The 65,765-nt window shown below is 41.0% G+C and overlaps 1 protein-coding gene across 1 annotated transcript; it reads right to left on the bottom strand.

Moving 5' to 3' along the window:
* Positions 1 to 16,518: 16,518 nt before the first annotated feature.
* SPATA6 (spermatogenesis associated 6) lies at positions 16,519 to 44,465 on the bottom strand. Its single transcript, XM_033152187.1, has 13 exons — positions 44,263 to 44,465; positions 40,250 to 40,387; positions 39,138 to 39,186; positions 37,077 to 37,118; positions 34,675 to 34,799; positions 31,892 to 31,972; positions 30,511 to 30,786; positions 29,471 to 29,558; positions 26,356 to 26,396; positions 24,199 to 24,380; positions 19,779 to 19,878; positions 19,150 to 19,274; positions 16,519 to 16,736 (listed from the first exon to the last, which is right to left on the bottom strand). Exons 1-13 carry the CDS (start codon positions 44,311 to 44,313, stop codon positions 16,565 to 16,567), a joined length of 1,470 nt encoding a protein of 489 aa, XP_033008078.1. The 5' UTR covers positions 44,314 to 44,465; the 3' UTR covers positions 16,519 to 16,564.
* Between the last annotated feature and the right edge of the window lie 21,300 nt (positions 44,466 to 65,765).

The raw sequence follows: 65,765 nt of genomic DNA, 5'->3' as shown, positions 1-65,765 counted from the left end.
CAGTGTTTAATTCAAAGGACCGGCCAGGATGGGTTGCATGAATCCTGCTGAGAAGCCGGTGAGTGAGGACAAACATAATGAGTTTCTGAATACATTCAGGTGGGGGTCATTGGAAACAATGGAATATAAAATCTGGATTTCCATTCTGTTCCCAACCACTGATGGGCAGCACCAGAACTAGGCATCAGTTCAACTGAGTAGAACTGTTTAGAAGACCTATATGCAGTCTCATATTGTACAGACATGCATGGGTCAGAGGCTCTGACTCACTAAAGAATGATTTTTTCCATGCTGGGACATTTCAAGAAATGAGTTGTTAGCAGTATAGAATTCAGTATAGAATTCATACAGCACCTAGGCTAGTGCTGTTATATCACAATCTGTGTTGTAAACAGATTGTGATATAACAGCACTAGCCTAGGTGCAGTGCGTTGCCTCAATTGTAATTGACGTATAAGTCCCTTGGCAGCAGACATTTTTAATGATGTCAATGCATACTTTCTTATTAATCTTCCTTGCTAGGGCTGTGTCGATCAGCAAATGATTATCATTCATTTTCCTGACAAATCTATCAAGGTCATTCATTATTGTTCCACACACACAAAAAGAATCTTCTTTTAAACTAAGATTAATGACTTGCTGTTTTGTTGTCAGGCTGGCTGAGCAAGAGGAAATGAAATTAACAACGAACCCCTACAAACATGTCACTACACTAATTTATTGGGGAAATATTTTAAAATGTTATCTGAAATATAGTGGGTTTAAAAAGAAAACCTGCTTCTATGGCACATTTTTAGTACTGTAAGCAAAAAAAAAAAAAAACCTCTACAAATTTGAGGAAGATGGGCATCAGATTTGCAAATCACTTTTCATCTTTTATGCACTACTCCCTATAAATTCTAAATATATAGAGAAGTTAATAAGATGACTTTCTCACCAATTAAGGCATTCATCTTTATTACACTGCAATCCATTTTGTCCAACACCAAGAAAATCCTTCCATGCTCGTTCATTCAAATTTAAAAAGACTTTCAGCTGCTAGAGACCATTCAGATCAGATAATTACCTTCCATTTCCAGCCTGAAATCCTAAACTTTGTTCAGATTGTTATACTGGCAAACTACAATGGCACATTAAAAACAACAACACAGTATTCTGGGATGTTTTCTTACATTGTTAGCAAGCACTAAACAGTATACACCAGTAGTTTTCAAAAAACAGTTGAAAAAACTCTTTTGTAAGAACAGTTACTTTGCTATGCAAACACAACTGGGGTGTGTGTGTGGCAGCTCTACAGCACCCTCATGCCAGGTGATGTCACACAACCATGTACCTAGGCACCCTGGCCCAGTCAGGTTTGTGAAACACATTTGTATGGGTGTTCAAAAATGTACATATTTTCATCTTACACACTGTATGGGTTTGTGGTGGTAACACCAGTGTACATGCAGCCGAAAGGGGATGCGGGTGGCGCTGTGGTCCAAACAACTAAGCCTCTCTGGCTTGCAGATCAGAAGGTTGGCAGTTCGAATCCACCCAACGGGGTGAGCTCCCATTGCTCTGTCCCATCTCCTGCCAACCTAGCAGTTCAAAAGCACACCAATGCAAGTAGATGAAGAGGTACCTCTGCAGCGGGAAGGTAAATGGCGTTTCCGTGTGCTCTGGCTTACGTCACGTTGTTCTGTTGTGCCACATCACCCAGAAAGCTGTCTGTGGCCAAAGCCAGCTCCCTCAGCCTGAAGTGAGAGGAGTGCCGCACCCCATGGTCGCCTTTGACTGGACTTAACCATCCAGGGGTCCTTTACCTTTAACACATAGCCACCATCTTTGTTTTGGAAAGTGTGGCACTCTGCTAGGGCAAGAGTTCTCGAGTGCAGAAGTGTCTACTTCTCAGTGTGGCACAGCTAAGGAGCTGGAAGCGAGTGGCAGAATCTCACTGTTGTCTAAAGGGCAGCTCCCACAAGTGGTCTGTTAACATGAGCGATATTACTGAGTGAACTGAGAGGTGACAAAATGCTACGTAGCTTTTGCAGAGCAATGGAAGCACTCGTGGGACACAGACAGTCAATTTCAGTAACTCAAGTGCTGCTGAGACAGTTTAGCACAATGCAGTGGGGCAGGCAGCACTGTCCTTAAGTATCGGCCACACGGAAACTGTTACGCTAGAGTTCTCATTGTCCAGAAGAAGAGAAAATCGTCCTCTGTACAAGTGAAAAGATGGTCCCTGGTGAGATGGTGATTTCCATCTACCATAGTCTGCATTTAAGCAAGGAGATGGTTAAGAATGTGTATGATAGCTGCCAATGGAATTGATTCCAAGAGGTGGTTCCTCATCAGCAGAGGCAAAAGCATTTTCCACTCTTTCTCTGTTGCCTGTGGGTTCTGTTCAAGCCATTTTGTATTGTGTCTGGGCAAGACTTCATTGCCCACTGGGTCATTCATCTTATCACAATGTTACCTCCAAGGATGTGGACAGGCTGCTTGGACGAGTGAAACCAACCACCTGTCTCCTTGATCCTTGCCCATCCTGGCTTATAAAAGCTAGCCGGGAAGGGCTGGGCGGTGGGCTTCACGGGGTAATGAATGCTTCTCTCTGCGAGGGAGCCTTCCCAGACCCGCTGAAAGAGGCGGTTATTAAACCGCTTCTTAAAAAACCATCTTTAGATGCAGCCAATATGGCCAACTATCGCCCAGTCTCAAATCTTCCATTCTTGGGCAAGGTGATTGAGCGAGTGCTTGCTGAACAACTCCAGACACGCCTGGAAGAAGCAGACCATTTGGATCCCTTCCAGTCGGGATTCAGACCTCATCATGGGACTGCAACTGCCTTGGTCGCACTGGTTGATGATCTCCAGCAGGCTAGGGACAAAGGTGAGAGCTGTTTCCTAGTTCTGCTGGATCTCTCAGCGGCTTTTGACATCATCGACCATAACATCCTTCTGGACCGTCTAGAGGGGTTGGGAGCTGGGCACTGTTATACAGTGGTTCCACTCCTTCCTCCTGGGCCATGTTCAGAAAGTAGTGGTGAGGGATGAGTGTTCAAACCCCTGGGCTCTCACTTGTGTTCTGTCCTCTCCCCCATGCTTTTCAACATCTACATGCAGCCACTGGGAGAGATCATCAGGGGGTTTGGGCTGGGTGTTCACCAGTATACAGATGATACCCAGCTCTACCTCTCTTTCAGACCAGAACCAGTGAAGGCAGTGAAGGTCCTGTGTGAATGTCTGGAGGCGGTTGGAGGATGGATGGTGGCTAACAGATTGAGGTTGAATCCTGACAAGACAGAAGTACTGTTTTGGGGGAACAGAAGGCAGAAAGGTGTGGCGGACTCCCTGGTCCTGAATGGGGTAACTGTGCCCCTAAAGGACCAGGTGCGTGGCCTGGGAACCATTTTGGACTCACAGCTGTCCATGGAGGCGCAGGTTAATTCTGTGTTCACGGCAGCTGTCTACCAGCTCCATCTGGTACGCAGGCTGAGACCCTACCTGCCCGCGGACTGTCTTGCCAGAGTGGTGCATGCTCTCGTTATCTCTTGCTTGGATTACTGCAATGCACTCTATGTGGGGCTACCTTTGAAGGTGACCTGGAAACTACAACTAATCCAGAATGTGGCAGCTAGACTGGTGACTGGGAGCAGCCACTGAGACCACATAACACCGGTCTTGAAAGACCTGCATTGGCTCCCAGTACGTTTCCAAGCACAATTCAAAGTGTTGGTGCTGACCTTTAAAGCTCTAAACGGCCTCGGTCCTGTATACCTGAAGGAGCGTCTCCACCCCCATCGTTCTGCCTGGACATTGAGGTCCAGTGCCGAGGGCCTTCTGGCGGTTCCCTCACTATGAGAGGCCAAGTTACAGGGAACCAGGCAGAGGGCCTTCTCGGTAGTGGCACCCGCCCTGTGGAACGCCCTCTCACCAGATGTCAAAGAGAAAAACAACTACCAGACTTTTAGAAGACATCTGAAGGCAGCCCTGTTTAGTGAGGCTTTTAATGTTTAATAGAATATTGCATTTTAATGTTCTGTTGGAAGCCACCCAGAGTGGCTGGGGAAACCCAGCCAGATGGGCAGGGTATAAATAAATTATTATTATTATTATTATTTGTTGTTGTTGTTGAAGAGTTTGGATTTGATATCCCGCTTTATCACTACCCGAAGGAGTCTCAAAGCGGCTAACATTCTCCTTTCCCTTCCTCCCCCACAACAAACACTCTGTGAGGTGAGTGGGGCTGAGAGACTTCCAAGAAGTGTGACTAGCCCAAGGTCACCCAGCAGCTGCATGTGGAGGAGTGGAGACGCGAACCCGGTTCCCCAGATTACGAGTCTACTGCTCTTAACCACTACACCACACTGGCTCCTGTTGTTGTTGTTGTTGGACTGGGTTTAAAACTCAGTTGGAAAAAAGCTACCCTACACGGGTTACCATTGAAGTAGCAAGCAGACTTCAGAGATGTTGGGGCTTTTTACACAGAGGGCATAAGAGAAAGCACAAAACAACCCACACCAATTAAAAAAAATTAAACTGTTTATATTGCTGTAACTGCCCTGGGATCTTCTGGTGAAGGGCAGGTAATAAATCTAATGATGATAATAATATTCTGCATGTAAAAGTACAAACAATTGCAGTACTCTTTAGAGGCTTCTGAAGATATTCTACTCTTCATACAAAAAAACCACATCATTTTCTGCAGTGCTGAGACCTGCAGCAAATCAACTTGCTAAGCAAATATATTGCCCAAAGCTGCATTTTTTTTCAAAGATAGACTTACTAGCTAAAGTCATGTAATTGCACAGAGACTTAACAGTGGTGTGGGAGAAGGAAGTTATTTTTCCAACACTTTTTAGGAGAGTATGTTTAATAGATGTTTATTAATTTTTCAAAAGTACAGAAAGGAGGAAGGATTATCCTTTGCTATATAGAGGCATAGGAAATGGGAAGAAACAAAGGCAACTTCCTTTAAAAATCACAGATTGAATGTGGAGAAAAATGCCACTAGAAACATCTCAATATATTTTATTCCAGTTTTTGCTGTGAATTGGTGGAGCTCCCTTGTTAGCAAATTAATGGAAACTCAAGCCACTTCTTTGGAATAACAATTACTGTTACACCTTTTTAATTGTTGCTTAAAATGGGAATCGTAAGGGAACCTTCAGCAATGAGTCCTGATCACTTACATGTGGGACTTGATGGGGATAGAAGCACTGTGTTGGAAGCTCCAGCAAACCACCATTTTAGTTTTTTGTTATCCTACAGCCATCATCTCCGAAGATTTACAGACAGGCATAAGACAGATTACTGTTATAATTTCTTAGGGCAGGGCTAAAAAGTTTGGAGAATTTTAAAGGTTATTCAAGAGAGAGTGAACTGAAGCTTTGTTTAATACTGAGAAAAGGGAGGTGGCAGAAGCTCAGCTTTTAACTATAAAAGCTCTGTTTTTCAAGTTGCCTTCTGACATTCATTTGCAGTGAGCCACACATTTAAGTGCCTTGCTATTTGATCCTCCAAATTCAGTGGAATGGGAATGTGTTTAGCCAGTATTAGCTCTGCATCATGTTTTTGTGCAGTGTACGCACACATCTTGAGATCTCAGAGTCTGCAGTGGAAGAGGCTAAATGGGCCGCCATTACCAGTACCTCTGGGAGGAGACCAAAGGTAGTCAAAGCAGAATGCAACATGAATATACCATATTCCAGGCCTTCTAAAAGCTCATCCAGATACTGTATCCCACATTTTGCTAGATGGTTACTGTAGTACTCAATATGTAGCAAAGGAAGAACCCTGGGAAGACAGATGTTGGGGTTTTTTTTAGTGTATGGCTTCCAAAGACCTTGAAGCATATCTCAGCCATGTGGACTAACAAGGATGAGCATCATTGGGAACGACGGAGGTAAATGGGCTGTGGATTAGAAGCACTGAAACATAGCATTCAGTCTCCAGAATTAGTGGTGCTGAGTGCTGGTTTCACTCCTGCACCAATGGCTATGCTGTCCTTTCAACAGCTTTGTTTAGGAATGGATTTTTAATCAGCAGATGGAACATGATCAAAGCCATGATGATAAATAAACTGCCTCCAATGGTGAAAATTTCAGCAAGGGAAACTTTTAACTTTCACGAAGACAAAAGACATCTGCTATCTTCACAGTTTAAATCTCATCAAGGTATATAGAGCAGCACAGCAATTTAGATTTCATGGAACTTTCCAAATAGTATCTTAATCTCCAGCCCTTATTTCTGGTGTTAACAATAGAACATTCATCCACTTTTATACACTAAGCACAAGGCATAATTAAGAAAGAAACTCTCGTGTGTATGCTAAGCCCCTGCCTTGATTGGCCAAATTATCTTAGATTATTTAGAATGCAAGACCCTGGAGCATCCTCCAGCAGTTTTTGTGTTTCTTTGCTATTTTATCTACTGACAAGTTTCCCAAAATAGAAGAATGGGGTACAGTACAGTCGAGTTGCATTGCAGCCAAGATACTGCCTACACAAATGCCAGGGAGAGAAGCTAAATGAACCCCGAGCATATGGTGCTCTGCTGACAGAGCTAAGAAACCAGTTCTGCATGAGCAGCGAGGAACATCTTGAAGCACACAAGACATATGTGTTTTAGGGAAAAGATTGAAGTGTTTCATAATAGAAAAGGACAAAGTGAAATACAAGTGCTGCATAAAATTTTAATTAAAAACTGGTTTCACCCTTCAACGTGACTAGGCAATATGCTTCACAGATGGATTTCGTATTTTAAGTATTATCCATACCAAAAAAGTAAATGAGACAAATAAAGTCTTCAAAGATGCCACAGAGGCTAAGATGTATGTAAACACTAGATGATTGTGCAGAAAACAAGGCAGGCAAGGAAAGCAACCTTCTGTCAAATGTTTACTGCTGGAGAGTGGAGAAAGCCAGTTCACACAATTGCAGCCTTTGAATACTTTCATCCTGCTGAAGTCTCTCCCCACCCCAGGAGAGGACCAACTCACAACTGCCCTGTATTAATTTTATGCCACATAGATTAAAATGGCAGCTGATGAATTAAAATATATCTGCCTATGAAGACTGAGTTCAGAACTATAAAAATACAGAATCTTCAATATTAACATTGAACCAATTCAGTTTCATTTCTTATTTGATACTATCTAGAAACCTATTCTCTACCTCGGTGAAATGGGTATACTGTATTTACCTGTTTCCTTAAGAGTGATGTACCTGTATATGGAAAGAACACTACTGTAGCAACCTAAAATTCATGATTCCTGAGGTTCAAACACCAAATACTGTATGATTCTTTCTGGATAGCAATCTGCACAAAAAGTAAAGGGTAAAAAAAAAACTTAACAAGCAAGGATGGAGCTTTAAGAGAGCTCAGGAGTAATAGTCCAAGAGGCAGGGGCGTAGCAAGGGGGGGCGAGGGGGGCCGCCCCGGGTTCCATAATGGAGGGGGTGACAAATTAGCAAGGGAAATGTTTATTTGAAAAAAAAAATTGAATTTTTTTTTTGAAAATGCCTGCTCCGAAGGTCTTATCTTACTGTACTAGGGATTATATAGCTATATATGAATTTCATGCATATCGGTTAATATCTTGACCCTCCTCCACCAAAATAGCTGTTCACTTGGCTGTTTTCCTATGTCATGAAGGCTGAAATTTCAGTTCAGAGAACACTTACTGTTCCCAACCCTAACCCTGCGGAAAGACATCTAATTAGACTTTGAGAGGTTTTTTGGAGGTAATTTAATTATTGTTTGATTTTATACCAATGTTATGTATCTGGTGTTAGCCACCCTGAGCCCGACTTTGGCTGGGGAGGGTGTGATATAAATAAAAGGATTTTTTATTATTACTTGTTATTATTCCTTTGTAAGAAAATATGAAATAACGTAAAACAATTTTTGCGGGGGGGTTGACAAGAAATTTTCCGCACTGGGTGCCACCTGACCTTCCCATGCCTTGGGGGGGGGGGGGTTTGACAAATTTTTTTTGCCCCCGGGTACCAATTTACCTAGCTACGACCCTGCCAAGAGGTAGTGTCAAAAAACGCATGTCACAAAAGGTTTGGGTATCTAGACATCCTACAAAAGTCATTGTATTCCCAAAACTGCCAATCTAATGAGCAACCACTGGGGTGTCTAGCTGGTAACAGCCTCTCCAACTCCCTTTGTGGAACAAGTAATTATTACATCAATAAGGTACATAGATAAAACAACTGTATCTGTTGGGAAATCACACACACAATTTCAAACTACCAATCTGACTGATTTTGTTTGGTTTCTTTAAAAAATAAACTATGTTTAGATCAATGGGTATAGATTTTTTTTTTTTAAAAGGAAAATAAAAAACAAGGGTGAAATACCTCCAAAAAGGGGCAATGGGGACCATCAATTACACAACTGCTACATGGCTGAAGCTGGTACCACTTGATAGAAACCAAATTCCTGCGTCATAAAACCCCCACTCTATTATATCAGGCCAATCCCAAATCAGAAAATGTAATTTAACAATTTCCACTGCACTAAATTGGAACTGTTTAAGTCAATTCTCAGACTGTGAACTGCCTTAGTATTTATTTACTTAGTAATTACTTTAACTTGAAGATATTTTGGCTTCAGGAAAAGAATCATTTATCTGATATTTTATCACAGGGGTGGGGAAACTTTTTTGGTTGGCATGCGAGATTCTGATCTCCCTAGTCCTGCCAAGCCAAATTCGATTGGTGGGCCAGCCACCTGCGAGCACAATGACATCAGATGATGCTACGCTTTGAAGCCACAATTGTTGGGGTTTCAAAGCACAGCATGGTTTGTTTGAAAGTCCTTTTGATTTAAAACCAAGAGTCTTGGTGCACCACAGAAAAAAACCCGAGGTTGACTAAGGGGAGAAATGGAAACAAGACAATATGCCAGTGTTTAGAGTAATCATGAGTGAGGAAAAGAAAAGCAGCCTGCGGATTACATTCCTTCATGGGCAACCTTTTCAGGGTTGCACACCAATGGCAAAAGTTGGTGGAGAAATTGATCTAACACTTACCTTTGTATATTATGGCTACATTCCTGCCACATGAAAATCTGAGGTTTCACACACAACACACATCCATCCTTCATTAAGACAAGCAAGCAGCACTGTCACAATTCAAGGACACATTCCAGCCTAGCAAAAGTGTTCAAGGACAGCACAGTATAAAGTTGGTCAGTAGCCTGGGGTAGGGTCCTGAGAGCCTGATAGAGAGGCTTCAAGAGCTGCGTTTGACCCAGGGCCTGAGGTTCCCAGCCCATGCTCAAAGTTCCAGCTTCTTAACAGTGTTCCAGTAGAAATCTTCCTAGCACTTAACGAGAGTGCTGCTTTCCTACATCTCCAGAATATAATAGAATGTGCATGCCTAATTTTCTCTTCCAGTAGGAGCTGTGCAAAGTTAAACTCAAACCAACAGTACAAGCAGACCATGTAAGTTTCAAACTGAAAGAACTAATAAAAGGAAACTTGGGAATCTTTGGCTCATTTATTTATTGTGATGAATAGCCTAAACCTCTCCCCACTGCTGTTACTAGGTAAGATTTCAGCGTCTTTGTGCTTTAGGAGAGGACTTCACACTTTTGTCTCCATTAACTGAAAGTCAATGCTCAAGTAATTAATATCTAAGGCATTTTAAGAGTTCTGCATAACTTTTCCTTCCTAACATTACTAAAAACCTTTTTCATTCCTAACATTGTTTAAAAAAAACCTTTTGCTGCTTGCAATACAAAAACATTCTAACAACTTCTCAGCTGTCTAATGCATTTACAATTGCTAGAGGAGCACCACATTGCTTTAACATATGTCAGGTAAGTCACTCAGAAATGCAGGGATTCTCCAAAATTGTGATAGTCTTTACCTATCCATACTTTAAATGTTTGCTAGCATATCATCAGACGTTCTAGCAATTATCATGGCCACTATGGTACATTATTCTGGAGCCAGAAAAGATAAGTAAGCAACTGAACCTGGTCAACCTGATTTAAAGAAAACCAATCAATATTTAAAAAGTCTAGCTCTCTCAAGACCAAGGCCAATACACTCGTACCTCCGCTTACGTAAGCGGCAAACCCGGAAGTATATTTCCGGGTTTTTGCTGCGCACGCATGCACAGAAGCGCTCTACCATGTGCACAGGAGCGGTCTCTCCGGTTGCGAAAACCTCGGGAGAGTACCACTGTATATATTGTTAGTACAGTATACATATGAAATTATATTTTTACACAGACCAGATATATATTACATGAATACAGTAATTCTCAAAATACACTTCACGCTGGAATATTTTTTCACAAGATCACAAGTTACCAAGGTATAAATTTATCAGATTTCAGACTCTGGTATGTATTCGTTTCTGCCTCCAAGGAATGAAAAACCACTCAATATCAATTAGGATGAGCAAAGCTGAATTTCCTCCCATCTGGAACTCAACCAGGTTTTATGTGCAGAAGAGAAGTGAATATATGGCAAAGCATTCTGGAGAAGAGCAAGGCACAATCAAGAGAAATTCCCCTTCAGAAGGCCCACTAAAATGGGGGATCTCCACAATAACAAAGTAGTTTTATTATTAACTGTGACATATTTAGCTTTGTAAGCAGCTTTATTTCAGCACAGTTCACTATTTTAAGATACCACCCATTATTCCAATACTCGAGGAAAAAATCTTGAGCATGGTGGAACAGGTATACCTTTGAAAGATTAGAAACACACAACGACTGAGTGGAAGTCATTACGGTGTCATTTTGCACATCAAAAAGTCATTTTAAAAGCCCTCACTGACTTCAGGTGTGCAGGAACAAGACCCAGTTTACACCAGTTGAGCCCTAAATCAGTGAAAGTTGAGAACAGCATGAATGGCAGGCCCTATAGACATAAATATTACACTTGCACTCTCTCAGTGGACTCTGACAGCTTTAACATTAGGCTCCATCACACAAAGAACAGTGGTTGTTTATTTCTGACAGCTACATGATTAAAAACCAGTAAACCAGGAAGGCTACAGCAAAGTCTTTTTCTTTTCTTTTTTAAGATGTTGGGCTTCTTAAAGAGAGGTGCATGTTTTTAACACAATGATAAATCATGTTTACGACAAAATCTGTCAAAGGTTCACAAACATTCATTTCTGTATCACTGTGTGGTAAGAACGCACAAGATTTGATCCACAGGGTTCAAACAACACAAATAGAAGGGATACTTTAAAGTTAAAACCTCACACTGCAGCATAACATCATACCTTCCAAATTCACTTCTATATACAAAGAACAAAACGAAACCATATTAGATCTGAAGCATCTAGAACCCTTGATTCATCAGGAATATTCCAAATGGGTAACATAGTGTCAATAGTGAAACCGGCATTGCACTAATCCAGCCAATTTGTTCCAGATGAGGGAATGTGATTTAACTCAGTGCCCCCTTTCTGCTACAACTTCATCTTGCATTTCCATGTCTCCTCCACTGAAATGAATAGGAAGCACCTTCATCTGACAGATTTGCAGCTGTCAAACCAGACATGGATTTTTGGATCAGCATACAGAAGTCCCATGCCTTTTTGGAAATCCCATGGCACTCTTAAAATTATTTTCAAAATGAACCCAATGCAAACCCAATTTCCAAATGGGCTGCTAAATCCGGATTGGATGGATAAAACAACCAGAGGTGCCAACTTGAATAAAAGATTGCAGGGGTCCAGGTAAGCCCCATCCTGCATAATCAATCACATGACACAGTGCATATACACTATTTGAATGGGAATGCCCATAAACCTGGGGGGGAAGCCCCCTCAAATATTTTACGTGGGGGCTGAAGCCCCCCATGACCCCTATGAAAACAACAGATCCTTGCAATACAATTAATATGCCAATATTTGAGCATCTCAAACTGTTGATCACTAGAAGCTTCTGCCCAAGGAGTTAACCACTCAGGGTGACTTCAGCCACCATATCTTAAACTAGCCATTGAGAATTTCACCATTATTTTGTTGCTGTGATTTGGTGTTCATCTGTGATAAAGATATTGTGATTTGAAGGGATATTATGATTCCATACTATAATGCTAAATTTCCATTTGGTAAATTGTTCTCTCCATCCAGCCTTTGTTGCACTTACATGAAAACTGCATCAAAAGTGGCTAACTTGTTCATCGCTGCATACCACACGTGTTTAGAAATTTTAAGATACTTAAATCCACAAAGCATTTGGGATTCCATTTACATTCCTTTCGATTTCTGGGCTCATGGAGCACATTGTCAACACTTTTTCAATATAAGGAATTGCTGCTTTATGCTGATTACATTTTTATATTGTTTGCAGAAAATACCATGCCTGGCAGGAATATTCGCATGCTGCAACACTACTTATTTTGGAAAGAAAAGATTTCTTCTCTAAATTCCAGCTCTCTCTTCACTGAACCAGTTTTTTCTGCACTTGAGTAGACAGCTCTTTTTAAGATGCAAAATGAAGCTGGTGGAATTGTGCCATCTCATGCCACCAACACACCACTTTGTGGATGACAAAAGATAAGGAACAAGCACAGAAAAATGTTATTTAAAGCACTGCTTGGGAACTTATACATTTGCATTTGATAGAAGGGATTTAAATTGTATTAGAAGGCAAGGTGCACTAAACAATTACTGTTTATTACTATGTTGGTTCATTGCCTGAAATGTTACTTATCACATCCTGCAAGTCAAAGAGGAGACAGAGTCTGCCCTATGCACATTGCTGTTTGCCAGCTAACAGCAGGTTAGCCAACCACAGAAAATGATTTGGGGATTATACGTGGGTAAGGATGAGGAATTTCCACCTGATTTTCATATCTCAACTAATCATTAGCATTCAACAAACTGTATTGTTCTACAACTTTTAGAATTATATAATTAACATGCTCAGGGCTTGTAGGCAGAGACAGGTGAAGCAGACAAGTGAGGCATTTAGGATAAAAAGGGTTATTTGTGGGGCCAAATATTATGGGCAGAAACAGGTGCAGCTTCACCCCAAAATTGTGAAATAGTCCAAGTGTTCCATCAGCTCCTGCAGTGATAAAAAGACAAGGGAAAGATCTATTCCTGGATGTTTGGTGACGTTCCTCTTTTGTCTTGACATCTATCACTAGGAACTCAACCTACTGCGCAAAGTGATTCTTAGGGAACTACAGTTACTGTAAAAAGAGTGACCAGAGAGCCAGTACCATTGAATGAAGTGGGTCTTAGCTCTGAAATAGACCACACATGGGACTGCACTATTGATGTAAATGGCCACTCAAAGGCTGCAATTCTAAACTAGAGAGTAAGCCCCATTCAACAAAATAGATATTTACTTCTGAATAAATATCTACAGGAATAGGATTGCGCTGTAGCAATATTCTATAACTCGGCCCTCCGGGTGTTTTGAGACTACAATTCCCATCATCCCTGACCACTGGACCTGTTAGGTAGGGATGATGGGAGTTCCCATCCCAAAACATCTGGAGGGCCGAGTCTGCCTATGCCTGTTCTATAATGTCCTACACCTCTGTGTGTAAGTCATTCTGCTTAAATTCTGAATTGCTTTGCTGGTGTGGTGGAGAAGCTGAAGCTGTGTAAAAGCCGGGGGGGGGGGGGAGGTACTAGACAGCGTTAGCTCTCCAATGCTTCAATTGCATAGGCGAAAAGCCACAGCTTTGCCTTGCTACAGGGAAATCAATACCCTGTGATACCAATAACTCATTCTCATCTCAGCTCTAGCTACACCTCATACTAAAGGAAGACCACCATGCTCAACAGGCCTGAAAGCAAAAGGCAAATAATTAAAGGGTCATGCAGAGGGGGCAAGCCACCAAACAAGGTACTCACAATACCTTCCCACCTCTTGGCATTAATTTGTCTAATGATAATTTGACACTCAGGGCTTGACACTCAGAGCCAGTGTGGTGTAGTGGTTAAGAGCGGTAGGCCCGTAATCTGGTGAACCGGGTTCGTGTCTCCGCTCCTCCACATGCAGCTGCTGGGTGACCTTGGGCTAGTCACACTTCTTTGAAGTCTCTCAGCCCCACTCACCTCACAGAGTGTTTGTTGTGGGGGAGGAAGGGAAAGGAGAATGTTAGCCACTTTGAGACTCCTTTGGGTAGTGATAAAGTGGGATATCAAATCCAAACTCTTCTTCTTCTTTTCTGTTCACATAATAATTTTAATAATAATAATAATTTTATCATTTATACCCCACCCATCTGGCTGGGTTTTCCCCAGCCACTCTGGGTGGCTCATGCATCCCAACATATGCGTCCCAACCCGACATTCCAAAAGTACACTGCATGACCTGTATGGATCAAAAATAATTTTAGGCTATAATGTTTTGCTGAGTTTCATCCACCTTTCTGTAAATTCATCCATATGCTGGAATTACAACTTTTCTGTGTCCACTACACTATCTCCTGATCCATCTGTAGGCACAATTCAAAGTGATGGTACTTACGTAAATGACTTCAGACCTGGATCCCTGAAGGACCACCTTCTAACCCAGGATCCTGCTTCAATACTGCATTTGTTATTTTAGGTACCTCTCTGAATCCCACCACAATCCAGCATGAGATGAGTGATGACCAGAGAGGGCCTTCTGAGTTGTGGCATTCGGCTTACGGAATGCCATCTCCAGGAAGGCTTGCCTGGCACCAAAGCTGATGTCGGTCTGGCACCACGTATTCTTATGTTGAGCTCTATAGAAGATTTGGAAAATAAATAATAAATAGTGCCCTATGATTTCCACTACATGCATCCTGTCAGTTTTGCTGAGGGGTGGTATAAAAATACTTCTAACGGGTTGGACTCCCAATTTTCATCAGCCTCAGCTGGCGGGCCAGTGGTCAAGAGTGATGAGAGTTGCAATCCAACAACACTTTCAGGCCTGTAAGTCACCTGCCCAGGCTTTAAATAAATAAATAAATCGGCATCTGACAAAATGTAGATGTCTGTACAGAGCTGGCAGAGATAGGAGACTTTCTGAAAGACACAATATAAAATGGAGATAGGCAGGCGGTAATACTGTGCATTGCGTACCCCTCATACTGTTTTCAGATACACCTGAAACCACCTTTGGGCATCTATTATTTCTATGCTCTAATGATATAAGTATTCCAATAGGAGTATGTTTACTTCTTTCCATTCTCAAAGGAAGTAGAAGCCAAACACCCCTGCCTCTATAAATTTCTGAATACTTAAAGAGCAGGCAGCCTGCCCTTATTTGTTAGCATGGGATATACTCAGTGGAAGGCTGGAAAGGTTTCTTCTCAGGGGATGTTTCAAAACTGCTGGTGAACATTTGGTGGCCTTTAGAAGAGAGATGCCCGCTCTGCCAATGCCGCTCTGCCAATACATCCCTTGAGCCTGTAAGAACAGACTCCAAATTTGATCAGTTTGAGGTGCAGAACATTCATAATGTTTGCATTTGGGTGGGTGCACAAGCGGATATGCTCGAAGCCTTGCTCTTTTTCATATCCAACAATGCACTGATATATCTCTGATGCAGTCTGAAAGGACACTGGGACCTATTTGATCAAGGGATGACTGGGAGCAAATATAAGGGAAGTGATATACTGCTGACGTAATTAAGCTAAAAGAGGATTACAAATAGAACCATAATGATTAAAAAATAGCAGAGAGAAAGGAGGAAGATGTAGTTCATCGGTGTGGAGAAGACTAGCACAGTTGGCTTACTTCACCCATTACTTCACAATTTTGCAGGCAAAAACACACACACAAACCACTTGATTTTTACAACAAAAATATGGAAGGTCTATTGTTCACATGACAATATTTCAAGTCTTATAAAACAATTCTGAATACTGTATTAGGCTTCTTATGTTCACTCTCCCTCATCCCCAACTCTCCTATGTCCTGTAGGTGGTGGTGGTTATTCCAAGTAGGCATTATCATTATTATTGGCTGTTTGTATTGATAATGAATGCAATCTCTGCTCCCAATAGCAACTTCTTCGCTATTCACAACAATGAACTTACACGATCATCCAGTACACAAAAGTCCATGGCTTCCCCACCACTTGCCCAGAGACCCTTGCAAGATCCACAGATTTTTTGGTGACATGCTGAATGATATAACACCCCTGAAAAAAGAGCCCAACAGATATTTTTCAGTAGCACAGCACTGGAAACACATTGCAACCATAGAACAACTGTTCCCACATGTGCCTCTATTGGTGCTCTAGGCATGATACATACCTACATGGACAGCGATGTAGTGGAGATGTGTGTGATTTATCCTAATTTAATTGGAAGCCATATGCTTTAGAAATGGGGAGCCAAAACTACTAACATGCCTATAAATCCCATAAACAAACAATGTACCCTACTTAGAACCCTCCAGATTTTATTTATTTTCCTGTTGGGAGTCCCAGCCTCAGAATTTCACAGACTCATATAAAAACATACTGTGTATATATATATATATATAGAGAGAGAGAGAGAGAGAGAGAGAGAGGGCAAACAAACATTTGTTAGACACACAACATTTTCATTAAAAATATTGATCTTTTATACTGTTCATTTTCACCTGCATCACTATCAGGAATTTATTTATTCTTTGATTTTGATCCAGAAGCTTTTCGGTACATATTTCGATAGATTTTCTGCAGACTGTCTTCAAAGATTGCTCTGTGGGGTTTGCTTTTATACTCTGCAGCTCGACTAGTCCAATAGTCATCATCATCCAGTTGAACCATGATGCTCTGCCGTATGGATGAACTAGCAATACCCAGAAAAAACCCAAACACATACCTATTAAAATGTGATCTTTTGAAAAAGGAAAAGAGTAAAGGACATTTATTATTTGATTACTCTTTTAAGTAGCACAGGCACTTGAGTGAAGTCCACAAGGTTTGTTTACATAGCTATTTCCAAAATAGACAAAACTAAAGAAAACCTGTCCTGACTGCACTTTCTGAGTATACTGTATAGATGTCTCACCTCAGAAATATATTGGATCCTTCTATAGTTTCATAAATATGGAAAGTGACTGTTAAGTGTCATTTCTTTCTATGTGCAGATATGTTTGTATTCACTTGATTATGTTTATAGGTTTTGATCCACCCAGTCCCCTACACGCACCTGGTGGCTTCTGACCTTTTTCAGTGGTGAGATACTGCACCACTGAATTAAGTTACTATTTGGACAGGGCCGATTATATTGGTCTTCCACAACAAGCACCCTGATAGACCCTAGCCACATGCCTGCTATAGTCACCTACCCTAATAGTATGGAATGCTACCATGTGAATAGTGGCTCCCAAGTCACAGTTTTCTACACTGCTCTCATAAAAAGAGATGCTGGTCATTTCAACTAGTAGATGAGTCAGCATCTCCTGGATGGCTTTCACTGGTCAGGATAAATATCATACCTGCTTGAGAGTTGACTGTGCCCTAAGCACCTTGTCAGCATTTGAGTGCAAGACCCACTGTTTGATTCAAATATCAAGTTTTCCATAATTCTGTCCCCGACCTCAAATCTAAGCAGCAGCTTGGAACTTAAGTCAGGCTGAATGCAGATAATTTTTAAATGTAGGTGATAACTTGCATCACAGCAGGCAGCATACGATTTATCCTTTAGATGAGAGACAACTGAATTGACTCTGAGGGGAGCAGAGAAGAAGCCGATAAAGCTGCTTCTAAACTGTTGTATTGTCTATTTTATTGTAACCTTTTAAGTATTGCTTATTGTGCCAATAATTTTATGTGAGGTCCACCTATTTAAGGTATATTAATACCATAAATAAAACACACACACACACACACAAACACACACACATTTCGTGGATGAGAAAAAGGAACTGTTTATCAGTGCTATATAGCCATGTAACGGTCCTTTTAAAGAAGACCATGATAAAACTTGCTGGCTTTAGCTTTATATAGCTGACCATGTACTACTTATTAGTAAGGTAAAATGCAGTGAATGAAGGCAGAGCAGGAGCACAGTAGGAGGAATAGCACCCATAACTCTGGTTCCATAAAATCCAGACTTTTTCACCTAGAACCACAGTCATCATGACAGCCTGAGATATGCTCATGAAAAGTGGCAGCACTTCCTGTGATTTTCACGTCAACATACTGACAATGTCACACTTTTTGAGCGTGCTCACTTTTGGTGCATGGCCATTAGTCATCCCTTCCTCATAAGAAATTCAACAGTGGAACGGACATAGCTACATCCATGTTAGAAAAACATCAGTCTTCTGCCTTAAATGGAAACTATCCTGACAAGCTGAGCTGAAGTGATCTGGGGATTACATGCACAAATCATATTAAGAGCAGGGTAGCTGCACTCAGCTCCACTTTCGGAAATACCTGTCATACACCTGTCACATGCTTTTGTTCCATCTCCTTTAGAGTCCCACAAGTTCCTTTCAAAGTCACTTGCACTTTAAATATTTCAGCATCACGGACCTTCTGTGCAGTCCCAATGGTTTTCAATCATTTACTTTAGTGTGAACATTTGGTCAGCAAAACTACATTCTCCTCTGAACTCTGCCTTGGTACGGTTATTTATGAGGACGCTGGCAGACTTCAAGCTGTCAGAATGTCCTTGAGTCCTTTTCTTTATCCCCAACTCTCACGGCTGCTCTACAGAATGTGATGAACCCATCAATGCCCAGACCCTACTTGCATATGACAATTCAAAGTCCATCGTTTTCGCTAATGCTGTGGCAGTAGTAGTTGCAGATTCTTTATTCATGCCTGTAGGTCCCAAAATGATCCCCGTGTCCCAAACTATCACCATACATATGCACATAGCTTTGCTTGCATCAGCTGACAAGACGAGGCTTAGAGTATGAGAGGCAGGGGAGGTGTTGACAGGATAGTAAGAGAAGCAGCCCTGGCTTCTCATATTATTCTGGCAACATGAAAAGGAAGAGAATAGGGGCAGATTAAATCAATAGACCTAAGAGTGCCTAAGGCCATGGTGGGCTGTGCTTTAAGTGTAAACAAATTCTGTGCATGGATTTGTTTAGAAAGTCATACAAGTCTAGTTCACTTGTATAATTTATTCCAACTGCAACAGGCATAGATGAGGAGTATTTTGGTAACAATTGCAGTGACGGCAGTGAATGGAAAAGTTAAGTATGGACTAGGACAAGGGGGTATAATAGGAATAGGAACTTTACCTGCTCTGAAGATCACTGTGGCTTAAACGGTCTCTGTCTGAAATGTCTCTCTTCTTATTGGAATCTTCTGTCTTACTTGAGTCTCTTGTCTTAGCAGAATCATCTTTTGACAAACAACTCTCATCCTAAGGAATCAATACAAAGATGATCATCTCATGTGACTGAAAAATGTAGTCCTTTAAAAAAACCCACAATATATTTCATTTTAAAAATTAAATCTTGATCAAAACGAACACTTAACAGCCATCAGAGACACGAAAACAGTGGCAATGAAGTGTAAGGTAAGAAAACCACCGGCTCTTCCATTGACATGTGAGGAAGGGATGGGAACAAGAAAAAAGAAAGGTAAGGAAGAAAGGGGAGCATCAGGAAACTGGTGGCCAGAAGTCACCATGTGATCCAATTGAGGACCCAAAGATACAGTGGGCTTCAAAAGCAATTTGTACATAAAGACATAATGTCATGAATAGCTCCATGACAGATACAATGTTCAATGGGAACAATTGTTCATATATGTTATAGAAGTCCTATTTTTGAGTTCTCCCCATGTACTAATGAAGGGAAACATTTTTTTAAAAAGCGGTGTGTGTGTGGGTATTTTCTCCATAACACTTTAGGGGGAAACTTACAAAAGTTAGCCTTTGCCTTGCACTGTGAGTCCTTAAAATATTTCTCACTCGTTTATGGATCTCTTCTCCATTTACTGTTGCACTCCAGCCAGAACGAAACCTATAATCAAAAGAGAAAAAGGGAAGATTTTAAGTTATGGGCACCGTTTGATCTTTAGAAATGGCTGCAAGGTCAAATGGTTCTCTCTTATGATGGCCTCATTTTAGCAAGTGTAAAACTTACTGTTAATTCCAGTAACATATAGCATATATTCTGCAATATATGCTACGCTGGAGGAATATATTAAGCAAACATTGATTTCTGAAGATTCATTATCTAAATTTCTAAAATATTCAAAAAAGAAAAAAATATGTAAGTATTGATGTTTACTAAATTATGAGGCAAAGAGATGTACAGAACAATGCTAAACATGGTTACCAAGCAGTAAGTACCACTGATTTCAACATGACTTTGAAGCCAAGTGTGCTTCATTTTCCCATTATCTGATGCATTCTATTTGTCACAAACTGAAGCTTCCTGTAATTGTCACATTAGCCCTGAGAGGGACAAAGTGAGGACAAATATAGCCCCTTAAAACAAAAAACCCCCCTGTAAATCCCTATGGACATTTCTTTAGTGAAATGACAAAATAATCCACTAGTGTGCGCTGTGGCATAAGAAATGTTCGCTCATCACACACCCCTAAATTTTCGACATTCAAAAATTTAGGTATTAATAAAAACAGTATCAACTCCTTTTTAATTGTCTAATTTTAGACATAACTATAAAACCTAATCCACACTTTAAGCCATTACATTAATATTTACACCACCCAAAGTCACCATACAACAAAGCTAAAGCTAAAATTTAACACCCACAATCTAAATTGAAACCATTTTATGATGTGCAACTCCTACTGGAGTTATTCTCTGAAGCTCATTTTCAAAAAGCAATTTCTTAAAACTATAAATAAACAGAATTTCTAAAGCATAAAGACTCAAATAATGCTTGTGCAAAACCACCAACTCTTACATATGGGATTACGGTGTTGGTAGTTTCTTGCAGTGCTGCCAGAATGGTCGTATTATTTTACTCTGACAAAACCAAATAAACTTCTACAACTGTATTCTTTGTCATACTTCCAATTTTCCTTGGGACTAGCAAACATTCTGCAGTTACATCAGTTTAAATTGTTTATCGATTCCAATAGATTGTATAAACACTTTGGATATATAGCTCGGTGACCTAGAGTAAGCCAGATCAATATAGAACTGCTCATAATTCATTTCAAAGATGCTATGTCGAGAGCAATCAACAGAACAAACTATTTTCTGTTGTAATGTAGCTAAAAGCATTTCCCCCCCTTTATAAGGACTTTAAAAAATGATAAGCAGAGTTGTATTTTGCAGCAAAAAGAATCAAGGAACAAATCTAGAAATCTTATCAATGTGGCCAATCTAATTTTTACATATTCATCAGGATAAGGTAGATAATTTAAGTGAAATCCTATTCATGTCTACTCTGAAGTAAATTCAAAATGAGTCTTACTCGCAGGTAAGTGCCTATATGACCGCAGCCTCAGATGTACAAAAAATAAGATTTGTCCACACGGACTGTTTAAATGGAAGCTTACCACTCTATAGTTTGCAATGGGTATGTATTTTCAAAGAGACGGCATTTCTAGCAATAAATGCTCAAATCATCTATTAGCAAGGAATACTAATGTCTCTCATATCAACAAAGTTATTATAGGCACATTCTGCAAAAATCATTTGTGGCTCTTAATGCAGTGCTTTCCCCCTGCCGTAGTGTATCACAACAAGAAGTGCAATTGCACTTCTGTGGCTTCCATGAAGAATTTATCAGTTTCAAAAGGCAGAGGATTTGTGCTGAGAGGAGAAGGAGGAAAAAACATACAAGGACAAACTATCACAGGGTAAAAATCAATAAAGTACTATAGTAGCAGATGCACATCTACTGAGCAAGCAACTATTGTAGAAAGGACGGGGGGAGAGAAGGGGAGACGTTGCTCCATGGATAACTACAACTGCAAAAGCTAATCTCTGAGAGCTTACCAATGCAATTATGCTCATTAACAAAACCAGATTTAATTTAAACTTATTATGGCCTAGCAAGAGTCAGTCAGTACACATGGAGTACTTTTAGATGCCAAGAAATTAGCCCTGGAATAATCCAACAGAAGACAGCAATATCAAACCATACGAAATCAGAAACAATGCAACAAGAATTCATTAGATCAAACAGAGATTAGATAAAATGAGGTCGCTCATGATTCCCCCTCCCAGTGAATTTAGGCCTGATTTACACATTAGGCTGGGCTTAAGGAGGGAACACAGGAAACAAAAACTCCCTGTGCCTGCTCAGGGGCCTCCCACCCTTTACTTTGTCCCATAATCCTAGAAAGGAAAGAGATTCAGATACTGTTTCAGATTCACCCAGGTCATTCTTGCCAGAAAAAGGGATGTCATTGTCCTGCTTGTAATTTTCTTTCTGGAGGTAAATGCAGTTGAGTGTGCAGTGGAAAGAGTGCTGCTAAAAAGAAAAGCTTTTCTACAGCTTTCTATCTCCCTATCAACAGCACACTACAGCTTTCCAAGTCAAGTACAAAATGTTTACCAGCCTGAACACCTGTATTTAAAAGAGTTGCTCATGGCTTGGATACTGGGCCTCCCCACCAAACTACTCATCCAGAAGACGCTGCCCACACCACACCCAGTGAGGAGGAAGGTAGCCAATGTCTCCCCTTGCCCACAGAACAATGGGCACTCTGATGGAAAAAATGGTGCTTGTGGATATTCTGCGCTATCATACCAGCTCTTGGAAAGTTGTATTAACAGATCACCTCCGGAAAGCATTAAAAACACAAATGGAGGCTGCCAAACCTACTGCCATTTCAAGTAAAATCACTCCATGTTTTGACAAATATTTCACAGTAGTCTGAATATGAAAGGAAGTAGGTTAGAGCATCTGGCATACAAAGAATGATGTGGTGAGCATTACAATAACCAACCTTCTCAAGAAACACTTTGGAAATCTATTGTTCTGACCTACAGCAGACAAGATCAAGTCTTGATGAACCATATCAGACAAGTTACAGAGGCCAAGAGTAACTGCTCCTGATGAGCTGCACCTTTCCGTTTCTCTAGGCCAGCCAGGCAGTTTTTGATACCTGTCAACTGCAGAACAGACAAGGTCACATCATGCTGGGTGAATCAATCCCCAAGATATGCAGTCCCCTATAACGACAGGAAACTGTAATTCTCTCTCTATGCCTGTATCACCTCGCAGAATCATTGGCACTCTGCTCACAGCTCCATCTCAATGACTGAGATCTAAAGCTGAGAGAATCCATTTTCTATCTTACTGAGATGTCTATACGTAAGATGGATATCTGTATCAGACTGCCTTATTTGTAGCTCAGACTCTTATTGTCTTCTAAGGCCACATCTTCACCTCAGTTGCTGCTATTCAGAATCAGCACGAAACAGAGAAGAGCATTGCATGCTTGTTGTGGGAAAATCTTGAGGCAGGACTCCTTTTAGTCCCATTTCAAATGCAGCCCAAATTCATCAGTACGGACCTTTCTAGCCTCTCCTTAACTGGAAATGACTCAGAGGTCAAGGAACGTGGGGTTTCGTTTGTCATTTCTCCTGACTCTTAGTTCAGTTCGGGAAGCAAAGAAAACTACAAGTTTCACCATCCCTGACAAAAAAAACAACAACAATGCTTCCAAGTCATTTCCAGTTAATGGAGATGCAAGAAAAGTATTTCCTGTTGCTAGTTACCTTCCTGCTTTGTTCTTAAATGTATTTATGGGGGGGGGGAGTTGCTGGTGGAGAGCTTTGGGGGAAAATGTTTTTAATTTTTACAGGTGAGTTGGGGGTAGTTGTCCATTCTTGGTAGAAGTTATGTTCCAACCCACAGTCTCAGCCAGAACCTCAGGTACCAGCTGAGATGGAAACATATCTAAAATGTCTCCAGGATATGTCTCTTTGCAGTGGGATCTGGGCCTGTTCCAAAATTGGCATGAGGCACATTGCAGGCAGTGTAGACACTTCCCCAGGAAGAACAACACTCTCCATGAGACCTCAGGAGTGAAGTAGCACTGTTACCTTTCACTTGCCACATTTGAAGCCCCATACATGCATACATGTCCAGAATGAATAGCAGAATCTATTTTAAATCTCACAATCATTCAGGAGCTTTGACAAACAGAAAGCATGCACACGAAAGCTCATACCAAGAATAAACTTAGTTGGTCTCTAAGGTGCTACTGGAAGGAATTTTTTATTTTATTTTGTTTTAAACCATAAGTTGTTAACCTATTGGTAATAGAACCAACCACCTGAAATACTGAAAATACAGGTAACACTGAGAAGACAGCACATTTGTTCAGATTTCATGGATAAATGACATTACCTTTCTCTAAGAGACAAGTGATTTAACATAGGAGTTGAGTAATACTTCTGCAATTGTGGAGGTGCTGAATGCATTAGCAGATGAGTTGAATGGAGCTGCCTACCAGCTATACTCGAAATCAAGTGTTCATCGTAGCTGTGAGAAAAACGATCAAGGTCTTTATCAGAATGTGACCTGGTAGCCTGCCAGAAACAAGCAAAAAGAAAAAAGAAAAAGAAAAAAAGAGAGGAGCATAATTTTTAAGAAAGATACATAGTATGTTTAACATATTGGCTACACCTGAGTACTACAGTACTGAGTATTGCAGTACAATGAAAATGTTGTTTTTGTATATTGAAACTCTGAAGCAGCAGAAATCGCTAGAACACTACAGCAAAGGAATCACAGTCCTTTCCATCCTAAATGCCATTTCTCAGGTTATCCACATACTGTATTTGAAATTTCCACTTCAGATTTTGAAAATTCTGGTGACTGCCTGAAGGATGTTATATGTAATTTCATCAAGGTAAGGGGTTGTTCCCAGCATATTTGTCTTATTAGTACAAGGACTTCCATTTGCACAACAGGCCTTCCTCTCCTCTCCCTGTGCAGAGCCCCACCCTGAACAGATGGGGAGCAAGCAGGGATAGAAGAGAGAGGGGAAGTCCCACTGCATAGGCAGAATTAATTGTGCTAATGGGATGACTTTGTTGGATGCAACCCTAAGACAAAAGTGTTGGCCATATTTAGGAAAATGTCACAGTCAATGAGATTCTACCAAGATTTAGATGCAATGAAAATGAAATAACATGCCTTCAAATAAAATCCTTTTTTGAGATTTAAGCAATGAATGGCAGGATTGCCAAAGTCAAAATAGGATATAAGTTTTAAAACAGTGTGCTTGTCTCATGTCCAGGATACACTTAACTTCAACATATATCTAAATAATCACATTATAAAATCAGTTTACAAAAAACAAAAACAAAGCAGAAACCTCTCGGGACACAGGCATGCCAGAATGTAAACATTTTGAGCTGGCATCCATCAGAGAGGAAGCCAGATAGAAGGATCTCCCGAAGTTCCACAGCCCTATGGAAGTGAAGTCCCTTGCCTGTGTTACTGCCTACTGAAATTTGGATGGCACTGGAACACAGAAAAATGGCCTCTTCCATTGTCCTAGGACAGAGGACAAGAACGTATGGGAAGAAACAGTTCCTTAAGTATTTTGGGTCCAAGCTGCTCAGGTGATAACCGACCCTTAAAATTGAGCACAGAAATGACTCAACTGTCAAGGAGATTGAAGTTTAGGCAGATACTCACTTTCCCCCAACCACCCCTGCCAAACTCCTCCAACTACATAATATTTTCACAATAAATGAGGTGAGTAGCTTTCACGACACCTTCACAAGCTGCAGTTGATGGAGCAGTTCTCCGAAACCAGCATTGAAATGCAGCAGGATAGGAGGAGGAAAGATCAGTCCATCACTTTTGTGCTTGTCCACTTGGTAGAAGGCACAGGAGTTTTTTGTTTTTATTAGTCTGTTAGAAGGCTAGTAACCTGTGTTTTCATGCTGGCCATAGACAACAGGACTTCTTCTCCTCCATTGCCACCATGGAAACACAAGTGATAAGCCTCTTAGCAAGGAGTAAATATTTTTGCAGGTTTATTCACAAGGCTGTCCTAAGAGCCACTATGCATGATGGTGAATTGATTGTGTCTAATAGATCATTTAGGCAGCAAGCCTAACCAAGTCTACTCAGAAGTAACTCCTACTGAATTCATTGGGGCTTAGTTGTTAATCATCACCAGAATCCTTATTTATAAAGAGGTCACTGACACTGGCATAAGTCAGTGTCCAACGATCAATCCATGCAATGACATTTATCTTGAGAAGAGCTGGGACAGTCCTCTGAGTTAGAACTTGGAAAGTTGCAGCTGACAATACTTGGCCAGACAGATTCATCTGGTGGGTTAGGCAGCTTCAGATTTTATGTGTTCATTGAGGCAGTAAATTTTTCCTCAAACTTTGTGAGGCTGTCATATTTTAACAACACAAAATATAGAATAGTCAGTGGTAAGGGAAAAACATCATACAGCAGGAAGCCACTCAGCTAAGATAGTTTTACTCAGCTCATCACATTCAGCTTTAATCCTGCAACCTCCTTTTCAGTACTTACTTTTCGAATCGTGGGTCTGTAACTGCCAAGAAGGGTAGGATCTAAAAAATAAAATAAGATAATGTCTAATTTGCAAATATGAATCTTTGCTTTTATAGTGCACATTTATAATACCAATGTTCAAAAAGTCCCCAAGTATTATTCCTACTGCACTACCTTCAACTGCAACCTCTGAGAACAGTGGCTTGTTTGATTACCACACAGTATTAATAGTAACTGAGCACATAAACTGTTTGGACAGTGAAATAATTTAGTTTGGGACATAATTAGTTATTCAAACCAATGTATCAGTCTCTGGGTGCGTGAATGCTTCAGCAGTGTAAAACACTTGGGATAAAACAAGATACTTCCATTGAAATATATCTGCTGAATAGATTTTCCACATAAGACAATAGCTTTTCTGGTTCAATTTTTCTGGGATGTGTTAATCTTCCTTCCATTCTTCAAATGAAGCTCCTTACAAGAGAGCATTGTTTGGGAAATGGACTAAATATTCTCTTATGAGGATTTTTCAGGACCAACAGGAGGCAACTCCATAAAAGGGTCCCAGCAAATTAATAGGAAAAAGAAGTACAATAATGTTTGTTCTGGTGTCTAACCCTTCCCTTTTATTGTCATGGGGTCTTGTTAAGAGTTTTTCACCCCATGACAGGTCTGTCTCCCCCAGTGGAGAGAAGGATTCTGTCTTCTTTCCCCCCTGCTCCATGCTCTCCCACAGGCTGTTGTCATCTCTATGCCCTCACAGAAGGGGGGGAAATCTGTTATCTTTTCTTTCCCACTCTGGGTCCTTTTAAGTAACAACCCTTCTCCCTTATAGTCCAACTGTAAGGCCAAGTCCCACTCTTCTGCATGTACATGCAGAGAGAGAATACATTTCTATTCCCCTAGCCTCACCAACTCTGTCCAGGCCTCCTAAGAATCCACAGAAGTTTTATTCACCTTCTCTTCCCCCACGTACCCCAACTTCTAGGTGACCTCATCTGTTAACACCAGCAGCCACAACTGAGCCTCCACACTGGAGCAGCTGGGAGGCAGCAGCAGAAATGAGCCAGCCGTATAAGACAGGCATAGGCAAACTCGACCCTCCAGATGTTTTGGGACTACAACTCCCAACATCCCTGACCACTGGTCCTGTTAGCTAGGGATAGTGGGAGTTGTAGTCCCAAAACATCTGGAGGGCCGAGTTTGCCTATGCCTGCTATAAGACATCAGCAGCATATTGCTAAAATCTCACTGGAAGCAACCTAAAGCCAATACAGTACTAACAATCAAGAACAGCTTTACTTATTAGCTTACATTATTATTAGCATTTATATGTATTTCCATCCAATTTTCTGACCAAAATGCTGATTACAAGTAAAAAAGCACATATACAAAAAAAAATTGAAACAATGTTCATTAAAAAAAAGAGGTTCTGAAGAAGTGTGCATGCACACGAAAGCTCATACCAGGAACAATCTCAGTTGGTCTCTAAGGTGCTACTAGAAAGAATTTTCGATTTTGTTTTTTAAAAAAAGATTCATTCATTTGTAATTACTGGTATCACTTAACACAGCACAGAGTTAAAGAAGTCAGTTCACAACAAATAGCAATGGATTGGGTCTCTACTGTAACACCTATTAACAGGAGTCACATATTAGGCTGCAATTCTATATACCTGAGGTAGGGAACCTCTGATCCTTGGGACTGTATCAACACCACACTCCCCCTGCTCCTGCACATTAATAGGGGAATATTAATTGGTTTGGATAGAAAAGGCAAACTTGCAGTTAAAGTGCATGAAACTAATTGGCTGCCTTAGTCCTAAGGTCTGAAATGTATGTATCAATAAAATAATGGGTCACCATATCAAGTAAATTTGGACTTGTGGATCAACAAACAAAAACAGTTGGGAACCACTGCTGTAAAGGATTGCAATGCAGAAAGAATTACATAGGAGCTCTTTTTCATGTTACTGTTAGGTTCATGTGCCACTAGGTTAACACTGGAAGCCTGTGGACATGTGGGAGAAATCCCTGTCCCAGCAACTTCCCATACTGGTATACAACAAAATAACTCTGACATTTTTAAAAGATATAAACCTTGCTGCATGAACTCCTCTGGCATGACTGCAAGCTTGTGACATGGGAAAAAGCCATGCTGGGCATCCTCCATAACACTCAGCAGAACAGGGAGAGACAGAAATTCTGGGTACTAGGAAAGTTAACATGAGAATGATTGGGAATACACCAAAGTTCAAGCCACACTGCAAATAAGGATGTGGGTAATATTATCTTACGTGGAAAGGTTCTTCTCTCAAGCGGAACGGTTCACAGAGGGAAATTACGTTCCACCCCAGGGATGATCTACAAAGAAAAGGGCTCTCTTATCGGATGCTCTACCCTGAGACTCTTAAACAATAATTGAGACCTCGTTTTTGATCCCTAGAGACTATGACAGACAAACAAAAATCCATATAAAAGTATGCACAAATGCCAAAAACCTAACAAAAATGTTTCAAAGCACTATAGTGCCTTAATTGCAAATGAACACGACAGGTGGTAACACCGTGAGAGAACGCTATATGGAATTGCAATGGCTTTCAACACGGCTTTTCTCTAACAGGTTCCAACTCTAATCCATGGATTACTGGAAGCAACAGAGCAGATAATCCAAGGGGTGTAAATGGGAAATAAGAGATCATAAGCTCAGTGAGACTTCCTGAAAACACAGTCAGCAGTGAAGGCTGACTTTATAGGAGTATGGGGTTGTGTTTTTAAAGTCAAGTAAGAGATATGAAACACTTTATGTCTAGATTGTAAGGAATGAGGCAAAAAGACTTGTAGACTCCTCAGTCAGGAAGATGGTACATATCAACAAGGAATACACAAGTAGTATTTGCTCCTGTTAAAACGCTAAGATCTTTTAGAATAATCTCATCACTAGCAATATTTACAAAAATGTGTTATGCTGTTACCAAGAATGTAAGGAATCAGATCCTGTGTTAAAAACCAGAATTTTTTATGAACTAGAACAGAGACAAAATTCAGGCCACTGTAGTAATTACACATTGTAAAATATAAACATGTTTATGTCTATAATTGCACACATCTTTTGTATACAAAAAAGTACTTACCATAGGTTGTCTCAGGCCAAGCATCTTTTATACTGTCCTTAGGACGGCACCAAGTAAAAACATCAGGTGAAGCAGACAGCTGTTCTGGCTGAAAATTAAATAATTTCTTAAGTGTTTTATTTATAGTGTAAAATGTGTGTCTGTATGCAGTGACCCAGTTTGGACATACAAACAATGGTTTATTGTTCCATGCATGAGTGCTGGACTCGTGCACTCCTCCCTACCCTACAGCCTTGCCATAAGGTTAGTCGCTTATACTACCATTGCTGATTAATTGCAGCTTAGTTTTACATCTGAATCCTAAACTATGATTAATCTAAAGTATGGTTTATGGAAACAAGCCAGCTTCCTGGTTTCAAGTTGGCTTGTTTCCATAAGCTGCAGTTAAGACTAACCACAGTTTGTCTAGGTTCAGACATATCAACGTAATTATGATTAGCTAAAAACAGAAATGCAAGCTATTAGACTTCCACATTCCCAGCCCTGCCAAATTATCATTACCTCAGTTTGTAATGATACACACTTGTTTGTCATTATGTTTGAATAGTGTGTTTTTAAAGTGTCTATTGAAAGAATCAAAGACATTACAATTTACACATTACATGATATTTAGAAAAAAATAGTTGGAAATCCATTGGATACACTTTCAAACCCAGAAATGTGTGTGGCCTGAGGCTTTCATTTGGTCATGCACACATCACACTCTAATTAAAACACACACACATAAACTTAAGGGCTTCGGCCCTTTTAGAACTTTCAGCTACAATCAAGTAGAATTTATACAAGCATTGTGCTATCCAGTGCAGTGGAAAAATAGATACACAAATAATTCAACATGGCACTCATGAAATAACAGGTTCTTTGTCAACTGCCAGCATCAACAAAAGAACTTGAGTAGTGCTTTATTTTACATTTAGAGCGCTTAGGAGAAAATAAGCAGCCACAAAGAGAAAGAGCTGAATGAAAGGCTTCTTAGAGTAACTGTGAACAAGCAAGATTTGCTCCTGGCTTAAATTGGAACTGCTGTAGGGCATACATACACGTCGAACTACAAATGGAGGTCTATCCGATTCTTTTCTGAAATCAAAAGGTCCTAGGTCTAGATGGGCCAGGCGTTGTCTAAGATGCTGAAGCTCACACATTCGCCTTTTTGTGTAAGGAGATGGAGATCGAGAAAGAGATGCTACTGTGGGCTGCTCATACGTTTTTGCTGCTAAGCACTGCCTGTTCCTCTCACGTGAGGGAGGATTCTTTTTTGGTGACTTTATCTGTGGCGTTCCACCTTTGGATGAACGTTGCTGCTGGTCTAAGTTATCCTGAATTGAAGAGAGGGAATAAGAAATAATGAACGGCTTCAGAGAATATGTCCTCACTATCAACAATACAGCATTCAACAATTATATTGCTTTTAACACACAAAGTCTCCAGAACAAACTTCAAAACCTCAAGATCACACACAGCTTCATTCTTGGAGGTGTCTCATTCTTCCCACTCTCTGCTTCTCTTCTGTTCTTAGCTTCACCTGCCCTACAAGAACACTGAACCATCTTCCACCGCCTAGAAAAAAGAAACACTCTGATGCTCCTTTCAGAGGAATTTCCTCTACCATTACTGGCATTGGCCTACTCAATCAAGAACAGTGTATGGTGGTGGCCCAAGCAGTAGTATTTTGCCTTGCTTACATATACTGTACAGGGGTTGCATACACAGAAGTTGTCAAACTTTGGGGGGGGGGGGGTCTAAAAATTGCAGATAAAGAGACTAGACCACAGAATGGTGAGGGCATGCCACTCCATTAATGGGTTAAAAAAGCACCCAAATCAACCACTGCTGCACTCACTCTCAGAGAACCTATTTGCACCTCTCCTCTGTTCAGAACAAATGGAAAGGTGGATGTCCAATCCTTCCTATCTATGAAATATGAGCATGTTCAAAGCAACATGTTCAATGCAGAAGAAGTTAAGGCAGTGCCAACAAGAAGTGAACAGGAACAGTGAACAGTGTCTTGTGAATGGTGGACTTTTGAGGAGGCATATGATACCCAGGATCTTTTGCAGGCATCATAAGGGGTACCAGTGCCAGCAGGTTACCCTTGAAGTATAGTGTCTAATGCCTTTTATCTTCTTCTTCTTCTTCTTCTTCTTCTTCTTCTTCTTATTATTATTATTATTATTATTATTATAAAATATTACTTGCCTTTCATTGCTAAATATTAAATTCTTAGGTAAACACAGATTCTTGTAGCTGCCAATTTTAGATTCACTTATTTACAATGTTCAGGCTGCCTTTTACTGAACTTGATTGAAGATGCAAATCAAAATTTCTGAGAAACTTTCATAAGAGGAATTTCACCAAAAGAAACAATCTAACTATCAATACTCAATCTAAAAATTAAAGTGCAGATAATTAAGTTATGCTAACCTGCTTTTGAACTTTTTCCGAACGTAACAGGTTTTCAGAAATAAGACAACTTGTGAAAAACTTCAATTTTGGTGCAATTCCCTAGAAGAGAGACAATAATTGAACATCAAGCTCCAACTAGAGATAAAGGGTATCAAAGAAGTAAATGTCACCTACTGCAACAAACCATTCCTAATTTTAACAGTTTCCTTTGTTAATTTCAGCCTTTAATAAAGATAATTAGAAAAGACAGAACAGCAATGGTAAATGTCAAGAAGATAACATTTGCATTTCTGACAATTCAATTACTGATGATTATATTGCTTTTGTACTACAATTAAGGTCTGCCGTTTATTTCAACACGTTGCTTTGTCAAAAGCATTTGAAAAGATTTTCATGGCATGTTACATACCACTAATTAAAAGTCAAGTATTGCTGTACAACCTTTACTCACATCACTTTCAAACTTTTTGATATGGACAATGGAGACATTATGATATCCTTTGTTTACACAAAACCTACATTTCCCCTATGTTTGTTTGCCACATCTTGATGCTGGACAAAGGAAAACAAATTATAACAAACTCCTTTTACTTTTCCAAAAGTAAACACCCCACACCACCAGCAGTGAGGGCAACATCATGGTTATAAAAGAGAATAGCAGGCAATGCCTGTCAACCGGAATGACAAGCTGCAGGTTTTTGCATTTTCCTCCCTGTAGCAGGCAGAGGGTGTGGTCACTGGAAGAAATATGTGACACAATGAATACAGGGGAAGTAGCATAGGATTTGCCATTTGTGGGGGAAATGTTTCCTCCCATTCCGTTCCTGTTATTTGTGTCCAGTTTTTATCCTCACCCTATAACAGGGGTCGGCAAACTTACCACGTCTTGGGCCAGTGTCTCTAGCACCGATTGCGCGGCGGGCTGGAGAGCAGGGGAGCATGCGCCCATACACATGCACACACACTATTTCCGACACACTTCCAGGTCGGAGGAGCACCGGAAATAGCTTGTGCGCATGTGCACGGGCCTCCTCCGACCCAGATGTGCACCGGAAATAACGCTTGCACATGCGCACAAGCTATTTCCGGTGCTTCTCCGACCCAGAAGTTGGCAGCCGTGCCAGTGCAGTGCCAGTAAGAGCGGGCGTTGGGAGTGCCCGTCGCCGTGGGCCAGATAAACAAGTCCCTCGGACCTTAGTTTGGGGACCCCTGCCCTATATTGTGTCCTTGTCCTAACTACACTTATTGCAGGCAACTTGCATTGATATCACGAATTGCACCAAATGACCCCATATGAAGAAATGGGTGTTAACAAGGAATTTAGTAGCACACTCACAACTCAAATATGAATCTGCTGAACTAATAAACATTTTTTCCTAAAAGCAGTCATTCACCAAAGGATCTGTAGGTAGCCAATGAAATGCCATTTTTTAAAAGATACAATAAAGTGAAATCTATGTAATTATAGATCTATCAATGTCAGGAAACTCCCCTCACCCCGACAGATAGCTTTCCCAGATCCGTTGTGGTACAGGGACCCACCTCCCCCTCTCCGCAGTTCGTCATCCTCCTCCTCTGGAGGAGGAGACCACTCCTCCAGTGGGGAGGGGGAGATGGAAGCAGGGAGTCGGGACAGGGGCTGTGTCAGGATCACAGAGCCTCAACACCAAGTAGGAAGTGGGGAACAGGGACCTTTTCCCGCACTCTGATCGCGAAGGGAGGAAGGATGTGGAAGGGGGAGGCGGGGGTTTAGAATCCCGCGCCTTCTGTGCTGGACCAAGAACCGGAAACGGTCATTCCCGGACTCTGCTGAGGGATGAGATGGACGTTTTTATTTGAGCTCCACTGTAAATATTTGCACAATAAAGAACTTAGTTGTTAGAAGTTCGGCTTCTGGCTGATTACTCATGAGCAACCACTGACGATCTGACAGTCAAGATATATTTTGTTCCAAGTACAGTAATGGAAATAATTGCAAAAGGTAGGAATGGCATAGAGAAAAACAAGTTTTGTTAAGCAGCAGCAGCTTGGCTTCTATAATAGGAGTCATTCCTCACTATTATGGGAAGTTCATACTGGTTCAGACTACCTATTCATCTAGCTCAGTACTGTCCACTCCTTAGTGTTTAGGTGCGTTTTAAAAATATTTTTGTTCAGGATTGCTTTTAATTAGTGTGTTGATATAGTCTTATATGCTGTTATGGCTTGCTGTGGTACATTGACTGAAATGTTTTTACTGTTGACATAACTGTGATTATGTTGTTATATTATTTTATACGCTTTTAAATAGATTTAAACACTGTAAGCTGTCATGGGAAAATACCATCTTTCGAATGGCAGCCAATAAATTTATTAGATAGATAAACAAATAAAATATTTGACCAACAGAAGCTTTCCAGGGTCTTGGGCAGAGGGATTTTCTATATCGCGAACCTTTTAACTGGAAATACCAGACGAATCTAATACATGTATTCTGCAACTGAACTATGGTTCCTTCACAGAAGATCATTCTTGTTTATAGCATGTGGTGGCAATAGTCAAAAGTATATCACCCAACCAAGTGGCATAGCAACAAAATGTCAGAAAAATTCAATTCAAATAAGCAAGAGGAAGTTTATGCCCTGTGAAACAAAATGTACTGCATAGAACAGTACAAATGGATCAGGCCTTAATTCAGCACATCTCTTAAACAAATATCCCCAAAGCCTGGACACTGAATCATATATTGTGATAATGTGACTCTTATATAATCTACATTGTATATGGAGCATATCAGAGCAAAGAACAATTTCATCACTTACTGTAAAACCATAGGCCTTTTTCATTAAAATTTCACGAACTGATCCTCGTTGTCCAGTGATTGATTTGGGAGCAGGAAAAAGGAAATCTCTTGTATTTTCCTCATAAGTGGCTAGAATTTCTCCCACTGAAAGGAATAGTTACACATATGATGGGGGTGGGGGCAGATATCACCTGCTTTCTCTTTTTTTATCAAATATAGGCAAGCCAGACTGTATGCAAAAAGGATAGCCCAATTGAAGTTAAGCATTTTTGAATCCTACTAATTTCAATAGAAGAATTAAATTCAGACCTATTTTTTTCCAACTAAAACCAATGGGTTATATATTCAGCTTTACACATACCCACTGAAATCAATGGATTATCAAGTTCCGCCTTCAATAGGTCTACTCCCAATATGAATGACATGGAAAATTATCCTAAAGACCATTTAAGCAATTCTACTAGTTGTGTATTTGCCTTCTGAGCCCATACAACAGCAACATCATACAAGAACTGGAAAACCTGTTGTAGCAACGTTTCTAAATGAAGGGTTGGGGAGTGTATTAGAAACTTCATTCTTTCCAGAGCCTGAGCTCTGTGTGTGTGTTTGTGTGCTGGGGGTATAAGTCAGATTTAGGGCTGGGGTTCAAGTTTAAGTTACTATATCACAAAAAAATTCTAGAAATGAACACTGTGAGACCTCTTAAGAGAAAAGAATCATCTAAAAACCAGGTGTGGTGTTTTTTTCTCTGCAAATATATAGGCCTTCAAAACATATTACACATATTACACATATAAACACACAGATTTACATAGGCATATAGGTTTTCTAACTGATATGGCATTTTTAAAAGCAGATCAGAACTATCATGAAACAGCAAAAAATATAAATCTATATATTAATCCATTCAAGAAAGCTCCCTGCTTAAAATTTATGGTCTCAAATTTTAATTCATCAGCAAAAAAGAGCACCTTGTCAAAACAATCCAGAGCAAAAGCGATAGAAGGTTATGTTGTGTATTGAACATAATTGGTTATTAGCAATGTCTGTGCCTGAGAAGGAATGTTGCTTGTAAGTAGATACTGAAAAATAAGATTAATTCCCAGTGCATGATTGGATAATTACATAAATAGACAACAGCTGCATGATTGGCAGTTCAGTTATCTATGTAAAATTTATTTTTATCAGTTTAACCAACCTTACAACTACAAAATAGACTATCAAGAATTTAAAATACGATACAAAATTCCACAATAAATCAAGTTTGAAACAATCTTTCAATTAAAAGTGCCAATAAAAATAACCCAGATGCAGCAGAACGACAACTCAGACATCTGAAAATAGAAGCAACTCCTGTTTGTCAACAAGACTCCAATTCACCACAGGCGCCTAGTCTGCTAATTGAATTCTACCAGAGGCAGACGGGCGAGGAGATTTTCAGTGGTCCTTTTTTCAATCTGTTGCCCCTGCACCAGGTCCCACAAGAGAATCCTCCAACCACCTGGACATAGAGGGCTGCACCCCATGGAAACTCTTAGATACTGGAGTTCCGCTGAAAATATTCTGGATCCAACCAAATGTAAACTAGTGATTGCCCTAAAAAAATCCAGCCAACCAACAAAACAGACTTTTGAAGGAGAAAGGCTTTTATAGCCTTCCTGAAACGCTGGGGAGTTTTAGCCATAGGGATCTCATGAGGGAGAACATTACACTCTGCTCCCCCTTGCCCACGTGCCAAGGCTCAGGTGGTCAAGACACTCAGTATGGAGATTCATCAGATATCTTACAAAAGTGGTTTAGAAAGGCAGTTTCTACTATATCTGTGGATTAAAATATAAATGCACCTGTGTAGGCTCTGCACATGAGAAAACTGCAGGGTGCAGATCATAGAACTGTAGAGTTGGAAGAGACCCTGAGGATCATCTAGTCCAGGCTTCCTCAACCTCGGCCTTCCAGATGTTTTGAGATTGCAATTCCCAGCATCCCTGACCACTGATCTTGCTAGCTAGGGATCATGGGAGTTGTAGGCCAAAAACATCTGGAGGGCCAAGGTTGAGGAAGCCTGATCTAGACCAACCCCCTGCAACGCAGGAATATACAACTATCCCATATGGGGATCAAACCTGCAACCTTGGTGTTATCAGCCCTATGCTCTAATTGATCTATCTTATGGACAAACACAGGGAGGTAGCAGGGAAGAGGCCAACATCTTCCTTGGCATCTGCATAAGGATAGTGTGTATTGTGATTCTATGCAACAGTGGGAGATCCACAGCTAAGGAAGGTTTATTATGCTGACTCTGATAATTATTAGTTGAGAACTATGCTGCTTGCAACCTGAGAAACAGAGTCCTCTGCAATATGTTAGGCATTCATGAAAAATCTATCTATAAAGCTCCATAATTCATGAATTTATCAATACCTGGAGGAACAGTTTGTATTAATTCAAGTACTGCTGTGTCACCTAGAAAAAAGAGGAAAACCATAGTCAGAAGTTGTTTTGAGATGCAAATGAAAAGCTTTATACCAATTTAACTTTCTCTAACCTGAACACAATTTTGATGAGGCAATGATTAGCAGAGATGGATAGTGGACACATTAAGGGGGAAATAGTAGTGAAGATACTAGTTTTTAGCTTGTAACAGCAGATGGGTTGATTGCTCTGACACTTAATATAATTTTAGAGCTTATCATACATCAGATAATCCAGATACATATGGTACAACAGCTGCTTCCTGAGGTTGTTTAAGTGAAATCTTTATTCCTGCCCTTTTGGAGGGGTAACAGGAAGAATGCCCTTTTCCACCAGTTAGACAGTACTGAAGCAGACACTGGACATGCACTACCTAAAGAAATAACATATGTAGATGTCATGGTATGCGGCAGACAGTCAAAACCTCCTGCATCCCTAAGACTAATATTTGAGACACTGTGGCAGCATAACACAGTTGAAGTGTGAAGATAGACTCAAATCCTCTGGTGTTTTGGTTACAATAGGTTTTGCTATCATAAGCATATGGCATAAAGAGTTTCCATATTTAATGATATGTAATTCATAAAGTTGACACCTGCTCAATTAAAGGTAAAGGTAAAGGACCCCTGGATGGTTAAGTCCAGTCAAAGGCGACCTATGGGGTTGCAGTGCTCATCTCGCTTTCACGCCGAAGGAGCCGGTGTTTGTCCACAGACAGCTTTCTGGGTCATGTGACCAGCATGACTAAACTGCTTCTGGTACAACGGGACACCATGAGAAGTGCCAGAGCACACGGAAATGCCGTTTTCCTTCCCGCTGCAGCAGTACCTATTTATCTACTTGCACTGGTGTGCTTTTGAACTGCTATGCTGGCAGAGGCTGGGACAGAGCTACCAAGTCGTAGTATTAAATTGCTGCCTTCAAGTCAAGATTTAGTCTAAATCTTTCTCCCTTGTTTATTTAATATACCCCACCTTTCTTCAATCATGGATAACTCAGTTGGTTAGAGTGTGGTGCTGATAACACCAAGGTTGCAGGTTTGATCTCCATATGGCAGAGCTCTCCAAACTTTTCATGTTGGTGACACCCTTTTTAAACATGCATCATTTCGTTACACAATAATTAAGTTCTATTAGCAAACCAGAGGTTAAACTAACCCCTTCCCAACCCCGGGAGGAGTGCGGAGAACACTCACACAGCACACCTACACACTGCAGATGATACACTAACAGGTCCTGACACACAGTTTGGAAAGCTCTGCCGTATGGTATTGCATATTCCTGCATTGCAGGGGGTTGGGCTAAATGATCTTTCGGGTCCCTTCCAACTCTACAATTCTAAGATTCTATGGAACTCAAGGAAGCATACATGGGTTTCCTAGGTGGTCTTGGCCCAGGTATCGGTCAGACCATGATCTGCACAGCTTCATCAAAATGACCATTTTATATTTCCCCAGAATTAAAAGATAACTTGAGCTTTCGTTAACTTGCTTTCTTGTATTCAGTCTTTAATCTCTTTGCTATCCTATTTTCACTCTCTTTCTCTCATTTTCAATATTGACTAGTAATATTTTGTGTTTTCCGGGGGAGGGGGCAGAGATTAGATTTATGACAAATATCTGCAAGTGTGATAATGAGCAAAGGCTCACAGAATTTTAAAATTATCAAAGCATCAGTTATTCAAAAGATTATCAAAAATATTCCCAACTGAATACATAGCAATCCATAATTAAACTAATTCTATGGGTTTTAATCTAAAACTTAGTGTGATATTCCAATGAACACAAACACATTCTTATCTTAACTTTCAAACTTTCTGTTTTTGTTTTTTGTTTTTTTTTAGAAAGTGAAGGTGACTTTATAGTATATTGCAACTGTCATTTTATCATCATTCATAAAAAGCCATATTCTAGTTTCTTTCCTAATCTCCCATTGGCTTCTCAAACTCAAACCTTAAAATAATTTCATGCAAAGAATATAATAGAGATTAAAAGTTTTAAAAAAAACCTACGTTCAAATAGTTCAACAAGGTCTCCTGGGTCAACTACATCAGTATATACCTAAAATGAAAATTTAAGAAAATGAAATGGAACAAGTTGGCCTCAGCTATAACAAGGACATAGAATATGGCCACCATAATTTTAAAAGGAAAGGAAAAGGAAAACGGCACTCATTTCTTTCAAAGAGAAAGCAAAAACCAAGATTCATAATTTGGCACAGAGACAAAAGCTTTTTCACAGAAATGACCCATTTCTTTCTCTGATTTTTGTCCTTTCCAGTATTACTTTAGTCATATATTCAACCATAAATTACAGGGATGTAAATCTGTGTTGTTTTCAACACAATGGAAAAACCCAGTGCTCACTACCAAATAGGAGATGGTATTCTTTATTGGTTACTTTATTAGGCACTTACTAATGAAAAGTGATGAGAGTATCAACTCACTTTTAGAGTGCATGATAAGATACACTTGTGAGAACTGATTGAAAGTGATGTTAATTCTAGCAAGCTAGGCTGTATGGGCTACAAAGACCAGTGTAGGTGGGTGGTGCCATAAGCCATTATACTGTACAACCTCATGAGTCAGAAAAACTGCCTGTGAAAGCTACCTTAACTGAACAGCAAACAAGCTAGGAGAATATGGATAATGCAAGACTGGGAAGGACTCACATATGCACCCTACAACAGAGTTGTGAACTTGCAGCTCTTCTGATGTTGGACTACAACTCTCATCATACCTGGTCACTGGTCATGCTAGCTGGTGATGTTGGAAGTTGCACCCCAAGAGCATGTAGGGGTCACACTCCTGCCCTACAACCATTCTTGAATCAACTTATTTACTGTAAAATACACAGAGTTTCCGACCTAAATATCAATTAACACATGAACACGGGAACTGAGTTCCCATGTGGGTGGGATTCCTTGTTGACTTCAGTGTGAAGTCAGACATGTATGAATAACAGGAAACTGTGCACAGGGCTAGCAATAAACAGTTAAGGTAGAGAGGAAACCTTTATTCATGTGACTGTATGTACATTGCATTTTCCACCAATGTAAGTAGTGCTTAGATCAAAATGCCAGTAATGCACTGAATGTCATACCCAGGACACGGTGAATATTTACCTTTTCAAATATCAGTTTTTCATTAAATAGAAGGGGAAATATTGCACGAACAGACGATGTCTTCTTATATTGTCCTAGAATGCGAGCACTGATGTAAAGGTCATCTTTGGCTTTCAGGGTAACTCCCGGACACGTTATCTGGAAGATCAATGTTCAATTATATCACAAAATTTGTATAGCTACTTGATGCCAACATGGGGTTGCTGCTAAAAAACAGCATCCCTATATTGAATTCTCTGTCTGCCCCTGCTCAGCATCTTTGGCTGCAGCTGCCACAGGCAAGGAAATGAAGCATATCATGATGTCATGACATTAAGTATTTCTACACAAACTTCTATCGATATGATAATGCAGTAATTTCATATAGTTTTGTTTCAATTAAAAAAGAAAGAAAAACACATTTCTATGTATTATGGGGGGGGGGGGACTAGATATGGCGATGCCATTTTCAGGAGCAGCCCTGTATCAAAGAGTGCAGTCTGTATTGAATTTTTAGTTCACGCTAGGAGAAAAATGAAACCAATATTGAAATGCATGTTTATTTATTATTTACATTTATAGATCACTCTTCATCCAGTAGGATCCCAGGGCAATGAACACACAAGATAAAACAATTTCAGCATAATTAAAGCATCACATTACACCAATACAACAGCTCGGCAGCTGCATTAGAACCATCAATTCCACTCACAGACCTTTCAAATGACTGGGTGAAAAGAAGTGTTTTAAGCAGTTTTCTAAAAGTCATCAATTACAGGGGTCAGGATGGGGACAGCTGTATGCCCGGGGTGGTGGTGTGGAAGTTCCACCAGCAGATTGCCACCACTAAGAAGGCTGTGGGTCCCCCCTGCATCACTGTAAAAAGGCCCTTTCAACCAGTGAAACTGCAAGATGCCACACCACCAAATTGCAGAACTCAACTTGGCAGATGAGATGTTGCATCTAGTAATTGGGCCCTAACCGATTTAGGGCTTTACACATTAGAGTCAACACCTTGAATTGGGCTGACCAGCAGAAAGGGAGCTGGTACTAGAGTGTTAAATGATTGTCTATCGACAAACAACTCCCAACCCATGCATTCGCATTTTGTGCTGGCTGCAGTTTCCACATTGTCCTCAGAGGAAGTCCCACATATAACCTATTACAGTTGTTCAAATGGCATCATATCAGAGCACAGGTCACTTTGGTCAGCCTATCCCTGACACTCCTAAGCACTGAAGTCACCTGGGCCTGAAGTTAGTACCTGCTGCTTCAGGTAGAAAGAGACTCCATCTAGAACTGGTTCTCTCCCCAGTTCTCAGACATGAAAACCACCCATCAACAGTGCCTTCATCTTATGAGGATTCCGTCTAGCTTTTTACCCTTCATCCATTACTTCCTTGGGGCATCAGTCCAGCCACTGCGCAGCCTCCCTTGATTCAGATTGTATGAACAGAAATGGTAACATTAACAAGCCAATGACACCATGAACAAATCCCTGAATGAGGTCTTCCACAGTTCCATATAAATATTAACATTGTAGGGACAAATTGGAACTATACAGCCCCAAAGCCAGAGCCAAACTGAAGTTCCCCAATGCCACTCTCTAGAATAGAAGAAAACCAAGTGGCAAGTAGTTTTTTGTTTTTGCTTTTTTTGGTTAAAAGCTGCCCTTCAGCAAAACTATCAGGGCAATGTACAATTAAAAAATGTTTTTTAAAATGCATAAAAATTGCAAATAAAGTAAGATGCAGAAAAAAAATCAAGACAACACTAAAAATAAATATACCGGTATATAGTGGAGTGGAAAAACCAAAACTACCTACCTGTAAAATGGTTTTGTGTGGCAAAGCTGACAATGGTTTTATGTGGAAGTTCAACTAAGAATAATAAATCTCAATAAATAAAAAACTTTGCAAGCTGAAAACTTTCATAAGATCTGAACTGATCACATTATCAGAAAGAATTGACCTATATTATACATCTGTAGAATTCTATGGCTCTCAGTTTTGCTCTTAAGTCAGATTTTACACGGCTGTCTAGTTTTTTAAACATCCGATACAAATAAGACTATATAGCCTTTCTTCTAAATGATTGCATAAAAACATTCACAATATTACAATAAATGATCCTTACAAAAACCCTGACCAAAGCACTAAAATTTTGGTAATTTCTAAAAGCCTCTGTCTTAAACCTCAAAGGAACCAGCCTTTTTATACAAGACAGAATACACCAACACAGCAGCTTTGTGATTTGTCCAAACAAGGTGTGATATTTCAAAATTTATGTAAAGCTTAACATACCTTTTAGAAGTACATAGTCTTTTAGTGCTCGTTTTAAGAAACAGTGAGAAAATAAAATGTCTCAACATCCATTTACTTAATGTGAGTGCATTTAAGAAATATAAAGACATAGGTAAATACAAATGCAAGTCATTCTGCCCATCCTAAAGGCTCTGAAGCTAAAATGAGTACGTGAACAGACAACGGGTGGGAGATGAATGAACAGGTGAATGTCACAACTTGTTATTCAATATTAGCCTGCTCATTTAAATGCTGAGAAAATATTTCTAACTCAATTAAAAGTATTTAGAACAACTAAGAATACTTAGTAATGAAATCAGATTAAAGCTGTAAAACTGGGGTGGGGAACTCTGGCTTGCAGGCCAATATTGCTCCCCTCCCTCGGGATCCAATTTGTCCAGAAAGGCCACTTTCCCAAAACATTCCACTGTTGGGTGTGTGATTTATGGTGGCCCAAAGCATATTTTTGGGTAAGCACCCGTTACATATTTGTTGTGGTCTTATGTCATCATGCATTTCTGAATGATTTGGAAGCATGATAATTTTGACTAAATAATATTATTGTTGGTCTTGAAGGGGGAAAGTCCCCCAGCATCATGGAGACATATGACTTGGGGGATCCCAACCTTTATTTGGGGATTCAGGGTCATATAAACTTTACTTTGGAGTTCAGGGAAAGATGAACTCCACTTCTTATTTTGGTGTTCCAAGCTTTCCAGCAAATTAAGAACAGGAAACAAGTAACCATCATCACGAACCAAGTTACAGCTTTACACCAACCAAGTTAAGTTTGTCTGGAGTGAGACAAGCCACATGCCCAGGTTTGAACAGCACACTAAGTCAAACCATGGCTTAGCTCACAGCAGTACAGCTGCTGGAGGACAGGAGGAGCAAAGCAACCATGATCTTTTCTCTGGGGACCTGCACATTCACACTAAGCCATGATTTACCCAAGTGTTACATGCAAAACTTGTCACTCCTGCAAGTATTTTTGCAGCTGATTAATTGCATTCAGCACCAGATGTGCCCAACTCACATTCCATACAAGGATTGGTGCAGAGTTTGCAAAAAAGGCAAAACGTTGGCATCTGATTGGTCAGGAGGAAATGGAGAGGAGGAGATTTAATTTAACGGTTACTGAAGCATTTCAGGAAGTTTGGGGGCGGGGAGAGGCAAAATGAAGTTTCCAGATGTACTCGAGAACGTCAGTCAAAAGAAAGGGGGAAAGAAAAAGTTGGATGGGGCAGGATTTTAGAAACAAATCAAATCAAATCACGTTTTCTGATTGGGCAGCTTTGCTTGGAACAAATCCATCAGTGGCAGAAAGTGGGTCACAGACCAGGCGCTTTGTAACAAAGATTCATACACCAGGTCCACCACCCTCCCGATTTCTGCCAGGATTAATTCAGCACTTTAGCACAGCGCGCCCCCTCCCCAATCTCGCCCAACTCTCACTAATGGGGGGACGTTTTTTATTTCGTTTTAAAGCAAGAGTGGAAGAACCTGAAGGCGAAAGAGCAGCCTCACAAAGGAAGAAAACTTTGAAGGCTCCCCCAAATCGCATCCTCTCCAGGTCTCTGCTGTAGACACCGAGGAGCCCCCTTCGCCCTGGCATCTTGGCCCCCGTTTCCTGCCCACTTTCCCCTCTCGCATCCCCGTGTCCCACCCAGAGGCCACCATCTTGCCCCCCCCCCGCGCTTAACCCTTTCCCCGCCGCCTACTTCGCCTCACCGAGCGGATCTGCAGCTCCAGAACGCAGAGGAAGCCCTTGCTTGGCGACATTATGGGGAGCAGGACGGCGGCGGCGGCGGCGGCCCCACTGTCCCACTCGCCGGGTGGGTAGGCACGGGGTGGAGAGGTCGGAGAAGGGACACAGGACGTGCTGCACAACTAGGCCCCGCCCGCCCTGGACGGACTCCGTAACTATGGCAGCCAGAACGCTAACGGGGCCCCTGAAGGTGGGGAAGGGGCGTGGCTAACGGAATCCTCGCTGCTTTAAAAAAGCAAAGAGGGTTTTTGAAAAGGAAAAAATAATTAATTCAGAGCCCCCGGCAACCGTCACTTCCGGTTCCGATTGCAGCGCTTGGCTTCCTCCATGTAGGGGGCAAGAGTGGTGAAGTAAAGAGGGCTTTTTATTTTATTTTATTTTATTTTAGTAAAAGCTCCCATGGCAGATGTATGTGAAAAGGGAAGGTCGAAACACTTGTATTTCATTGATGGCGACGTTTTGAATCAATTATCTGCCTTTTAAACGTGTGTTCATGTAAATGTCTTTGGACTTTTGGGTGATGGAAGGATTGTAAATACTCGAAGTAAACAAAGGCCGAGATTGATCAGTTTATTGGGTTCCCCTACATAGAAGCGCTTTAAAAACGTTTTGCGTAATGAATCTTCAGCAGGGCCTGTCCAGAACCCCCCCCCTTTTTTTAAAAAACAAAAACAAACCTGAGGTGGACCAGAAAATTATGCCCAATCCCGTGGCTAACCTGTGGCGTCAAAACCAACTCCCATCTTGCCCATCCAGCACAGTCCATGGCCAACAACGTCTACAGGGCTGTCCTGCAGCCCCCACTGTTTTACTTATTTATCTTATTTATTTAACAAAATTAGTATACGACTTGCTTGTAATAAAACCTCTAAGTGGACTACAGGAATATAAAATAAAAGTACTAAAATTAATGATTATAAAACCAGTAAAAGCAGGGATTAAAAATAATTAAAGAGATGGAGTTCAGGTGGGAGGTAAATAAATAAATAAGCTTGCAGACCTCACGAAAACTGCCCCTCACCAGTCGTTAATCAAATCTATCCGCTGAGTTATGCAGACCTGAGTTACAAACAGCTGGCACTCTTGCTGTGTGGCAGATGCTGAGGTAGAGGCGCTACATATGCAGGAAGAAATCTCTTGGAGTTGGCACAACACTTTGGGATTTTAATTATCAAAGTAATTATTCCATCTCCGAATATGCATTTTCAAGGTATCCTACACTCACAATAGATAAATTATATTTTAAAAGGTCTTAAAATACAACCAGGATACAAGGAAGATATCAGAAAAAAACAGAAATTTACTAATACAATCTCTAATTGTAGAGTTGGAGGGGATCTCAAGGGTCATCTAGTCCAAACTCTTGCAATGCAGGAATCTCAGCTAAAGCATCCATGACAAATGGCCATCCAACCTCTGCTTGTCACATTTTAGTGCCTTGGAATTGCAACTGCAAAGACCCTTTCCCCAGATTGCTCACCTAGCCTAAGGACAGTAGTACCCAAGAGCCTCAGATTATTACCTTAACAGCCAAACAGGTTGGTGTGGGAGCAGGGAGTCTTTTGGGTGGATTAACAGCTGCATTTGGGCCAACTGAAGTTTCTTTGAAGTATCAGAGGCATCCCTACATACCACACATTGGAACAGACTAATCTGGATGTTGTCTGGGATAACTTGCCAAAGGGTTCGGGGGGGGTGATGTTGACAAAAGGCACATGGTGCCTCCGATGCTTACTGGTAATCAAGAGAGGTATCTCTAAACTGCACCCTTAAGCTGCAAACTGGATCCTTTAGGGGATCATGTTGTTGGACTCCAACTCCCAACATCTCATCATTGGCTGGGGATGATAGGAGTAGGAGATCAAAAACATCTGGAGGACCACTGGTTCCTGTTTTAGGGGAAGCCACCTCACAGGTCAGGTAAGCACAGAACATGATGTGTACCTTACTATACTGACATGGTAGCAATTATGTGGCCCAGGTCCAGCCCTCTATTTCCTATTACTCATTAGCATTCTCAGGAAAACTGCTTGCTGCACTAGTTGAAACAGAAATGCTTCACTATTTTCAAATGAAGCAGCCTCTGGTGCCCAAAACACCTTTTATATAAGAAGTACCGGTAAGTTGTCTACTTCTCCCACACCTGTCCATGCATTTCTTTTACACCTATGCTTTGTGTGCCACTACTGTGTAATATCTGGCAATGGTGGCTGCTGAAAGCTTCAATATTACTGCTGCCTGTTCCTCGCTGCCTTGCACTGAGTTTGAGCTCCATTCTGTTCATTCATATCTTGCAAATAACTGTGCTCTTATGTTCAATCAAGTGGCTAAATCAGCTTTCCCCCAAACCAAAGTCCTCCAGATGTTTGGACTACAGCTCCCCATCATTGAACTAGGACCTGGGGGGCCAGCTTTCAAATCCCCACTTGGTCATGAAGGTCACTTGGACCAGTGACCTTGGACGAGTGACTGCCTTTCAACCTAACATACCTCACAGGATTGTTGTGATAATTACACGAGGAGGGGGAGAACCACCACCGTGAGCTCCTTGGAGAAGAAGGTAGGATATAAATACAATAAATAAATAAATAAACATTATTGACTGTTGGCAATGCTGGCTTATGAGAGTTGTACTCCAATGCATCTGGAGGTTGAGGAAGGCTGGTCTAAATAATAAGAAATGCAGTAGTGGATAATACTTTAGTTATTGTGCCCCTACATACTGCTGTCTTTACTAATAGTGAATACTGCATTCAATGAGATTTAGTTGAGTGCTGACCATCCACTACATTCTACATTTCGAATTATTTATATAATCCAACCTTCCTCAACCTGATACTCTCCAGAGGTTTTTGGACAACTGCCATCATCCCTGATCATTGGGCCAGGCTGGGGCTGCTGCTAAATACGAGTCCAACAGCAACTGGGGGGCATCAAGTTGTGGAAGCCTGGTGTAAGCAAAAATGTGCATATAAATTTTCCTTAGATGCTGCTGCAAAAGTGAAAAATTATTCCTGTTGGTTTAAACTCCATGTTTGCCTGTTTACTTGTAGTTTAGTACATTTCTTTGTAAGTGCTAAAGCCCTCAACAGAAAGCAAAAATCTATGAGACTTGATGGACCATTTGTCTTATCTTGGATGGCATTTCATCTGTTCATCCCTGATTAATTAATTACCGGATTAATAGTACATTTCACAGTAACCAAACTGCAATTTGTACAAATTTGTTTAGTCAAGGGAAGAAGCCAAAAACATTAAAATGAAACAATCCAACAAAGACAGGCAGAATGTTATAAGAAAAGAGATTATAACTAGCTCTAGTGGGAGCAAAATGAATCACATTATCAAAGCGTAATGAAACAGGGAAGGTAGAATGATAGATTATAGATGAGATTAGAGGACGGAGATTACCTAAGGGTTTTAGAAGAATTCACAAACTGTATTTTTACACAATCTTTTTGCTTTAGCACAAAAGGAAAGAACTCATGCTTTAGAATACATAGATATTCTTTGCTCAGATAGAGACCATGTTCAGTTTGCATTCCACATTAGCATATTATATTATACATTCATCACCTGGCTGAAGGGACATCAGCCCCCCAAATTGGACTATGTATATCTTAAAACTGTTGTGAGCAGCAGTCCATGCACATATTTTCATTTCATAAATGCTCCAGGTTCAGCAGAGTGTCTTCAGACAGTGAGGGTGATTAATATTATAAAGCAATCCAGATGTGGCCCTCCAGATGTTATTGTACTCCAATTCCAAGAATCTCTTACCTTTGGCCGTGGTGACTACAGCTGATGGGTGTTATAGTTCAGCAAAACCCAGAGGTCTACAGGTTCCCCTTTTCTGTTGTAAAGCATCAAAGCCATAAACATGAGAAACGAATGTGTGTTGGCTGGGTAATCACACATTCTGTGTGAATTAATGAAAAACACAGTTACTCAGCCATTATCACTCATTTGCACTATCTGTCATTATTTACTGCATTTACATAATATAGTATAATGGAGAAGGGGAGGGAAAGAGACAAAAGCATTCAATATTTTGATCCTCACATATCTGGAAATTTGAGTCCTATTTATATTCAGATGAAGGTTCTTGGAGGACCGACAGTAAATTGAAACTAACAGAAGATTCATCACAATATGACATTTCCATGTAATTTTTCAGTGGTTCCTCGTAAGTGAGCCAGGCAAGGCAAAATCAAGACACTACTAATGAAAGTTCAGTCACTGAAATTGAACTGTTGCATCCTGTGGTTGCATTTTGGTTTTGCCACTTGGAATGTATTTGTGAGTTTATGGAACAATATCAGGGAAATGTCACCTCATGATATTACAGTATTTCCCTCTAAAAGTAGAGTATATGAACTTATTGTCGGATAACCAGTTTTTTGGCAATGGGAGTTCTGCTCTGCATAGGCAAAAGCATTCCTGGATTGACTTTATACTTGCCAAATACTCAACGTTATGATGGGTGATGTATCTCTGGATTTTATTATATATAATTGTCATCTGTACAGACTTGCCACAAAGGCATATTGCAGCCTATTGCAGTACCCTTGTTAGAGAGAACTCAATTACATGTGTCAAGAATATTGAACCTATTTTACTACTTTTGCTTTTCCCCATAGACACAGTAGCTTTTCACTTGCATGCAAAAAAGTAAAGAGGTGAACTCAGGGACACACCATTAGGATGTGGTCCCCCTGTTAAACTGGGGGTCATAAAACTCTGACTGGCAGGCTTAATTTGGCCCAGCAGAGGCCCTAATTTAGCCTGCAAACTATTTTTACCAAAACATGCTTAGTAGCCTCACTCCACCACGTGTGGGGCAGGTACAGTGGAACGATCAGGAGCCTACAGTGAGCTCCCAATGGTCCCTTTGCAAGCGGGGCTCCATGTCAGTGCCAGTCAGCTGATCAGCTCCGACAGAGAGACCCACGTGGATCAGCTACACTAGTGAGTTGCTGCTTGGGAATTCCCCAGTGCAATTGAGAGCTCTGTTGAAGCAATTTGCATTGAAAGTGATTGCTGCATCAGAAACTCTGCAAAGGAAAAATAATCAATTTCAGCAAACATTTTCAAAGCAAACCACATGAATGGAGCATGCCTCTTTGAAGGCAGGCTCCCACTGCCAATTAGCTTTCAAATGTGCATACTCCATTAGTACAAAACCGTTTTCTTGCTACAATGCAGGGGGTGGAGAAGCTCCACTTAAAGTTACACATAATGGGAGTCATGTGGCACCTTGGAAATTAACAGGTTTATTCTGAAGTGAGCTCTAGTCCACCATAATATATCTGCTTGCCTTTATGACACCACAGATCTCTTTTTTGTAGTCTTGTTATTATGTTAGCATCTCTTCATCATACCTATTGGTAGACTGGTCCAGTGAGATATGGACTTTAGTATACATAGTTTCAAATGCATTTTAAGACCTGCTTTGGGGCGGGGAATGAATGAAGGTACTGGGTCGAAAATATTACAATAATTAATGATGAAGTAAAATTACAGAGAGGCCCAGTTTTCATGGGACAGAGCTCCCTTGAAAGCAGCAAATGGTGGATCCAGACAAGGCTAAGCAGTGGGGGGCCTCTGCTGCAGTATGGCAGACTGAGGATTTGGACTGGTGTGCCTGGGGCAAGGTATACATACACTGAGTATAAAGAGAAGAAAGTGTAGGAGATTTAAGCAGTCAAACCTAATGGTGCATATTTGCTACTTAGTATATGAAGGGGTTACAGACCACAGAGTTCTAATTGATAGAGTAGGCTCAGTTAGATCACGCCTCCTCTTCTCCTGAAAGGGAGGAAGTAAAGTCTGTTTCCTGTTCCTTCCTTCCTTCCTTTTCCCTCTTCACTGAGTACCATGCAGGTGGGTATATCTCATCTTAGTTCCCAGCCTCAGACACATTGCTATAGTTTTTCCCAAGTATTTTACCTGCATTATTTTATTGCTGCTGCAGAAGGAAAATGCATGCCTGAGATCTGGAAAGTGTAAGTATTTTAAACCTACTTTGTTGGTATGTGGTTTGTTTATTGAAAAGGGCATAAAAAGGGGGTTTGCTGCTTCACACAGCTGAATGGAATAAGCAAGGTTTAATGACCTGTATTCCTACACTTCACCAAACTGCTTAATGATGGGAATTAAATTCTGCTGTGGGCTTTCTCCCACCAGAGAAATTGCAAAGCCCTGTATTTTAAAAATGGGGACCAGCCATTTTCCTTTGTGTTCATCCACACACGTGGGTCTCTAGAGTTTTAAATATAACTAATATATCCTGTTACCAATTTCCATATCAGGAAGGTGGGAGAGAAGTGGGTTAAAAAAACAGTGAAGCAATGCAAAAGACAGTAGTAGGTGTGCTACAGTACTATGTAGAGCAGAACATAAATGAATATGGATCCAAGCATCTGAGTAAGATTCAATCAGTATGTGAGAGAGCCCCATTTCCAGCTAGAAAGAGCGAGATCAATAATGTATACAAACGCCTAAAGAGGGGAAATTACTTTCTGCAGTCAGCTAGAGACCATATACTATAATATCAAATTTGCTTATTAATTCCAATTCAGCAGCTTCATGTTGAAGTGGGGGGTGGGGGGCAGCAGAGAGGGAAAATGTTGAAGAAAAGTGATTATAAGATCTGTTACAAATGTCCAGGAAAGTTGAACTTCACTTATTCCTGAGTGTTTCTATTTTAAATGCCTGCTTCCCCACCCCTTTTCCCCTTTTAGCCCATGCATTCCTTTGCATAGAAAGCAATACCTTTGACCTATGTTATCAATAGGAACTTGGCCCAACCTATTTCAGGGACTGGAACCTGTTGGCAGGTCCTAACTCCCACCAGTCCCAGACAACATGGTCAGTAGTCAGGATGATGGGCGTCACAGGCGTACAACATCAGGAGGATCACAGTTTCCTATCCCTGGCTTGTTTAAATAGGAAAAAGGGGATTGTTGGACAATGGCATCTTCATGCCATTAGAAGATGTTTAGGCAAATGAGCCCTCAATATTATCTGATGGTGCCTGGTCCTCTGTCTGGTGGTACTCCTTTCTTCTTTGGCGATCACTCGTAGCCAAGTGAGATTGTCTTCCATGAATGTGGTCTTAACAGTGTGTCCGTAAGTAACTTTGGAGGCCAGTGCTGGATCCACACATCCTTCTACAGTAGGTCATAGGTTTCTGGGTGGGAGTTGATCACAGTGAAGATTTGCCAAATGTGCCTTCCTCTAAGCTCTTCCTGAGTTCATGCTTCTTCAAAGTCCATGATGCCTTTGGTGAAGGCTGTTCTCCAATTGGACCACTCGCAGGCCAGTGTTTCCCAGTTGTCGGTGTTTATACTACCTTCCCCCCCCCCCCCCTTGAGAGCGTCTTTAAACCTCTTTTGTTATCCACTGGCATTACACTTTCCATTCTTAAGTTGGGAATAGAGTACCGGTAGTTGCTTTGGAAGACGATAATCAGGCATCCAAACAACATGACCAGTCCAATGAAGTTGATGTTGAAGAATCATTGCTTCGACAGTGGTGATCTTTGCTTCTTCCAGTACACTGACATTAATTTGCCTGTCTTCCCAAGTGATAAAAGTATTTTTTCCCCGGAGACACGAGTTGGAGATGTTGTTTATAAATGGTCCATGTTTCACAATAAAGTTGGTAGTACAATAGCTTTGTAAACAAGTATTTTGGTTTCCCTGCAAATTCCCTGGTGTACTAAAGTAGTTAAGGGAACAGAATTGGCACTGCAATAAGGAAGGACAAGTATACTGCCCAACAGCTGTGGAAGTTTTATTTGTTTGTTTGTTTATGGTATTTCTTTCCCACCCCTTATAATTCCACCCCCATGAGTCATTTCAATAATCTTCAAGGGTGGGCTAGAAGCTTTTTAGATTTGAAACATATAAAAGCTGCCTTATAAAAGAAGGAAAATCAGCTCACGAGTGAACCAGAAGTTGAGGACATTGTGAGGCAGAATATGAGAGAAGTAAAAAAAAAAGCACAGGTTGACTTAATGTGTGAGATCCAAGGTAATGCGAGAGGGCATCTTTTTGTGCAGTGGGACTTGTAATGGAAGTACAGTGGTACCTTGGTTCTTAAACTTAATCTGTTCCAGAAGTCCATTCCAAAACCAAGGCATGCTTTCCCATAGAAAGCAATGCAAAATGGATTAGTCCGTTCCAGACTTTTAAAAACAACCCCTAAAACAGCAATTTAACATTAATTTTACTATTGAACGAGACTATTGATCCATAAAATGAAAGCAATAAGCAATGTACTGCAGTCACACAATCAATCACTCAGTAGCTGAACTGGGTTCCAGACAGTCACAAAAATAAAACAAAAAAAGCTGCAAAAACAAAATAAATAACAAAAATAGACAGACCTCAGCGTAACACTCAAAACGCAAGTGTGACACTCAAATTGGAAGCGTAACACTCAAAACAGAGCGTGTTTGACTTCCGAAAAAAGTTCGCAAACCAGAACACTTACTTCCAGGTTTGCTGTTTGGGTTCCAAGTTGTTTGAGTTCCAAGGCGTTTGAGAACCAAGGTACTACTGTATTGTTACGCAAATGGGGGTACATCATTGGAAGTTACCCAGAAGGACATGGACCAATCTTGAACGTGGCAGATGAGCCTGAACAAGCTGCACTGTCTTTATAAAGCCAACCTAGGTTTATGATAGCAGAGATCCAGATCAGTGTTTCCAGCCTAAGACGTCATTGTTTCTGTTACTGATTCAAATCTTCCAATGAGGATGTAGATCAGGTGCTTCAAGCAAATTTATCCCAGAGACATATGAAGTGATGCTGCTGAACACATCAAAACTGTGCTTAGTTCCCTGCACTGAACAAGTACGTATGTGCTATTGTATTAAATTAGAATGCCCAGTAGGTGATTGCTTTTGTTCAAAAGCTCAGTCTCTCTATATAAAATTAATAATTTTCCTCAGCAGCTATGCTGCCTAAGCAAAGTTTAGCCTAAAACAATTCTTCTACTCACGTTATAAACCCATGAAAATAGGAGGCTTATAATGCGAAGGCAGCTAGACCTTTAACAATAGCGTCATGAAAGACGCTGCTATAATTAATGATACTTCAGGAAGATTTATGGGCCTCAGACGGAGATAAAACAGAAATATCATTGCTTCTTTGCCTCCCATCATTTTATCCTCTATAAAATTTTATGTGAAATAAGTCAAATGAAAAATGTAAGCTCTTAATCTTTTCCTCGAGTCCCATCTATTACTTGATGAACACTTTTGTAGAATAAATTAGAGCTTTTTATTTCTTATGTATGCACCATTTTGTATTTGAAAAGCAGGGGGAAAGACATTGTTGGGCTGGCTAAGGCACCATCCACAGTATGGATAGTGAGCAAATGAAAAAGCAAACTTTGGTTGTGATATGTTCTTTGATTTTTGGTAAAATCTTCCCTGAAATTATTCCACAATCAAGCAGTCGAAAGGACGGGCCCTTTGCTGGAGAATTTAGCTCCGGACAATGGTGAATTTTCAGAAATCCCAGAGTAAACCTTATCATCCAGCTACTACTACTACTACTACTGCTAGGAAGCAAGAGTCAGGAACAAAAGTAGAAGACAAATGTAGGAAATGACTTAAACAAGTGAAATGTTTTAGCAAATATTCTAAATCATAATATGCTCAGTATCAATAGCAGTAAGAGATCAAAACTGAAAGCAGAACTAGACATCAGGGCCAGAATAGAGATAATGGAGAAGGAGCAAGAGAAGAGATTGGGGCTGCCACACAAAGCAGAGATGGAACTCTTTACAGTGGACAAGTATTACTAAGCCTTCTTTTGTGTTGGGATAGCAGGAAAACAGGCCCTTCCAAACATATAATGGTAATGGGTCCAGTCGTGTCCGACTCTGGGGTTGCGGCGCTCTTCTCGCATTACTGGCCGAGGGAGCCGGCGTACAGCTTCCGGGTCATGTGGCCAGCATGACAAAGCCGCTTCTGGTGAACCAGAGCAGCGCACGGAAACACAGTTTACCTTCCTGCCGGAGCGGTACCTATTTATCTACTTGCACTTTTGACGTGCTTTCGAACTGCTAGGTGGGCAGGAGCTGGGACTGAGCAATGGGAGCTAACCCCATCGCAGGGATTCGAACCACTGACCTTCTGATCAGCGAGCTCTAGGCTCTGTGGTTTAACCCACAGCGCCACATAGCTGCCCTTTATTCCCACCTAACACATTTGGGAGAAATTCCACCTGTGAAGCACTGCAGAAAACAACTAAGAGAACTCAAGTGGTCAAGAGCACTAACACTGAACCACAGCATCCCTTCCCCTACATTATACATAACACTGTCTCACATAAGTAGCATAACTGGTGAGGACCCAGCAGCCTAGGCACTTCATTCATTCATTCATTCAGTGATTCAGTGCAGCCTTGGCACTGAATGTAGAATCTGAGTTCTCCTTAATGGCACACATCAATTCTTTATAGAAGCAAACTTTACTGGGGATATTTAAGTAACAACAGAAAAAGATCCTGTAGCCCAATGCAATATAAATTACCATATATACTTGAGTATAAGCCTAGTTTTTCAGCACATTTTTTGTGCTGAAAAAGCTGCCCTCGTCTTATACTCGAGTGAGGCACGCGGTGGGGGTGGCGAGAAAGAAGCCCTTTCTCTCCGCTCATGCCGCCACCCGCTGTCCCCAGTCAACCACTCCTTAAGTGTACAAGAATGGCGGTTCTTTACTCTCCCCAGGCAGTTTGTTCCATTCCTGAACTGCTTGCATAAATGCAAACTTGGCAAAGGAAGAAGAGGAAGGAGCAGCCCAAAGGGCTGCTTTCGGGCTGCTCGTTCCTCCTCCTCCTCCACAGCGGCAAAGGTGAACCGGCTTATACTCGAGTCAATAAGCTTTCCCAGGTTTTTGTAGGAAAATTAGGTGCCTCGGTTTATATTCGGGTCGGCTTATACTCGGGTATATACGGTAGTAAAACAAATTACTCCAAGGAACTCTTGGAGTATAGAACCAGTACACACAAAAGCAAGAAAGGCTTTCCCAGCTAACATTAGTATATACCTTTTTCTCCAACCTCAAACCACCCAGTCCCAGCACTGCATCTGGGCACCAGCTTAAACGTTGGGTGTCACCATTGTGCCCCAAGTCTAATGACAATTACCGATAGTGTCATATGCACATTAAAGGTAAAGGACCCCTGGATGGTTAAGTCCAGTCAAACTTGACTAGCGGGTGTGGCCCTCATCTCGCTTCAGGCCAAGGGAGCTGGTGTTTGCAGACAGCTTTCCGGGTTATGTGGCCCAGCATGACTAAACCGCTTCTGGCACAACAGGACACTGTGATGAGTGCCAGAGTGCATGGAAATGCCACATTGGGGGTGGAATAGTGCCCTGCTGGACATACTCTCATACAGAGTGAATTAAAAATTGTGATTTATAAAATAATAAAATAAAACTTTTTTAAAAAAAAATGTAAACACCAAGTCTCTCTAGAATAATAACTTGTTTAATAGTACCGTATATACCCGAGTATAAGCCGACCCGAATATAAACCGAGGCACCTAATTTTCCCACAAAAACCTGGGAAAGCTTATTGACTCGAGTATAAGCCGGTTCACCTTTGCCGCTGTGGAGGAGGAGGAGGAACGAGCAGCCCAAAAGCAGCCCTTTGAGCTGCTCCTTCCTCCTTTGCATTTATGCGAGCAGTTCAGGAATGGAACAAGCTGCCTGGGGAGAGTAAAGAACCGCTGTTCTTGTACGCTTCTTAAGGAATGGTTGACTGGGGAGAGCGGGTGGCAGCACAAGCGGAGAGAAAGGGCTTCTTTCTCGCCGCCCCCACCGCCCACCTCACTCAAGTATAAGCCGAGGGCAGCTTTTTCAGCACAAAAAAATGTGCTGAAAAACTAGGCTTATACTCAAGTATATAGGTAATTAATCTGAGTACAAGTATGCAAGCCTTACACTTAATTTCAGAACTGAATTAATGCCTCCTACCAGATACATTGAGTTAAAGGAGGCTCTTCTATGTAAATGAACCATTTTGATAATTTCTCAAATAGGATTTTTTCCACACTCTACCTACCAAGCACAGGCACTTCATATTCACTTTATAGTGAAAGTAAACTGCTCCAGTTCATCCAGTAATTATCACACTGTTCTTCAACCTGTCAGTTATGAGCTTTTCATTTTTGCTACTTCGTTTTTGTGAGTGTGGGGCTGGTCCAAAGCAGAGTAAAGCAGAAAGGAGCAACACTGGAAAGAAAAGGAGGCAATGTGCTGTGTGCAGGTTTCTTATATACTCATGTTGAGCTTTACAAATACCATGGCAGATAGTCACAAGGCAGGCCCTATATATGGGAATATATAGGTAGGTAAAAAAGGAAAACACATTCAGTGCAACAAATAAATGCTACACCTGGTTGTAAAAAGGAAACAACTGTGTAAAAAATGCACCATTTACTTGCAACTGAACACAAGTCATTGCTCAAATTTGTACCATATGAAGAAGTTCCCATGAGAAACTTGATTTAAATAGGTTTCTCACTCCCCCCCGCCCCGCCAATTTAAATTATTTCTTTAAATTACCTTGACTGAAATCAGTTCCGCCTGCTTTTGCAACTTCTGTCCCTAACCTGTGAGAAATCCAGGTGAATGAGATGGAGACAAGGAAATGGTCCAACAGTGGAACAAACTGATGGCAGTCATCCCTTGTTGAAGGTCTTCAGAGAAGGAAATGGATAGTCGACTTTTGCAGATGCTCCAGTTCTGGATTTCCTGCCTTGAGATTGGAGTGTGTGTGTGTAGTAGGTGGCCTATGATGCTTCCTCCAACCAGTGGTGGAGTGCATCTTCCCAGTGCCTGGAGTGGGCCCACAAAAGTGACATGAGGAAGATGCAACAGGGCAGGCACACACCCTTCCAATCAATTCAGTCGTGCCTGTCATATCTTCCTGACGCCCTGCTAGCGCCATACTGCTTTGTGAGGCTGGGATGTGGGATCCAACTTGCAAAGCCATGTGGTGCTAGTAGGTGCGACATGAAGAGCATAATGAGTCCTGGGGGAAAACTGTGCCCGAAGCAATGTCCCACCCTGCTCACGCTACACCGCTGACTCAAACTAAGCATTGCCTCTTGGTTCCTCCTTGGTGGATCTCAACATGTTCTCCACCTTATTCCACAAGGCAAACTGGCTAGATCAACCATATAGGAAGAGGACAATTCAAGGACCATTCAGTATGTCAGAATCAGCATGCAACTGCAGATTTTTGCAGTTCTTTCAGTATAACCAGCAACCTGTGTGAGCTGAAAGGGTACTTCACAACTCCCTGTAACACCACAAAAAGCGGATTATGGGGTAGGCTGCCCATTTCCTGTGGGAAGCCAGCATGCTGGAACAATACATGGATCTGGGTACTCTTTTTTTTGTAAAGAATTTATTGGCATTTTTATAACAAAACATACACCCACACCCACACCTACAATTATACAATTATAAACAAATACAATTATAGAACAAATACAAATATTGCCAGGATTCTTCTTGTTGTTTATATGCATTAAAAAAAAAATTCTATTTCCGAATCTTGACGGTTGACTTCCCCTGCCTTTTCACCTTCGGTTTCATATCCATAATCTACTTTTTTAACAACTTCCCTCTAAAGATTAATCTCAGTTAAAAAGAAAACAATCATCTTAATCATCTTAGTCTATATTGACTAATAATACACCATAATCATAACAAATTATTCTTATCAAATCTATACTAACTTCTTCTGTCCTTTATCCTACTGCTAATACTATAAAACTTCAAATATCTCCTTTCTTATATAAAAAGAACCAAATAAAACTAACAATCTTCACCCTCCGATTTCAGAATATCATAACAGACCATTTAAATTTTAAACTTAATACTTCACCCTACTCCCCCTCTGTCCATTATCCTTCTCCGTCTATCACCGGAACCCATCTTCCAATTGTCCTCTTTTCCCATATGTCCACAGATCCAGGCACAGTTCGCAACAGACCTTGCATCGAGCTTCAGGGTACCCATCTCATCTTCTTTCGGCTGCTCCTCTTCTTTGTACCATTCTTCTTCTTTTTGTAAATATCTTAATTCTTTGTCCCTTACCCCCGAGCTCACACCTCGGGGTCTGGATATAGCAAATCTTACCGTCCCGGGGCTGCCACCCCCAAAGAACGGATCCTTTTCCCGGAGTCGCCCTGTCATTTCTCTCCATCCTTCAAACATCCCTTTCAGCTCTTTGCCAAGGTTTCCTTCCATCGTATCAAAGATTTGAAAAGCCTCCTCTGTGGGAAGTAAAAAAAATTTCATACTCCCACTCAAGACTTTCACTTTCCGATTAAGCAGTTCCAGCTTCAAAACAATAAGCCTTTGTTCATCCGTTAGTCCAGAGTTCAAAACAAGTTCAAACACAAAGTCCAGCATATTGAGAGAGGGGATGGATATCAAATTTCAGTTCCTGTCTCTATGTTCTTCCTTTTATAGCAGTTATTTTCCACATCGATTCAGACTTTTCATCGCCATTTTTCCTGAAGCCAGAGCGCAAAGACCAAAACTTTAAACGGAGATATTTTCCGCAGACTTACTCCCCAAAGGGAGATTTTAACAGCCTCATTTATCAAAGTTCGAATACTTTGTAGCCAATTTTGTAGCAGCAGTCACTTAAGCTGGTTAATTTCTTTCCCCCGAAGGGAGGGAGGCAGGCTTCCTTTCCACTTCCCCCCGGATCGTCCGAAAAGCATAAAATCTAATCCAATCGAATACTCACGACCACCGGGTTTCTTTAATTCCAAAGATCACAGGTAGAACTTTGACGCTCGTCGCGGGGGTGACCGCCGCATTTACATCCCGGTTGGGGCATGTCCCCTATAGCCCGGCTCCGTTGTCCCTTCACCCCCACTCCCCCTTTACAGGGAGAGCGAGAGAAGGGTTCGGAGCACTAATGGGCACAGCCGGGGAGCCCAGGGTGCGGGACGCTCTTCCCGCACCCCACCGGAGCCCCGCTTTGCGGTAGCGGGGCTCCAACCCCCGGGACGGACTGGGTCGCCTCGCAGCCGAGGCAACCCACGACCGCTCCGCAATGGCGTCGCCGCCGGAAGTCGGATCTGGGTACTCTTGCTGCTATGGAGCATTGGCTGCACCAATGGGATTCTCCGCGATAGCAGGTTCTAGAATGTTTTCTAAATATAAGCTGTAACATTCCTTTGAACTGATGCTGTCCACAGAGCTTGGTGGCTAACTAGGTTTTCAGCCCATCTATTATAGATCATGCCTCTTAAGTCTGCAGGAGATTACTTTAACATAAGATTATTGCTGCTCTGCATTGTCTGACTTTTAAGTTTTGGAAGCAGAATTGATCTTTGATGCATTTTAAGTCTACAGTAATTTGAAGCTCAAACAGACTGACTGCAGCTTTATGGGAACAAAGCTATTGGAACATGATAGACCTTGCCATGACTGGGCTTCGTCTGACCTAATTTCTTCTGGGCTTATCTTTTCCATTCATCAAAGTTGCACAAAGCCTTTGGAAAGCTGGGTTTCGATGGAAACACCTGCAAAACTCTGAAAGCCACCTCATAAGTGGGTTTCTGCATCTCTACCACCAAATATACTATGTCTAAATGTGCTGTTTTGCAGTTTCTACACCCCCTTTTGTTGAAACTAATGAGTCACGATTAGAGTAATGCTTTTCTGTGACTTCAAAACCATTTTGCTTAATGAGGTACTAAGTCTTTATAATTAGGCCCAGAAGGGAACTGGGACATGGCCCCTTAAGAGCAATAATTATTTAGGTTATTTATGGTAATAAAATGTAGAAAATAGGAATGCTTCCTCAGAATGCGGCTATTTATTCTTTTACATATTGCCTAACAGGCAATTACCCTATTAATGCAACGTTTTGTTGCTAAAGACATTAATTGAAATGTAAATTAAATGTAAATTGGCTAATTAAATTGATATGTAATGAACTTGTCATGCAGGCCTCTGAGATCAGATGCATTTGGCTAATAAACAAGTATTACTGAAGTACAATTGTGCCAGTAGAGTTTAAGTTGCATAAGCACTGCCTTTATATGTAGCCTCAATATCAAGTGGTTTGCAATGAGTGGTTACAATGAGATGTTTCAACTTTAGTATTATGACTCTTCGTGTGCAGCAAACTCCTGTGCAATTTCAACAGAGTTGTTAATTTCCTTCCTTATTTTGTGTGTGTGTGTGTGGTTGATAGAGTTAAGCACTGAATGTTTTCTGGGCCACTGACGGAGCCCCCTGAGCAGTAGTCGAGAGAACTGTGGGACTTTATGAAGAAACTCTCTATGAAGAATGAAAACTTAGCATTTATATTGCACTTCATAGTGCTTTGCATGCATATTCTCAGCATACCTTGAAATTTTCACAGGCAAGTCAATATTTATTAATCCCAGAAGGCCTGATCCAGAGGCTCCAGCTGGAGCAAAATGCTGCAGCTAAGCTGTTGATGGAGACAGACTATTGCCAGCTGATAACTTGGGTGCTCAAAAGCTTCCGCTGGCTGCACATATGCTGCTGGGCCAAATTCAAGGCTCTTATATTATTTTACAAGGCCCTTAACAACTTGGGTCAAACTTGGGACTGTCTTTTGGTGGCCCCCCATGGCTTGGATGCACAGTTTATATCCACAAGTTGCTTGTGTTCAGTGCTGTGGGCCCAGTTTGATGGAACTTTTTCTAGCTGAGGTCAGACAGACCTCAGCTAGAATGTTGAATTTCCTGGGCCTTTTATTGCAGCAGGTATTTGAACTGGTTTTATATTTTTAACTCATTTTTAGTCTCCTGTACGCTGACTATAATTAAGCAGTATGCAAGCTGTTGAAATAAAACCAATAAATAAACTAACACTCTTTCATTAGAAGTTTCTAAGCAGAGTCTGGACAGTCATCTTATCAGGGATCCTGTTGCAGTGGGTTCCAAGGGGCTAGTGGCTATTGCTTAGATTAGGCTAATTAATACATTGCTTATACTTTCAGAAACCTCTAAGTCAAGACAGACTCAAAAATCTCTTACGAGCTCCATTTCCCATCACTTGCTATGTGATGGCTGGAGATGTCAGGGATCAAAGCTGGGGTTTTCTGCATGCAGAGTGTGTGCTCTACCACTGAGCTGTTTCCATCCCTACAGTCACTGTACGCTTTGCCATTGCCAAAGTGCCTGTACCCGCTTGCTAACTGTCGCTGCCTTTTTTATTTTGTGCGTATCATGCTCTGTTCAGAAGATCAAACCTAAAAATGGTCATAGCAGTAATGAACCATGGCGGCGGCTGGGAGGGTCAAGGGGAGGCAGAAGAGAAGGCACTTGCATTGGGTAGCAGGTAGTTAGTTCCAAATAAGTGAAAATGATGATGATGATGATGATGATTTTATTACAGTATTTGTACCCAACCTATCTGACTGGGTTGGCCGAGCCATTCTGGGTTGCTCCCAACAAATATAAAAGCATGATAAAACATTGAAGATTAAAAACTTTCCTATACAAGACTGCCTTCAGATGCCTTCTAAAAGTTGTATAGTTATCTGTTTCCTTGACATCTGATGGGAGTGCATTCCACAGGGACTCTCAATAAAACAGGTGCATGGATACAGGGGAGCACTTGCCACTGATCCCAAATCCCAGCATTTTCTTTTCTTTCTTTCTGTATCCTTTCAGGGGGAGGGATTGTTATTTGAGCTTGAGAATCTCTGCCGCTTCAAAATCAGCTTCTCAAATTAAAAAGAAGCATGGTTAGAAAATGGATCAGCTGGCTGCATCTATGGTAATGAGCATGAAACGTATGCAGTCCAGTCACTTTGCTTGTCCTGTATCATATCTTTCAGCAGGCTAATTTTCCAGGCTGAAATGCACAGAGGATTTTGGTTCAGTGGGTTTAACTGAAGCGCAGCTATCTGGAAATGGCAGCGTTATCTACTATAAAGTAATGCCTTTCATTTGATCTCCTATTTTAGGCTAGGCCAGCAAAGTCTTAAATGCCTGGGAAAGTATCTCATCATACGCTGGTCCTCAGGTAGGTCATCCAGTCCAAGGCTGCCAAGTCATTTTCCAGCACCAGTTTCTGAGATGTTAACAATCTCCAAGCACATTGTGCTGCACAACTGCATTTTGTGCACAGGAAACCATTTCCCCCTTCATTTCTTTTTTATTTGAGGAGCAACCTGCCTTCCTAGAGTTCCAGTTCTTATGGGAGTATTTAGAAACACGCACATACACACATAGCTCCCTCGGCCTGTAAAGTGAGACGAACGCCTCAACCCCAGAGTCGTCTGCGACTGGACTTAACTGTCAAGGGTCCTTTACCTTTACCTTTTTACCTGTTTATGGAATGCTTTCCCTAGAGAGGATTACCCGATGCCTACTCTGTTATCGTTCTGTCACCAAGTGAAGACCATTAAACATTCTCCACGGTCTTAATTTTAAAACAAAAAATATTATTACTTTCAGTTGTTTGCCCACTGGTTTGGCTTTCATATTTATTTATTTATTTTGCTTTTTCCATTGTGTAAATCACTCTGAGGCTATTTATATCAAAGGAGAGGTTTTGATAATGCCATGTACTTCAAAATGGGTGTATTCCTCACTCCTATTCTCAGGAGTTGAAGTGGGAGATTTGGATGGCTCAGCTAATGTGGCAACAGCTTCACTTGTCAACACAGGGTGTCTTCCTTACCTTTTCAGCCTTTACACCTCAATCCAAACCAGTCCTGTCACTGCAGTGGAAATGAGGAGCAGGGAGTATTCCCATAGCTCAGGTCCTTTAGCTGCATAGCTAGTCACGCTGGATTATGATCTTCGCACAGTAGGTAGATAGTTTGCATCAGTCTAAAGCTCGCTTTGGTTCCTTCCATTTCATTTCCACTAATGGCATCTTGACACGCACTTTATGGTGTCTTCAGTTCTTTCAAAGATATAGATTTTTGGAGAAATGGCCAATAAACGTAGTTAGGAAATCCATTGCACTCTTGCAATATCATTAATCAAACATACATCATCACTCCCCACAGCCCTTCAGGGTGTGACCTTTGTTCAGTTCCTTACCCCCTCACCCCCTACAGGCATTAAATAAATCAGTCTGAACACAAAGTCAGTCAGCTTCTGATCCTGATATTACTTTAGCTGATTTGTTTCCACCAGGTGTCCCTAAATAGTTAACATCTGCGGTTTCCAGAGAGAGAAACGTGATGAACACAGCAAGAGGGTAAGAGCTGATTAAAATTCATCCTGCTATATCATCCATAAATAAGAAATAAAGATGAGAAGAAAGAGAGAGAGATGTCTGTGATTAATCAATCTTAAAATGGTCACTGCCTGCTTCCTGCTTTTCATACAAATGCAGCTCACATACAGACCCCCAAAGAGTGGCAAGCATATTGCTTTTATTAGCCAGAAATATGAAATTCAACAAATATCATGTATTTTATTCAGATGCACACTCAAACAGTATTATAAATCACAACATCATCAAACTATGCAAAGTCAAGTATTAACGATCTAGGTCTCCATTCAGCTGCTGATAGTATTGACATGTTAGGGAAAGCTGAACGTCTTCATTGATTAGTCTGTGTGATTAACCAGTTGATTAATCACAAATTCAAGGAGCCTTTTCAATGAGAGCTATCCCCAGGGGTTGCAGTGCTGATAGCATCATTGTGATGAATCTGTGATCTCTTGAATTAAGCCATGTGTTTTGATGATGTTCTAAACAAGGAGCTGCCAGGGTTATTTAAGTAAAGGTAAACTAATCTATGCTAAGAGGATCCTGTTCTGCTGTCAGTTACACATAGCCACATGTTGAAATGGTGGGCAGGGTTGCAAATAAGAGATGCTGTAATCTTGATTGTGCAGTCAATTTGCCCAATTAAAAAGGTAAAATGCAAAAGAAATCATCAGTTTATTGCACAGTGTTGCAATGTTCAACCCAGTGAATTAGAATGAGAAAATTCTACAAATCCTAGAATACTAGAATTGTACAGTTGGAGGATACCACAAGGGTCATCTAGTCCAACCCCCTGCAATGCAGGAATCTCAATGGGATCATACACGACAGATGGCCCTCCAACCTCTGCTTTAAAACTCCCAAGGAAGGAGAATCCACAACCTCCTGAGGGAATCCGTTCCACTGTCTTAACAGCTCTTGCTTTCAGAAAGTTCTTCCTGATGTCTAGTCAGAATCTCCTTTCTTGTAACTTGAATCCATCCAAGTTTGCTTCCTTTTCCACAAGGCAGCCCTTTAGATATTTGAAGATGACTATCATATATTGTCTCATTCTCCTCTTTACCAGCCTAAACATTTCCAATTCCCTCAGCCGTTCCTCATAAGGCTTGATTTCCAGACCCTTGATCATCTTGGTTGCCGTCCTCTGCACATGTTCCAGTCAGTCAATATCCTTCTTAAATTGCGGTGCCCAGAACTGGACACAGTGTTGCAGGTGTGGTCTAACCAAGGCGACTATTACTTCCCTTGATCTAGACACTTTTCTTCTATTGATGCAGCCAAGAACATTAGCTGTTTTTGCTGTTGCATCACACTGTTGACTCATGTTAAGCTTGTGGTCTACTGAGACCCCACATCCTTTTCACATGTACTACTGGCAAGCCAAGTATCCCCCATCTTATATTTATGCAGCTGATTCTCCCTGCCTAAGTATCTTCCATGCTCCAGGTCATGGATCTTGTCACAAGTGCACACATCCTTTACCTATAATGCTACTCCTCCTCCCTTCCTGTTTGATCTGCATCTTTTGAGCAGGTTGTACTTCTCAATTTCTACATTCCAGTCATGGGTCTCATTCCACCAGGTTTCAGTAATACCTAGGTTAGTTGATCAAAAGAGGAAAATGAAAACCTAGCTTTCTCTGGACCAGATATCAGTGTCCCTAGTTGGCTGCCTATGGGTTTTTAAATTCCTGGTTCTTGCCCCGGTCAAACCAAAAACCCAAACTAAAAACCCAACATTCACCCACAGCATCTGTTTATAAAACAAATCACCATCTTCCAAACTGCCTTCAACTCTGAGAAAAATATAACCAGCCTGGATCCCATTTAATCATCTTCATCATCCATATCCATCATAGAAGGAATGGGTGTCTTTCATATTTTAAGGTAACCAAAACTCCCTGTGATATCTGAACTTGGGAGACTGGCTTCTTTGAACTATGGTTTGAGAATCAGTCAGGTCCTGAAAACATGGTTTAATCCTGACCTGTTCTCATTAATGAACAGCAGATTTGCAGCAGCTTGCTCATATAGTAGAAAGCCATAGTTTCACATTACATGTGGAGCAAGTGAGTGAGAGAAAAGGATCTCTGAACAATGTTGTGTTTGCGCTATCTCCAGGTAAGGCAGCGGGCATGCTTTTTTATTTCTGAACTTGCAGCTGTATATATATTGTTTCTTTTTTAGGTTATAGCAGTTC

The sequence above is a fragment of the Lacerta agilis genome, chromosome 6 (assembly GCF_009819535.1).
Source record: "Lacerta agilis isolate rLacAgi1 chromosome 6, rLacAgi1.pri, whole genome shotgun sequence".
Lineage (NCBI taxonomy): Eukaryota > Metazoa > Chordata > Lepidosauria > Squamata > Lacertidae > Lacerta > Lacerta agilis.
The sequence above is the reverse complement of the archived record's forward strand: the minus strand, read 5'-3'. Positions and strand labels throughout refer to the sequence as shown.

Bases quoted from the DNA above. Each gene is read 5' to 3' on its own strand.
- SPATA6 (XM_033152187.1), bottom strand. From the start codon at position 44,313: ATGTCGCCAAGCAAGGGCTTCCTCTGCGTTCTGGAGCTGCAGATCCGC. The intron at 29,559-30,510 runs GTATGTATGCCC...TTTAATTTTCAG, and splicing joins CTCCATTTGTAGTTCGACGT to CCAGAACAGCTGTCTGCTTC. The intron at 24,381-26,355 runs GTAAGTACTGAA...TGTTTCTGGCAG, and splicing joins ACAGACCCACGATTCGAAAA to GCTACCAGGTCACATTCTGA.